Source organism: Cupressus sempervirens, chromosome 3 (genome assembly GCF_028749045.1).
Source record: "Cupressus sempervirens isolate cs-2001-9-10 chromosome 3, ASM2874904v1, whole genome shotgun sequence".
Taxonomy (NCBI): domain Eukaryota; kingdom Viridiplantae; phylum Streptophyta; class Pinopsida; order Cupressales; family Cupressaceae; genus Cupressus; species Cupressus sempervirens.
Genome location: NC_143120.1, coordinates 132183745 through 132255833, shown reverse-complemented (window position 1 = coordinate 132255833; position 72089 = coordinate 132183745). Strand labels below are relative to the sequence as shown.

The 72089-nt window shown below is 33.2% G+C and overlaps 1 protein-coding gene and 1 long non-coding RNA gene across 2 annotated transcripts; one reads left to right on the top strand and one right to left on the bottom strand.

The window, feature by feature from the left end:
* Positions 1-31416: 31416 nt before the first annotated feature.
* LOC149565112 (cytokinin hydroxylase-like) lies at positions 31417-37226 on the top strand. The gene is made up of 5 exons (XM_089818657.1): positions 31417-32023; positions 32819-33048; positions 33328-33575; positions 33981-34341; positions 36598-37226. The coding sequence occupies exons 1-5, from the start codon at positions 31678-31680 to the stop codon at positions 37024-37026; spliced, it is 1614 nt and encodes a 537-aa protein (XP_089674783.1). The 5' UTR covers positions 31417-31677; the 3' UTR covers positions 37027-37226.
* On the bottom strand, positions 32510-36775 carry LOC149565113 (uncharacterized). Its single transcript, XR_016361997.1, has 2 exons — positions 36638-36775; positions 32510-33042 (listed from the first exon to the last, which is right to left on the bottom strand). It is a non-coding gene; the product is annotated as an uncharacterized LOC149565113 (long non-coding RNA).
* Positions 37227-72089: the final 34863 nt, after the last annotated feature.

Genomic DNA, 72089 nt, shown 5'->3' with positions numbered 1-72089 from the left:
TCAACATTGTCAAGGGTGAAACCCTAATCTCTTCTAAGGATCTAGTTTCTCAAAAACCTGCAAGACAGCACAAACTTTGGAACCATGGAGGCTCACCTCCCATCCTAGGCTTCTAAGAAGCCACCCACCAAGCTAGGGAAACAAGATTGAAACTAGGTTTCATTCCAATCTTACAAATGAATATACATCACATAATAACACTTGAAAAATTCCATCCCAAGGGTATTTCACAATGGTTCACCAATAGAACCTTGAACATAGGATGAAAGTGTGCTTTCAAATAGGAGACTTGTCATATCAAACCATATCTACAATAAAAAAATTCATGCCCTTTCAGGGCTTTCACAAATCAACAAATTATATGCCCTTTTGGGACTTCCACAAACATCCTCCAAACATACTACCATCAGCTATAGCTTCCTTGAAGCCCATACTCCATAAACTTCCTTTCTACACCATCTTTCTCTTATCACCCCCAAAGCAAGATATGAATGAATATGGTATACAATGGAGCCCATACTCCAAGGTTCTCAACTATGTTTCAATCCCAAGTAACCACTACACTTTGGAATTCTCTTCCCTTCCCAAAGGGTGAGTGAAGCCCTCACACCCATAACAACACTCATGCACAAAATCATGGAAACTCAAAAACAAGAGAACAATGAAAATCCAAACTTGATACTAATCATAATATAATACAACACAACATGATACAAGATGATACCACACATTTTTCTTACAATGATATTCTCCATACCTACATACTCACGAATGCAATAACAAGATTCAACTTCAAAATGGAAGAAGCTAAGTACATGGTAAGAACACCAACCTTGAATTCCTTTGCAAAATGGTAATGAAAGGTTGTAGAAGAGCTTCCTTCTCCTTAGCCTCCCTTCCAAAACCCTAACTATCTCTAAACTTAGAGAGTGGGTGGACACCCCACTAGTTTGTCCAAGTCTCCCTAAAAAGAATCTCCCACTATCTATTTTGGTAAAAACATCAAGCCACTACCTGTTACAACCTTGTTCCCCCCAAGTTTTCTATTTTTGACTTAGTGGAAACATGGGGAAGAACTCATGTGACAACTCAGTTTTTGAATTGATGGAAGAATGCATTGGTAAAGGGGCCCCCTAGGCTATCTAGGTATTAACATGGTTGAAATTAGGCTCATAACATGTTATACTATCATATGGGTAGCTTATTTTCACACAAAGGACACTTTGGGACAACCTAATGACCCTTCAAAACCCTAGTCAAGTCTAAATTCGAATTTTCCTTTGATAATGACCCATCCTATCCCTTGTCAAGTGGGTTTACTTAATCTTTAACAAGGTAATTAGTTTAAAGGTAAAATGCTATCATGACCAAAACCCTAAGTGACATGTCATTAACACAACAATTTACAAGTGTCAAATAACACATTAAAGCACATTACACATCATCATGACATGTCTCTAATGCATCTTTGAGATTAAAATTTTCACACACATACAAGCTTACATTTACAAAATAAAATACATCACAACAAGGCTTTTGAATCTTCCAAAGGTTCACCTTGGCTAAACTATGTTCACATGAGTTCGGACCTTGTTCCCCCTGATAAATTTCCATGGTTCCACTTCCTATACACTAAACTCGAGCATCAATAGTCCAAATAAAGATCACATAAAATACATATCATAAATGCATACAAATTCCAATGTTACGAAATCCATATTACACAATTCAATTCAATTTCTTTTCTTAATCATTTCAAATAAACATTTCAAAACATCAAAATATCAAAATCTGCATGTCTCATTTAATCTTAAATCAACATGATCAAATTAACATTTTGCATCACATCAAAATCTAATTTCTATCCTACTATGTGTAAAGTTGCATCCATATTTGTTCGACCATCCCATACAAAAATTTGGTTCTTAATACATATCATAGATAGAAATCACTACTGTAAATGCTAAGATCAATAGATAATATAAGCCACTCTCCACCTAAGTCTCAAATAAATGTCAAAATATCTAGATCCCAAATATCAAAATGCAGCTAAAATATCTATGCTATGATAGGTTGGGTTGAGGCCTCACAAAAGTGAAGGAAACTTCATTACTGAGGTTTTGCTGAGTGATTCAAGGTTTGATATCTGGATCCAAGGTTCATGACCTGGTCTATAAGGTCTAATAGTGATTGGTCCAGTTGATAGGATAGAGGAAGGATAGAGGAAACAAGAAGATAATAGTAAATTACTTGTTTAAGCAGTGAGCTCTTATTGTAGTTGAAATTGCATATTTGGGCAGTGGTCTCTTCTTGCATGTACATTATACCACAACTCCTAACAAGGTTGGAATCTCCTAACAAGGATTCAAAGTCTCCTAATAGGGACTCATTGTACTAAATGTTGTAATAGACTCCTAACAAGGTCCATCCTCTAATAAGGAATATTTATATTAGTACATCATCTTGTTATTCTCATATTGGTTTTGACAATTAAGTGTCAACACACTTAAGACATTTACTTAGCTTATGTTGAACTAGTAATGCATGCTGAGTATTATATGTAAATACAAGACCATGCCGAGTTGCAATGAGTGTTAAGTCACTCAAGTGCCGAGCAAATAGACCATGTCGAGTGAATAGTAGATGCCAAGCAGTTTAGGTGTCGAGTTAGAAACAAAATTACAGTATGTGTCAAGCATCAATAACTTCAAGTGCTTGGACATATTTGTTTGTGATTGCACAGGCAACTATTTAAACCATTTTCAAGCTGACATAAGGATAGATTAGAATCTTTTCGAGACAAGGACGAATATATTTGTAGAATCTCTATGTATTTTCATGTAGCCAATCAAAAAATAGGAAGGATTAAGAGGAAAAAATGATAAATCTCAATCGTAGATTCATACCTAACCCTAAGCCACCTAAGTCTTCTTAAGGAAGACGAAGCCCTAAACTTTTTATGATAGATAAGAGAGTTGAGAGCCTTGTGAAGGGGTGAATGATTGAAGATGTGAACAAGATAGTTTGCAAAGCATCCAAGATGACTTAGCAGTGAGAGTGAATTGTAGAATTAGTTAGAGGAGAACAAAGGATAGATAAAGATACAACATTGATACATCTAATCATAAAGGATCAAGAAGGATATTGTGCGGATTTGATATTTAATTAGGAAATCTAAAGCCAATCACAAGATCTATGCTAAGACATTTTGATGGGTGATTTTAGTTAAATCTCCTAAGCAAAGTGTTCCTAATAGGCCTTATCAAATCCTTTAACAAGGTGACATTCCAAGTGAGTGATTAGAAGTCCTTTAACTAGGCACACTTCTAACAAGGTATTTAAATTCTCTAACAAGGTGGGACTTAACAATCTTCATAAGCCTTTAACAAGGAAAACCTTGCACAAGGTAGATCATGATTCATGGTCAAACCATTGTAACCTTAATTGGCTACGCTTTACAACTATAGTAGTAAATATTTGTGGGTGTCATCCTCACCCTAGTTTTACCTTCTCATTTGAAGGGTTTCTGGGTAATCATATTTGGTTTCAAAGTGTGTATGTTTAATTGCTTACATATTTTAGATGCATTTAATTTACTTGTTATTTTAGTATGTTAATGCATGTGATGTATGAATGGTGAAAATTTTTATGGGTGCAAGTTTAAACTTTTGATTCACCCCTCTCTCACAGTAGTTTACCTTTTCCACTTGTAATTCCAACACATCTTGTGAGCATCATTCCCACTAGGGTTTTGCCTCTGATCAAGGGTTTCCCTAGTCAACATATCTGGTATAATTGTCTATGTGCATCTTTATATGGTTGTTATTTACTTTGGTTGAATGGTTAAGTTTATGTAAAGAAGATAAATGTTTTAATTATTTGATAACTGATTCACCCCCTACCCCCCCCCCCTCAGTTATCTTGGTGGACTATTGTTTCTAACAATTGGTATCAAAGCATCAGGTCCTTGAAGAAAAAATTTAATAGCTTTGGGAGATCCATGGTGAACATGTTTAGGAAAGATAGTCTAAAGTTCTATGGAAGAAACTATAACAGCTAGAAGGAAAAGATGAAGACACATTTGTTGTGTATGGGTCTAGGATATTAGATCTTGAAAAAATCAGCAAAGACAATCATTGAAGAAAAAGAGTTGGAAAGTTTCTTTGAGGCAAAAAGAGATCTTCTCATGTGTGACATGAGAGATAAAGAAGCACTATTGACTACACTTCCTGAAATTGAGTACAATCAGGTAAAACCACTTGCTATTTCACAATTGATTTGGAAAGCTTTGGAAAATGGTTTTGAAGGTGATGCATATTCTAAGAAGTTGAGGCTACAAAGTTGGATTTGTGCATTTCAAGATGCTAAGATGATGGAATATGAATTTATAAGAACATATATAGGCAGGATATTAGAAATTACTACAGGTATTAAAGCTCAAGGAGGAACCAAAGAAGATGATGATGTTATATGGAAGATATTGAAGACTCTAACACCACCATTTAAGTCATCAGTTTAGATGATACAGTTTTTGATATCATGTACCAAATATTTCATAAAGGAGACATTGCTTGGAAGACTTGAAGCAGTTGAGAATGAACTTAGACAATCTGGAGAATTGACCAAAACAGAGATAGCTTCAATGCCTTGAATATTTGAGCTAACCTATCAAGGAGCACAAATGCTAGAGGAAATTTTCCTAACAACAAAAAATTTGAAGAAGATAGAAAGATTGATGAAGTAGTAGCCCTTGTGGTAAGAAGAGAAAAAGAAGGTAAGAAAATCTTTAAATGTTGCACTTGACATGGGAAGAAGAGAAAAAGGAGGTAAGAAAATATTTAAATGTTGCACTTGTGATGAATATGGTCATTATTTATCTAAGTGTCCTAAAAGGGAGAAAAATTATAAGGGAAATCACAAACCTAGAAAAGATAGAGATCATTTGTATGCAAATGAAGATAATGATTATGATGAACAACCATTAAGTGCTAGTGATGATGAAATTGGAGTTGTGGCAATTAAAGAAGAAAGTCTAGAGAAGGTAGCTTTGGTATCATAGGTTCAGAAGAAATCCAATTGGATAATTGACAGTGGTTGTTCACATCATATGACTGGTGATATGAACAAGTTTGTTGACTTCAAAAGTTAGGATGGAGGAATTGTTAGAGTTGGAAACAATGCAACATGCCAAGTAAAAGGTATTGGATCTATAACTCTTGATGGTAAAACTAATACTGTGGATATATACTTTGTTGATGGTTTAAAGCACAATATTTTGAGTGCTAGACAACTAGTAGACAAAGGTTATCAGTTGCAGTTCATAGAAAAGACACACATGATCAAAGATAAAAATGGAAAGGTAATTGGAATAGGAACCAGATCTAGAGGTAATGTATTTCAATTGAATCCTACTGAAATGACATGTTTGGTTGCAATGGTAGATGATAGTTGGTTATGGCATAAGAGATTTTGTCATATAAACTTTCATAGCATTGTGAGGACTAGTAAAGTGTTTTCTGTTAGAGATTTTCCAAAGATTGTAAAGCCTACTAACACAATTTGCAAGGAATGTGTTTTGGAAAAGCATAACAGAACTTCTTTTCCCAGCAAGAAGTTTACCACCACAACAAAGTTGGAGATTGTACACATAGATCTCAATGGTCCTACAAAGACTAGAGGATTCTATGGTGAAAGGTATTTTATGAGTTGATGATTTTTCTAGAATGATGTGGGTTGCATTTCTTAAAGAGAAATATGAGGCATATGACAAGTTTAAGATATTCAAGAATAGAGTTGAGAATGAATCTGGTATAAAGATCAAATGTTTTAGATCGGATAGAGGAGGATAGTTTACTCCAAATGATTTTAACATATTTTTTGAAGAAAATGGAATTAAAAGATAGCTATCAAATTTGAGAACCACTAAACAGAATGGCATTGTAGAGAGAAGAAACAAGTATGTTACAGAAGCTACAAAAGCTATGTTAGTGATGTATCCAAGATATTTTGGAGAGAAGCTATGAATACAGTAGTCTAGACTATGAATAGAGTGCAAGTTATGAAAGACACAAACAAGACACCTTATGAACTATGGTTTGGTCACTCACCTATAGTTAAGCATTTCAGAATATTTGGAAGTAAGTGTTACATAAAGAGAGATGATGACATTGGTAAGTTTGATGCTAGAAGTGATGAAGGTATGTTTCTTGGTTATTCATTGAAAAGAAAAGCTTATAGATGTTATAATTAGAGAGCTAATATTATTACAGAAAATGAAAATGTGAGAATTGATGAGAAATTTAGAATATAAGAGAGAATAGTTGATTATAGTTCAAACTTATGCTCAAGCGGCTAGAATAGAAGTAGTAAGATTATTCTTAGCCTATGCAGCATAGAAGAAATTCAAGGTATATCAGATGGTTGTCAAGTTAGCATTTCTGAATGGAGAACTTGAAGAAGAGGTATACATTAAGTAGCCTAAAGAATGTCCTTTCATAGATAACAAGGAAATAGTATGCAAATTGAAGAAAGCAGTGTATGGATTGAAGCAAGCACCCAAAACTTTGTATGTGAAGTTATACAAGCATTTGACAAAGCTTGGATATAGCAAAGGTATGGTAGATGGTAATCTGTATTGGAAAGAAACTAATGATGGCTTGATGATTTCGGTAATATTTGTTGATGACATTATATTTGAAGGTAATGATGAAGAAAGTGAGAAGTTTGTAGAAGAAATGAAGAAAGAATTTGAAATGAGTATGATAGAAGAGATGAAATATTTCTTGGGATTGTAGATTGTACAGAATAAAGAAGGAATCTTTATTTCTTAGACTAAGTACTTGAAGGATTTACTGGAAAGGTTTGGTTTGGAAATATTTAAACCTATTGGAACACCTATGGTAACTAGACACAAGTTATCTACAAAGGATGAGATACCTACTATTGAGTAGAAGAAGAATAGATCTATGATTGGAGGATTCCAATATCTAACTCACACAAGGCCAGATATAGCAAATACAATTGGAATTGTTGAAAGATTCTAGGCTGATCCTAGAGAAGCACATTGTGCAGTAGTGAAAAGGATATTTAGATATCTAAAGGGAACAACTAATTTTGGATTATGGTATAACAGATCTAATGATTTTACTCTGAGTGCTTATACCGATTTGGTAGGCAATATGGATGACAAAAAGAGCACTAGTGGAGAAGCTTTCTTTCTTGGAGAAAGATTGGTTTATTGGTTAAGCAAGAAGTAGGATTGTACATCTCAAAGTATAGCAGAAATAGACTAGTAGAAAATAATTGCAATCAAGTTATTTGGATGAAGTAGATACTAAAGGATATAAGGATAGAATTCGATGAACTTGTTGTTATGCATTGTGACAAGCCAAGCATGGTAAATATGTCTAAGAATCTAGTATTACATTTGAGGACTAAGCACATTTCTATTAATTATCATATGTTGAGAGAAAAAGTTTCAAAAAAGAAAATCATATTAGAGTATGTGAGCACTAAAGAGAAGATTGTAGATATATTCACTAAGCCTCTTCCCAAAGAGAATTTTGAGTATTTGTGAGGTATTCTTGGGGTTATGCCCCTTCCTACATCAGAGTAGAAGATGCAAGAGTGCATCAGTCTGGGGTAGCAGAGCACTATTGTTTGTTTGGATTGGATGTTGATGCTTCCTGTATGGGAGAGTATCTGAGATGGATAGAGTTATCTAGGACTCTTGTTAATGTTGTTTTGAATAGTGTCTTTTGACACTCGAGCTGAGTAAATATCATTTTTTGTTGAGTTTGATGCAGAGATGTTGGTTGCAAAAATCTTTGACATTGATGTCAATCGGGGAGAAGTTTGGCATGAAAAACATTATACTAAGTGGAGAAGTTTGGCAGTATGCTAAGGAATATGTTCGGCATAACTCATAGTATACAGAATGATAGTTTAGTATAGATCACATTAAGGCATATCAATGGGGGGGTATGACTGATGAACATGATTTGAAGACTATCAACCTTGTGTTGGTATTCTCAGAACTTGATGTTTTTCATCTATGTTGCCATCAATGCCAAAGGGGGAGATTGTTAGAAGATTGGAGAGATTATTGAAAGATTAGTTGGAAACATGAATGTTGATGATATGTTACATTCATGACTGAGTTTTTCATTGATTTCAACATAGCTTGTTTGATGTCTTTTGTGGTATCTTAGAAAAGAATAGCAGAAAGATCAAGTTGGTACTAACAACTAGTTGAGTTTGATAGCCACCTAAGGTTATGGGACATACTTTTGAGTATCTAGTATATGCAATTAATGTTAGAAGTAGAAAGGATAATTCTGGAAGAAGTTATGTAAGTTTTGGTGATGTTTGTTCTAAGATAGAGTTTATAGAGGCATGTTATGGTAAACTTGTTATATCTCTTAGTAGAGTTGATATCTTGAGGATTGAGGTTGAGGATATGAAGAAGATATGTTGAGGATGACATCGCTAGGCTCACTCATCATAATATTGTGTGTACGAAAAGTTATTCAAGTTACAAGATGGAAGATTAAGGTTATCATTAAGTGTAATTTTTTCTTAATGTGGTCCTATAACAATTAATTGAGAAGGACTAATAGCCGACTCAAGGAATTGTTTTATGGACTCAGTATAAAGGAAGTACATATTCCTTTATCATGGTATTGAAGGTATGTCTTGATATGATTGAATGATAGATAATAAGCAACAAAGAGTGTGGAATGTGAAGTTGAGCAGAGCAGTGCAGAAGTAAAGGAAACTTCATTGCCAAGGTTTTGTTGAGCGATCTAAGGTTTGGTATTTGGATCTGAGGTTCATGACCTAGTCTACAAGGTCTAACAGTGATTGGTCCAATTGACAAGATAGAGGAAGAATAGAGGAAAGAAGAAGATAATAGTAAATTACTTGTTTGAGTAGTGAGCTCTTCTTGTAGTTGAAATTGCATGTTTGGGCAGTGGGCTCTTCTTGCATACATTACACCACAACTCCTAACAGGGTTGACACAACTCGTAATAGGGTTGGAATGTTCTAACAGGGATGCAAAGTCTCCTAACAGGGACTTATTGTACTAAATTTTGTAATAGACTCCTAACAAGGTCCATCCTCTAAAAAGGAATATTTATATTAGTACATCATCTTGTGGGAATCATTCCCATCAGGGTTTTTCCTCTAATCAAGGGTTTCCCTAGTCAATATATCGAGTGTAATTGTCTATGTGCATCTTTTTATAGTTTCTTTTTACTTTGATTGAATGGTTAAGTTTGTTGAAAGAAGATAAATGTTTTAATTGTTGGATAATTGATTCACCCGCCCGCCCCCTCTTAGTTATCTCGGTGGACTATTGTTTCTAATAGACCTTTCACCAGGTAGATCATAGTTTATGATCAAACATTGTAACCTTCATTAGATACATTTTATTGTTACAATAGTGAAGATTTGTGGATGTCATCCCCACCTTATTTTTACCTTCTCATTGGAGGATTTTTGGGTAACCAAATATTTTGTGTCATATATGTGTTGAATGCTTATTATTTTCATGCTATGGATGTATATGCTTAATTTGTTATTTTAGATTACATGCAAATTTTTAGATGGATGTGTAGTGAATATTTTATGGGTTAAAGTTTTGAAGGACTGATTCCCCCCCCCCGGCACCCCCTCTCAAAGTTTACTTTTTCTATTGTATTTCAAACACAAAGTACCTAAGAAACAATTTTTGATATTTGCATTGTATCTGTTGATAGTGATATATTCTATTGATACATGATCATCTAGTGACTAATGATAGTCTAATGATGACATAGCAGAAGCACAAGCCCTAGTGTCACATGTGTGAGAAGTTGTATAGACTGTGAGCCGCAAGTGGTATTGTAATTGTAAATTAATTAATTATCATATTATAATTAATTGGGAAAGCCCCAAGGCTAACTCAAGGAATTATTTTGAAGATATGGTATAAAGGAAAGATGGTTTCCTTGTTTGTAAAGAGGTTGTGATCGTTGTATTGAGTACAAAGTGAAAAAAGGAGCAAAGTATTTATTGAATGTGAGTAATTGATCCAGGGGATTATTAGATGTGAGATTTGTGATCTAGTTACAAGATCAAAAGGAGAAAAAGTCTAGTTGACAAGACAGGAAGATAAAGGAGGAGTACTATTAATTTTTGTTATTATGCAAGGAATAATATAGAGATCATTTGGACAATGGGTTCATTGATATTTCCCTTGAAGTTGTTTAGTCAGTGGGTCTAACTATCTTCCACAACTCCTAATAGGGTTGACACAACTCCTAATAGGGCTAGAATCTCCTCATAGGGACTGATATGTACTAAATGTTGTTATTGACTCCTAACAAGGTTCGTCCTCTAACAAGGAATATTAATGTTATTACATCATCTTGTGGGTACCATCCCCACTTGGGTTTTCCCTCTGATCAAGGGTTTCTCTAGTTAACATATCTGTTGTTATTGTGCATGAGTATCTTGTTGTGGTTTCTGATTATATTGCTCATATGGTTAAAGTTTAATAATGTTGATAATTATGATATTATTTGGATAACTAATTCACCCCCACCCCACCCCCTTCTTAGTTATATTGGTGGACTATATGTTCTAACACTTCCTTCTACAACTCCTAACAAGGTTGGAATCTCCTAATAGGGACTAATATATATTGTATGTGTTTCATTGACTCCTAACAGAGTCCATCCTCTTACAAGGAAATTTTATATCAGTACATCATTTTGTGGGTACCATCCCCACTAGGGTTTTCCCTCTTATCAAGGGTTTCTCTAGTTAACATATCTAGTGTTATTATGTATGTGTATCTTCTTATGGTTGTTGATTATATTAGTCACATGGTTTAGGTTTAATAAGGTTGATAAAAGTTATATTGATCTAATAAATGACTCACCCTCCCCCCCCCCCAAGTAATCTTGGTGGACTTTACTTTCTAAAAATTGGTACAAAGCATCAAGTCCTTGAAGGAAAATCCTAACATCTTAAGGAGATCAATGGCAAGTCATTTTAGAAAAGAAAGTCCTAAGTTTGATGGAGTTTATTCTGACAGATGAAAAGAGAAGATGAAGAAGCATTTTCTATGTATGGGTCTAGGATATTGGTTGAAGACAAAGAATGAAAAGAAGATTGTGGAAGAAAGAAAAATTGAATAATGTAGTAAAGTTGAAAGAGATCTATTTATGTGCAATATTCTTACTAGAGAAGCATTATTGTCAGCTCTTCCTGAAAATGAAAATAGTTACGTAAAATCCTTAGAAATGTCTCATAAAATTTGGATAGCTTTGGAATATACTTTTAAATGTGATAAGAATTCTAAGAGAGTTAGACTAAAAAATTGGATATGTTTGTTTCAAGATGCTAAGATGATGGAAGATGAATCTGTAAGAAATTATATTGGTAGAATATCAAAAATTGTTGCAGGAATTAAGTATTAATGGATCTAAAGATGAAGAAGAGATCATATGGAAGATCTTGATAACCTTGACATCACCATTCAAAAAGACAATGCAAATGATACTTTGCACTAAGAAGTTTACTAGAGAAACTTTTCTTGGAATATTGGAAGCAGCATAAGTGAACTTGAAGCAGACTGGAGATTTTTCTAGAGTGGAAACTACTTTTAGAGCATTATGTGTTCGCATTTGCTTGTCAAGAAGTGCAAGCACTAGTAGAGACTATGCTAGTAGTAGAAGATCCAAATCTGAGGAGGACAAAAGGATTGAAGAAGGAATTGTCTTTCTTGTAAGGAGAGAACTAGACAGTAAGAGAATCTTTAAATGTTGGACTTGCAATGAATTTGGTCATTATGGTTCTAAGTATCCTAAAAGAGAGAAAAGTATAAGAAAAAATTTAATTCTAGAAGGCCTAGATATTGTTTGTATGCATTTGAATATGATGAGTCTGATGAAAGAGTTCAGAGTGAATGTGGTGATGAGTTAGGATTTGTAGCTATAAAAAAAGAAAATCCTAAAATAGAAGTCAGAGAAAAAAAGGTTTAGTTTTGCAAGTTGAAAATAAAGTTGATTGGATCAAAGATAGTGACTTTTCACATTATATGACTATTGACATGAATAATTTTGGTAAGTTAAATAGTAATGATGGAGGGATTGGAAAAGTTGGTAACAATGTGGCTTGTCATATCAAAGGGATATGATCTATTACTCTTGATGGAAAGACTAACACAGATGGTGTTTATTTTGTTTATGGATTAAAGCATAACCTATTGAGTGTTGGGTAGTTGGTTGATAAGGGGTATCAGTTACAATTCACAAAGAAGACATGAATTATCACAAATAAAGATAGTAAGTTGATTGGCACTAGTACAAGATCCAGAGGTAATATTTTTTAGCTAAACCATATAGAGATGACATGCTTGGTATAAAAAGTGGATAACAATTAGCTATGGCTAATAATTTTTTGTCATATAAAGTTTGATAATATTGTGAAGGCCAGTAGTAAATTTTTTGTTAGAGATTTACCAAAAATTGTCAAGCCTACTAATATTGTGTGCAAAGAATGTCTTATGGCTAAGTAGAAGAAAAGATCTTTTCCTAGCAAGAAGTTCACTACAACAACAAAATTGGAGATTATTCATACAGATCTGAGTGCTCCTACTAGGACAATAGGATTCTATAGTGAGAGGTACTTCATGATTTTTTTATGACTTTACTATGATGATGTGGGTATCGTTCATTAATGAAAAGTTTGAAGCATTTGAGAAGTTTAAGTTATTTAATAATAGATTTGAGAATGAGTCTAGAGTAAACATCAAATGTTTAAGATCAGATAGAGGTGCAGATTTTACCTCAAGTGAGTTTAACACCTTTTGTAAAGTGAATGACATTAAGAGACAATTGTCAGCACCTAAGACTCCTGGGCAAAATGAAAATTGTTGAAAGAAGAAATAGGTCTGTAATAGAAGTAGTGAGAGCCATGATGTTTAAGAATAATGTATCAAAGAAATTTTGGATTGAAATAGTCAATATAACAGTTATACATAATGAACATATTACATATCAGAAAAGGTACAAACAAGACATCTTATGAACTTTGGTTTGGGCATGCACCATTAGTGAAATATTTCAGAATTTTTGGAAGTAAATGTTATATCAAGAGGGATGATGACATTGGTAAGTTTTATGTAAAAATCAATGAAGGTATGTTCCTTGGTTATTCGTTGAAAACAAAAGCTATAGATATTTTAATTAAAGAAGTAAGACTATTGATGAGTGTGTAAATGTAAAAGTGGATGAAAAGTTTGGAGTCAAAGAAAGAATTTCGGATTATAATTTTGACGAAGAAAAAGCCAATCAAGCCTATCATAGAAAATATTGAAAAATTATTTGAGACTAACAATTATTTGCATAATGATATTCAAGTTGTGGGATAGAGAGAAGAACTAAGATGTGAGCCTAGAAAAGAAGTGAGAGTTGATTAGTAACACCTACACCTAACAAGAATTTGACAAAGAATCACCCTAGTAATCAAATTATTGGAAGTAAAAAAAAGGAGTTATGATAAGAAATAGAGTACATGAAGAATTGTGTTTGATTTCTCAAGTTGAACTGAGTTCAAATGAGGCATGCAAGGATGGTAATTGGATTCAAGCAATGAAGGAAGAACTTGATCAGGTTGTGAAGAATGAGATATGGGAATTGATTCCTAGACCTAAAGATAGAAATGTTATAGGAACTAAATGGGTTTTCAAAAACAAGATGAATGAACAAGGTAAGGTTGTAATAAATAAAGTGAGATTGGTATGTAAAGGATATTCATAGCTAGAAGGTATAGACTATGTAGAGACATTTACCCTTGTAGCCAGAATTGAAGCAGTGAGGATGTTCTTAGATTATGTAGCAAGTAAGAAGCTCAAAGTGTATCAAATGGATGTAAAGTTAGCATTTCTAAATAAAGAACTTGAAGAAGAAGTCTACATTGAGCAGCTTGAAGGATTTCCTTTGACAGCAGAAGAAGACATGGTATGCAATTTGAAGAAAGTGTTGTATGGACTAAAGCAAGCACCTAGAACCTGGTATGGAAGGTTGGACAAGTACTTGGAAAATTTGAGATTTGCTAAAGGTATTATAGATAGAAACTTGTATTTGAAATAAATTGAGAATGGCTTGTTGGTTATTGTGATATTTGTGGATGATATAATCTTTGGAGGTAATGATGAAGCAAGTGACAATTTTTTTGATAAAATGAAGAATGAATTTGAGATTGGTGAGATGAAATGTTTCTTAGGTTTACAAATTGGGTAGAATGGTGATGACATTTTCTTATTACAGAATAAGTATTTGAAATATTTTTTGAAGAGATTTGGTTTGGAAATTTGTAAGCCTATTGGTGCACCTATGATTACTGGTCACAAGTTATCTAGCAAAGATGAGACACATGCAGTTGAGCAGAAAAGTACAGATCCATGATTGGAGGTTTTTAATATCTGACTCACACCAAACCAGATATAGAAAATATAGTTGGTATAGTAGGAAGACTTCAAGTAGATCCTAAAGAATCACAATATGAAAATATTTGAAGGGTACAGCTGATTTTGGCTTGTGGTATGACATATCAAATAAATTTACTCTATGTGAATATACTGATGTGGATTGGGTAGGCAATATGGATGATAGAAAGAATAAAAGTGGTGGAGAATTTTTCCTTGGATGAAGATTTGTTTCTTGGCTAATCAAGAAACAAGATTGTATCTCATAATGTACAATAGAAAATGAGTATGTTTCAGTAGCAAATAATTGTAATCAGATCACGTGGATAAAACAAATGTTGAAGGATATTGGGATAGAGTTTTTCGAACCTATTATCATACATTGTGATAACACAAGTACAGTGAGTATGTCTAAGAATCATGTGTTACATTATCAGACTAAGCATATAGATTAAGTATCATGTTCTGAGAGAAAAATTTGCAAAGAAAGAAATCATATTAGAGTACATGAATATGAAATAGAAGAGTGCAAATATTTTTACAATGCCTTTTCCTAAGGATACATTTGAGTATTTGTGAGGTATTCTTGGGGTTATCCCCCTACTTACTTCTAAAGAGTTGATGCACAAAGTGCATCAATCTAGTGGTACAAAGCACTATTATTTATCTAGATTGAATGTTGAAGCTTCATGTATGGGGGAGTATTTTTGGTTGAGCAGAGTCACTAAGGACTCTTGGTAGTTAGTATGAAATGGTGTCTTTGGACACTTGAGTTGGTTGAAGACATTGAGCATGTGATTGACATAATGATGTCTTTGTCATTGATGTCAATGGGGGCAATATTGCATAAAAAACATCTTTTGGTACTATGTGGGAGATGTATGAATGGGGAGAATTGTTCTTAAGATATTGATATCAATAGGAGAAATTTATGAATGGGGGAGAATTGTTCATGAGATATTGATGTCAATAGGAGAAGTATATCAATGGGCGAGAAGTGTGAATAACTAATGTCATCCATGCAAGAATGAGGAAGAACAGATGAAGAATTGTTTTTGTGAGTTTCATATTTGATTGATGAAGAGGATTTGAAAATAAAGCAGCAGAAGCAGTAGTAGGGTTGGATTTGGTATTCATGGACTTGGATGTTTTTCATCTATGTTGCCATCAATGCTAAAGTGAGATTGTTAGCATGAATGTTCATGGTATCCCTTTGGGGGAGTATATTAGGCACTAGAGAGATTTTTAGCATGATTAACATGTTGCATTCATGACTATGTTTTTCGTTGATGTCAAAATAGTATTATTTCTATAAAGATTGGTAGCATAGCAGACAGAGAATGAGGTCATACAGACTTTGTATTGATGATGAGGTCAAGTGTAGTTGAGGGTATGTTGTACATTGTGTTTTGATTTTGTGGAAAAGTGTACATACAGAGTTTTGAAGACATGTGAAATTTATTCAAGAGTTACAGAGGACAATGTGCAGACAAATCAAGTACCTAAGAAGTAGTTTCAGATGTTTGGATTGTATCTCTTAACAGGGATAGAATCATGATGAGTGAAGTTAGATAGTGATAGTAGATAATCTAATCATGATGTCAGCAAGTGTGTGAGATTTGAGGTCGCACATGTGAGAAGTTGTATTTACTATGAGTCAATAGTACTTTTGTAATTGTAAAAAGATGTAATGAATTGTAATATCTTAATAAGGTCTTATTATAATTAATTGGGAAAGCCTCAAGGACGAATCAAATAATTATTTTAAGGACATGGTATAAAGGAATTTTATTTTCCTTGTGATAAATTTTGTAACATGTGTAGATTTGTGTAATTGTGCAAGTGATATGCAAAGTTGCTAAATGCGTGTAAGAAATCAAAGGGATCGATGTGATGCGCGTTTGAAGATCGAGTATTGAGATATGAGAAGGTATTTGGTGTTGCATTGGCATAGAGAAAGAGTTCAAATTGCAGAGTTCAGTTTCATTTCTATTATTCTACAAGGAATAATACTGAGACTAGTTGGACAGTGAGTTCAATTGTCTTTCCCCTAAAGTTGTTTGGATAGTGGGTCCATCTACCTTCTACAACTCCTAATGGGGTTGGAATATCCTAATAGGGATTCAAAGTCTTTTAAAAGAGATTGATATGTACTGAATGTATTTCATTGGTTCTTAATAAAGTCCATTCTCTTACAAGGAACTTTTATATTAGTACATCATTTTGTGGGTACCATCCTCACCGAAGTTTGCCCACTGATCAAGGCTTCCCCTAGTTAACATATATGGTGTTATTGTGTATGTGTATCTTCTTATGGTTGTTGATTATATTGTTCAAATGCTTATAGATTAATAAGGTTGATAAAAGTTATATTGATCTGATAACTGATTCACCCCCTCCCCCACTCAATTATCTTAATGGACTTTACTTTCTAACAATTATAACATATAGTTGAAGACCTAAATTCATAAGAACACCCTAAAATGGATACATAATGTTGTATGAATACACAAGAGGGTCAGTGACATGTTTAACAACATAGAACAAAGTCAAATCTAATCAACCTAGTTGTTAGTATAGGAAAGCCAATATAAGACTAGACCAGTCATAAGATAACTTTATCTAGAAACATCATAACAAACTCTGAAGCTAGGCACGAGACTTTTATGATGCCTAGAGCACACCATAAGTATCACATAAGATAATGAGTCAACTAGATCAATCACTACCTAAAATAGTAGGAAATTGCCCAAATGAACATTAAAGTAAACTAGAAGAAAATTTTTTTGGGTGAAGCAAGAATGCTAACAACCAAGGATGCTCCTATTTTAATATACATGTGACATGCTAACATCCTATGAAATTTTGTATTTAAGTAGTTGTATCACATTAGAATATTCCAAAACTAATGTCACAACATGATAGTCATGTTGAAGAAAAAAGGGTATGACTTGTTCAAGAAAATACTCTAAAACATTTTTTAACCTCATAGATTTTTGTATGGAAAAGGAGCTTTTGAGACACAACATACTAGCACTTGCACCTAAGGTTAAAGGTATAAGCCACTAGGAAAATATAGATAGAGTTTTGATATAAAAAATTAAGATTTTTATATAAAGACTAGGATATTTTATTAGCATTTATCATTTCATTAAAATATTTAGAGGGTACACAAAAAATCAAAGTTAAAAACCACATTGAATGTCCTCAATCATTATGAGAGACTTGAGTAGGAATATTTAGGGCATAAACATTTGTATAGGGAAATTTTGATGGGTTGTAAAAAATGCAATTATAAAATCTTCAATAAACTTGCATGCAAAATATGCAAGTCCATAACATAAGATGTTATGATATGATTGGATATTATTTCATGGTATACAATGATTGGTCATAGAATATTTATAATTTAATTAATTTTACCGAAACTCTACTCCAATTATAAACATTTAAGAAAGTGAAATATGTTTAAACTTGAAAACCAAGAGGGGGCATGCAATTAAGTTGCAATCATGGTGTTTGAATTAAGAGTGCAAATTTTATATATTATGTGTTTCCTCTAATCAATCCAAAATAAATAAATTATCTCTATTTGTCATCCAATAAATAAATGCAAATTATTTGCCACAATCTTCTCTACTACTCATCCAATATTTCAACAAATTAGAATGAATGCTACTCAAAATTTTGGAAAACTGTCAATAAGGGTATGTATTTTTAGTCAAAAAAATTAGCACAATATCAACACAATGAGTAGTGTAGTAAATTAAAAAATGGCTATAGATAATTGATTAAATCTCTAGTTTTATAATTCATATTTGTATTGAATACTAAAACTCTAGTTTACCCATATTGTATTTCAATAGATACTTATATGTTCAAAAAAAATGTGTTTAAAATTTGAAGTACGAAGGCCTTATTAGTAGAATGTGTGTAAATCTCAAATTGTTAGGTGAAAAAGAGAAACAATTAGTGTTTATACAAATCTCAACTTATTGTATTAAAAGAAAAAAAATTAAAAATATTTTTTTAGTTTTACTACACTAAAGAAACTACCTTTATTTTCGTCTTCTTATTTTAGTGCTCAATAAATTTTAATATCATATGTCTTACCATTGTGATGATTAGAATACATACTTATATAAAAAAGAAAAACATAAGAATAGAGCTATACTATTATTGACTTCACTCTAATATTTATTCAGCCTCTTATCTTTTCCTTTATAACTTTAGATTATATGTGTGTGTGCATGTGTTGCAGAAATTAAACAATTTTTTTAAACTTACAATTATTTCAATAACAGAAATCTCTTGACCCACTTTACTTAATGTCATGTATTGTCTAGCATATTAATTCATTTATAATTAACATTAATTATTTTATTTTTCATTATTTATTAAGGAAATGTTTGATTGGTTTGATTTGAATTGTACATATTTCAATCATTTTGAACCACATTCACCAAGAAGGGAACTTTTGAGATAATCAAAATAAAGTCAAAAGTCATTATAGAACATATGAAATTTTCACAATCTAAATCACTAATTGGATATAATCAGATTGTTGATATATTTTTAGATTCGATCTAATATGTGGATTGTACCACTAACCCAACACTTTTTGATATTTGAAATTTGAAAGAAACTTTTTGATACTGTTATTTCCAAAAACATTTTCTATTTGAAAGAAAACATTTTGTTTACATATTTGACTCGAAATGTATAGGCCCACATCCTGACAGTGAAGAGATAAAAGAAACAAGTTGCACAAAAAATCAAGAGGAATATGTACAGGATAAAAATTTGCCATTTTTTTTTGCAAGCTTATTTCTATAACCGGGCATTTTTTTATTATAATCGTTTATACCCACTGGGGTAAAAGCATGAAGTAAGGATTAAGTATGCTGATGCATTACAGGAGCATTTGCCGACTAAATGTCTCCTTAATATTTACCACTAGCTAAGCATGAAATTCTTAGTGCTATGCACTCAATGTTCTCCACTTGTTTTTTCAAGGAGATCAAAAGAGTTTTGATTGTTTTTGTAATCTCCAAGTGTTGGGAATAAGACTTATGGATTTGTATTCATCAAAACGAATATTTTATGCGATTCAACTTTATTAAGAGAAATAAAATACTACCCACACTTACCATTCAGCAGATATTTAGTTTTCCCTCCATACCTGCGCCTACATTTAGTATATAATGGTGTTCATGATGTTGCTTCATATGGCGGTGCCGACCTCAGTTCTTCCACAGGCATGAAAGTTTCCCATTTACAATATGAATCTAAGAATATCAGCAAAAAATGTCAACTTTAGTGGAGCAGGAGCTTAAGCTGATATGGGTCATGAAGTGACTCTATCACTGTTTAATTGCTCTTGATCTTGTGCCACAAAAAATGGAAAAATAAATTCCTTTTTTTAAATTAATAAGGTTTACATGCCTATAAATCTAGGTGTCAATTATATGTTCTCTGAAGGTCAAGGATTTTATTGAAGTTTCCATAGCTAGATATGGCGTTGCTGTTGCTCACTGGTGAACAAATAGAATATCAATATTGCTTACAGTGCTGCTGGTATCGTGGGTGATATTGATGATTATGATACTTGTCTTCAAAGTATCCAGGTTGATGTTCACTTGGGTTTACACGTACTGGTGGAAGCCTTACAATATCACCAAGATTATGGCGGAGCAAGGCATTAGAGGCCCAACTACTCGTTTTATCACTGGAAATCTGGGTGATATGACTAAATTGAGGGAACTCAGGGCTGCCCAAGACATCAATGCTATTACTCATGCACTTATGCCCGAGCAAGCACACTCAACTAATACTGGCTAAGAGTGGGCCCAGCCACTCTTAACCAATAGCAGGAGACCAATGCATAACAGTGGCCCCAAGTTATTGGCTAAGAGTGGCTGGGTCCACTCCTAGCCACTATTAGTCAATGGTTCCAGTACGTCGGTTAAGCCTGGCTGCTTATGTCACACTATGCACAATGGTCGACCGTCTGTGGTATTTTTGTCATTCATACTCCTAGTTAGTGTTTGTATTGGGAGGTCGATCGGGTAATTCGAGGAACTCAAGTATGGCATGTTATCATTGCCAGAGGGTCAGTCACTTAAGCAAGAACTATAGATACTGAGTGTCAGCACCGAAAGAGGAAAATCTAAAAGGAAAAGTAAAAGTCACTGTGGATGAAATAAGTGAGCAGATGAAGATGAAAAAGATATGGAGGAAGAAGTCAGTTTAGAATGAAACATCAAATGCAACTAATGTTGACACCTGGTCAAATGGATTAGGTGAAACCAATACTTTCAACTAAGCCTTAGAAGAAGGTATGGAACTGCATTAGTATTGATATATCTTACATCAATTCCTAAAATGTAATGGAAGGAAGTCCGTGTCTGCATACTATATGATGCACAAGGACAACTCTGGAAGTTTGGAAGATTTGCAAAATTGGCAAGTCACACTAAGATGGTCGATAACTAAAAGAGATAGTGTTGATCAAGAAATCAATGTTGTAAGGAGAGATGGTGTGTTACCCGAGTTTGAGACAACTCTATCATGCTAACTGAGTGTGTGATGGAAATAATATTTTGACCAAGTTTATTAATTACAACAGAACATGGGGTATGGAGCATTTAATATGACCTAATGTTTATTAAAAGGAAATTTTTTGCATTAAAAAGGGCATGCATTTATGAAGAATGAAGAGCGAATTTGAGTGATTTATGAGAGCAGTTGATCATTAAAGATTGTGAGTGCAAATTTGCTTAAGAATCAAAGTGCAAAAGAGAATTTAGTGTGAATTAAGCAAAGAGTGAAGTGTTTGTTTGCCAAAACTCTAACCCGTGTCAATGCTAAGGAAAACTCAGTGAAATTGATTCGCAATGAAGCCTATGAAGAGCCGAAATACAAATTATCTCTTGAAGTCACAACTCAAACAGACAAAGTGGGTGCACTATCGTCTATTCTGCCTAGGGTTTTACTGGTTCATGACATCTACATTTTATCGCTGTAAAAATGGAAAAAATTGTGGTTTTGAGCTTCGAAAAGTGTAAAAAATTGTGTGTGGACACGAAATTGAAAGATGAATACAAACATTTGGAGACAAAGGGTCTCACTCATGCCCTTCACTTCACGAAGAAATTTAAAGAAGAGTGGGTTCACATTATACTTCAAGTCAAGTTCATGATATGAAAATGTGGTTGGATGAGCCTATTAAGATTACACGAGATGTAATTCATATGGTTATTGGGTATCCCATAACAAAGAAGGCTAAAGCATTTTGTATGGCCTCCAAGACTAAAATTGAAACCAACATGAAAGCATAGTGGGATAATCGAGGATAAAAGGTTGTACCAATTCAAGACCTGCAATTGAAATTTGGAGTTTATGTTGTGATGTATAAAATCTTTCAATCAAGAAGAACCAAAAGTGTGTCACACATGGCAATTGACCTAGGATACAAAATTGTGAAGAAAGGTCATAAATATGACTTAGCTGAGTTACTGTTGAGGCAACCTACAGAGAACATGAAGACAATTAGAGTTGCAAGGTCTAACACTTGGAAATTTGGCTCATTACTAGTATGCATTTTCTTTTATATGCAAAATTATTTCCCTTTTGCTGGACAAGTGAATTGCAAGAAAGATACCCTTGTCATATATCAAATCAATGAGTTTATTTAGATACTAGGAAACAACTTTGATAGTGTGATGACTAAACACTTTGAAAACTTTAAGAAGAGGATGAATTAAAGGTATAGAATACCCCCACAGTTAGTTGAGAAGTATCATGATGATATTTTCTTTCTTATTGATACTGATAATACACTTGTGAAAGTAGTGAATCATAGGTTTGCATTGCTTGAACCCATGGATTACGAGATCAACATAGATCAATCCACCAATGTTATTGAAGCTCTATTGAATGAGTCAATTGATAAGGATGCCCAACTATTTGGGGCATTTGAAGAAGCTAAAGAAAAGATCAAGATGGATATTGTTGCTCCCAAGGTATTTAAAAAAACCAAGAAAACGATGGACAATTTGGAAAGTGCACTTGGTGCAAGTGAAGATAATCAGGCCTTGATGATCACTGAAGGTAAGGGAGAGATGTTGTTGAAGAAGAAGTCAAGGATAAATAAATTTTTATTATCAAACCACAAACAAAGAAAGGTAAGAAAAGACCTTTGGCCACCCCAATAAGCCCAAAGAATACTATAGCAAGAACCAATGTTGCACAAGAAATAACATAGCCATTGAAGAAGGGTACAATCAGAATTACCAAGCCCACTCAACCACAAGTAAAGACATATCAAAAGAGAAAGAAGGTGCCTGATTCATCAAGAAAATTTGTTAAGAAGCGCATACAAAAGAGAAGAAAATTAATTCTCAAAGATGATAATAAAGAAGGTGAGATAAAGAAAGAATTGAGTCAGATGAAGGAAGTCACTTTAGAGGTTTCATACATGGGAGACCCACGACTATTGATGAAATAACCAGAAGTATTAAAAATAATAGACATTTTTCTACATTTAAATTCTTCGAGTATGATTATATGAGTGATGAGAACAAGAAAAAGTTAGAAGTTGTTGTAATAGTCATGATGGCTAGAATTAAATACACATCTATAGAAATTGGAAATCAAATTCCTGATGAACTATACCAAAGAATTGATAGTCTATGGAAATATGCTCTAAGGACCAAGAAAGAAATGAGAGGAAGATCATTAGCTACTCGTATGCTAGATTTTGGACTTGAAGATATAAGTGAATCATTAGAGTACTAAAAAGATAGATTAGTTTAAAAATGAAGATCTATTTATGTTTTAATGGGAAATTACAATTAGTTGATGAAGACTTGGAAATGATCTGAAAGAAAGTATACAATATCAAAGATCTGGAAGAAGTGATTCAAGTTGACAACATCGGGACAGAACAAAACATTGATCTTGACAACAAAGACAAAGAGTGTATTAGTATATCCCCACAAGATATGGTAGATTATGTTCATGAAATGGTTGAAACATATTTCGAATAACTATAACCATTGAAGATGCACCAAATGGAGATCCAGGTGAAATCTTGAAGAAAGATGAAGATGTTATGACTAGAACTTAGCAGAATGATGAAGGTCAATCTCCCAAGCCAAGTTAACATTCGCTTACATACCGAGATATGCACCTATTATTGGACAAATCAAACAATATTCTACATCTGGGAAATAGGAGAAACCACAAAATAAGAATGACATATCTGTTGGCTCATTACATACACTTGTTGATACTATTCCTATGATTACCAGTGAAGAACAAAAAGATACAAATACTGAGAAATAGGCTCAAGTAATGCAAGGGGGAGAAACTATTGGGACTATAGATGCCACACAAGTAAACAAAAATGTTGATGTTGAACATGCTCAAACTGGAGGAGACCCCATGGAGCATAGAGCAATTGATTTCGCTATAGATGATAAAGAACCAACCCACAAACCTCCAAGTGAGGGAATTATTGGGCAAGGCCAATCAGTTTCTTCATCTTCTATCTTAGATTTGTGCTTGCTCTTTTGTTGGCACCATTTGGTGTTCCATTTGATGCTATTTTCTTGGTTGTAAGGTCCTAGTCCCATAGACCTATGTTGTTGGCTCTTGTTGGACATTAATATTATCTTATCTTATCTTACCTTATAAGTGTAAAGAGCCAAAATATTTATCGCTATATGCATACACAACCAACTACATATTCAATCTAATGTTGTTATATCCACTCTCTACATGTCGAATAGAAGAGCAGGAGAAAGAGGGGAAATAGAGTGTTACTACACTGACACAACCCGAAGAGATGTCTCAAGTGTCCCACAGTAAATTCTTTCTATTCCTAATATTGTATAGGGTGAACAAAAAGAGGAGAAAAGGGAAGAAAAAACAAAGAAAATTGAGGAACCCAAATAGACACATCAAGAATCCATAGCTCTAGTGCCATTGCAAGTATCCCCGAGCATGAGTCATAAAGAAACAAAAGGAAAGAAGATGAAGATAAAGAATAAGGAAGCATAAGCAATTAGGTCTAATCTTGTTACTTTAGGTGATTGTACAAAATGATATTACTTTGTTTCATTAATTGTGTGATATTTCATCTCTTACATGTGATGTGAAGGATAAACTATAGAAGGCAAATGAAGATATGAAGGCCAGTGTTGATGCACCAACTATAGAGCCTAGTACTACATCAGTACACTATTCTCAAGAAGGATTTCTAATGGAATTTCAACATGAATTGTAGGAAGAGAGAAAAATGAGAGCTGAAATTAATGATATTCAATCTTTTCTATTACTTCATCTTGAGGTTATGCAACATAATGTCAAGATTGCTAGATAGCTCATTGCTACCCCAAGTTTATCTATTGTCAACCATATGACAGAGCTATTAACCAAATTGGTGATTGGAAAAAAGGAAATTGAACTAATAAGGAGAAATTGGGACAATACTATGTTTATTATGGTGAACAATCACAAGGAGTTTCTAGACCACTTTGGGTTACATCCAAAGTAGGTAATTTTCATTTTATTGTTTTGACTTCAAAGTTCAAGAAAGGGGGAAAAGAATAATTAGTGTTTGTATGTATTATGATTACATAAGGAGTTATAAGGAGTTAATATTGCAAACAAAAACTATTTTGAAAAATAGGTCATACCGAGGAAGCATATGCATAGGGACAATTTGTATACATTTTCAAGTTATTTTGAAGCATGATGTATTTGCCACTAATGTCAAAGGGGAAGAATGTTACTTCCACAAGTAATCATGTTGACATTTAATCTCAAAAGATGGAAATGAAGAAGTGCCAATAATAGTTGGTGATCATAGTAACTGAGTCCCTTCAATGCACAAGCAATAAAGGAAGAGAAGGATAAGTATATAGTTATTATCGAGCTTAGTACTCGCCAAGTTGGGCAAGAGATCATTGAGCTAGATACTTATCACCAAAATACATCATGCTTCAAAATAACTTGAAAATATATACAAACTCCCCCTCTCAAGATCCTACCGTACCTAATATTCCAACAATCTAATCAATAATGTCCAAGACAAACGAAATGTATTATTGGTAGAAAGTAAATTCTACCAAGATAAATAAGAGGGGGTTGAATCAATTATCTATGTTGATATATGATTGAAAAGATCATTTGAATGGAAAGATTGTTGTAATAAGATTGTGTGTTTTCAATCATTGTTTTGTCATTGATGTCAAACTTGCTACATTTTGGTAAGACAATTGCTTATATGTTTCAAGCACTATCACTTAGTTGATTGATAAAGAGGATTTGATCAACAAGATGTAACAAAAGTACCTAGAGGAAAGGTTGATTTATGATTATGTATTGAAGTGCAAGAATCAATTAAGACAGTGATAACATAATATATTGATGATCTACTTTGAGGTTACAAAATGATTGGCAACACCTAGAAAGTTTAAAAGAAAAAGTTTGGACAAAGTTCATTTGTTAAGCCTAACCAAGTTGATAGAAGGTGCCGAGCAAAGTTAGTGCAAGGCGAGAAAAAAATCAGTTGGAGCCGAGTGAAAAAAATTTCTAGTGGATGTCGAGCAAAGTTAGTAGGTGTCGAGCAAGATAGTAGAAGCCAAGTGATTTTCAGTTGATGCTGAGCACTAGTAAAATCTAGTTGATGTCGAGTGATTTTATAGTAGATGTTGAGTAACTCAATATGTGTTGAGCATCAATAAATTGATAATGTCAAGCTACTACATTATAAAAAAGATCAAAGATTCACTAAATAAAAGTTGACAAGTTTGTTTTCTTGGAACTTGTAAATCAGGAGGAAGATAAGATTGATGAGGTGGAGGCATAGAATCTTATGTAAACCGTTTTGAAGGCAAATTCAAGTGGATTCTAGGAGAAGTTTCTACAAAAGACAAGATATGGGGTAGATACATTGTATCTTACCAAATCCATTGAAAACCCTAATTTTTGAGATAGATAATGAGTAGGAAAAGAGTTCTAATTTCCTATATTTAAGGATGTTTGGTTATGAAGCAAAAAGGTTAGAGAGTTTTGGAAGCAAAAATCTAACAAGGAGAAGGAAGAGGGTTTGCTTCATCAAGTGACCCAAGAGAAGAAGTCTGCAATGGCAAAATAAGTAAGAAGGCTTAAAGAGGATGAATGCTTGAAGGGTGAACAAGCTATCAGAGCTATAAAGATTGGAAGCCAAGCAGAGTTGAGGATTGAATAGTGATCAGTAATATGCAAGTAAGGTTGTAAGTTGTATCAGATCAAAGCTCTACTGTTACTTTCTAACAATTGTATCAAATTAGGGTAAATCCTTTTGAAAAAGGTTGACTTAATAGTCATTGGAAAATCCTTTAACAGGGTGGCATTCCAAGTGAATTTTCTAAAGTCCTCTAACAAGGCTCACTTTTAATAGGGTGATTGAAAGCCCTTAACCGAGTTACATTTAACAGTGTGTGTTGTAACCTTTAACAGGGTTGGCCTTTAACAAGGCATCACTTTAGAAGAGTGAAAAAGGAGTAGCATGTTATTGGTGGTTTTTTCCAAATTGGGTTTCCACGTTAAATCATTGTGTCAAGTGTACTGATGGTTATGTTGTGTTTTATGCTTTACATTTATGCATGTTAATGTTATAGTAACATATCGATTTTGGTTAACACACAATGAATACATGCATGGTTGAGAAAGTTTTATGGGTTCACTAAATTGTGAAAAAAAAATATTTTGTACATTTGGACCTTGAATAATTGATTCACCCCCCCTCTCAGTTATTCTGAATGAATTCCAACAATCTAACTATTAAAAAATTTATCAACCTTATTAATTTGTTACCATGTGAGCAATATAATCAGCAACCAAGAGTAAATACTTATACACAATAACACCAAATATGTTAACTAGGGAAACCTTTGATCAAAGGGAAAACCCAAGTGGGGATGATACCACAAAATAATGTACTAATATAAAAGTTCCTTGGAAGAGGATGGACTCTATTAAGAGTCAGTGAAATACATTCATTATATATCAGTACCTATTAGGAGACTTTGAGCTCCTATTAGGAAATTCCAACCCTATTAAGAGTTGTAAAAGGCAGATAGACCCACTATCCAAATAGCTTCAAGGGAAAGACCATTGAACTCATCGTCCAACTAATCTCTATATTATTCCTTGTAGAATAATAGAAATGTATAGCTCCTTTGTTGTCCTCTAACCAAACTTCTCCTCTTTAGATCTTGATACTAGATCACCAAATTTGCATCCAATAATCCCTTGGATCGCTTACTCGCATCTACTAAACACTTTGTGTATCACACTTGAATTACACTTCAATTGCATAATTCACAATAAGGAAAATAACCTTCCTTTGTACCATATCCTCAAAATAATTCCCTGAGTCAGCCTTGAGGCTTTTGCAATTAGTTATAATAGGACCTCTAGAAGATAATTAATTATTTTACAAGTACACAACATTGTTGGCTCACAATCTTTACGACTTCTCACATGTGCCACCTTAAACCTTGAACACTCATTGATGTCATCATTAGGCTATCTATTGTCATTGTCTAATTGTGCATATCACGATTTTATCTCTGTTAGGAGATACAATCCAAACATCAAAAATTGCTTCTTAAGTACTCTGTCTGTAAATTTTCCTCTATAAATCAAGCATATCTTTTGCATGTTTTTGACTCTCTCTATGCACACTTAACCACTTCATCAGGATACATTGTAGAACACATCCTTAACTGTGCCTGGCCTAATCATCAATACTTCATTCGTTTGACTTCATTTTTTGTCTACTACTCTACCAGTCTTTACAAAAAAATGATATGTTGACATCAATGACAAACACAGTCATGAATGCAACATTTCAATCATGCTAACAATCTCCAAAAGTGCTCTAGCAATGCTTAGTATACTCCCCCAAAGGAATACCATCAGCATTCATGCTAACAATTATAACATATAGGTCAAGACTTAAATTCATAACAACACCCTAACATAGATACAACATGTCATGTGAATACACAAGAGGGTCAGCGACATGTTTGACAACATAGAACAAAGTTAAATCTAACCAACCTAGTTGTTAGAATAGGAAAGCCAATATAAGACTAGATCGATTATAAGATAACTTTATCTAGAAACATCATAACAAACTCTAAAGCTAGACATAGGACTTTTATGATGCCTAGACTACAACATAAGTATCGCATAAGATAACGAGTCAAGTGGATCAATCACTACCTAAAACAATAGGAAATTATCCAAATGAACATTAAAAAGTAAACCGAAAGGAGATATTTTTGGGTGAAACAAGAATGCCAACCACCCAAGGATGCTCCTATTATAATATCCATGTGACATGCTAACATCCTATGAAATTTTGCATTTAAGTAGTTATGTTGTATTACCTTCTCTTGAACATTCCAAAACTAATGGCACAACATGATAGTCACATTAAAGGAAAAAGGGTATGACTTGTTCACACAAACGCTACTACTTTTTAAAGCTTGTAGACTTTAGAATGGACAAGGAGCTTTTGAGACACAACATACTAATACTTGCACCTGAGGTTAAAGGGATAAGCTAATAAAAAAATTTAGATAGAATTTAGATATAAAAAAATAAAGAAATAAGATTTTTATATAAAGGCTAAGATATTTTATTAATATTTACCATTTCATTTAAATATTTAAAGGGTATGCAAAAAATCAAAGTTAAAAACCACATTGAATGTCCTCAATCATTATGAGAGACTTGAGTAGGAAGATTTAGAGCATAAACATTTGTATAGGGAGATTTTGATGGATTGTAAAAAATGCTATTGTGAAATCTTCAATAAACTTGAATGCAAAACATGCACGTCCATAACATAAGGTGTTACGATGTGATTGGATATTATGTCCTGGTATACAATGATTGGTGGTAGAGTATTTATAATTTATTAGAAATAATTTTACTAAACCTCAACTCCAATTATAAACATTTAAGAAAGTGCAATATGTTTAAACTTGAAAACAAAGACGTAGCATGCAATTAAGTTGCAATCATGTTGTTTGAATCAAGAGTGCAATTTTTTAAGATTATGTGTTTCTTCTAATCAATCCTCACACACAAAGCTTAATTCCTTTCACTAAATTTTGCAAAATGTAGAGAAAGGTTACTTGTATACTTATCTCGATTTTTCGCCCAATAAACAAATGCAAATTACCACAATCTTCTCCACTACTCATCCAATATTTCAAGATATTAGAATGAATGCTCCTCAAAATCGTGAAAAACTATCAATAAGGGTATGTATTTTTAATCTAAAAACTTAACAAAATAGCAATACAATGAGTAGTGTAGTGAAATAAGAAAAAAATGGCTATAGATACTTGATTGAATCTCTAGTTTTCTAAAACGTATTTGATCCACTTTTGGAAGTAATATTGAACACTCAAACTCTAGTGTACCCATATGGTATCGCAATAGATACTTATATTTCTAAAAAAACGTGTTTAAAATTTAAAGTACAAAAGCCCTATTAGTGGAACATGTGTAAATCTCAAATTGTTATGTGAAATGGAGAAACAATTGATATACGTTTATACAAATAAAAAATTATTATATTAAAAGAAAAAATTTAGAAATATTATTTTTAGTTTAACTACACTAAATAAACTACCATTCTTTTTGTTTTCTTATTTTCCTACTCCTTAAATTTCAATATCATATATCTTACCATTGTGATGATTAGAATACATACTTATATAAAAGTTAAAAAAAACATAAGAACATCTATATTATTATTAGCTTTACTATAATATTTGTTCAGCCTCTTATCTTCTCCTTTATAACTTTAGATTAAACATATATATATATATATATATATATATATATATATATATATATATATATATATATATAAGAAATTAAATAATTTTTTTAATCCTACAATTATTTCAATAACACAAATCTCTTGACCCACTTTATTTAATGTCATGCATGGTCTATTGCATATTAATTCATTTATAATTAACATTAATTACTTTGTTTTCCATAGTTTATTAAGGAAATGTTTGATTGGTTTGATTTGAATTTTACATGTTTCAATCATTTTGAGCCATATTCATCAAGAAGAGAACTTTTGAGATAATCAAAATAAGCCAAAAGTCATTATACAACATATGAAATTTTTGCAATCTAAATCACTATTTTGATATAAACAGATTGTTAATATATTTTTAGATTCGATTATATAAACATTTTTCTTTTGAATGTACTTCTAATATGCTGATTGTACCACAAACCCAATGCTTATACTGTTATTTTCAAAAGCATTTTCTATTTGAAATTTAAAAGAAAACATTTTGTTTACATATTTGACTGGAAATGTATAGAACCACATCTGACAGTGGAGATAAAAGAAACAAGTTGCACAAAAAATCAAGAGGAATATGTACAGAATAAAAATTTGCCATTTTGTTTTGCACGTTTATTTCTATAACCGGGCAATTTTTTATTATAATCGTTTATACCCCCGGGGGTAAAAGCATGAAGTAAGGATTAAGTATGCTGATGCATTACAGGAGCATTTGCCGACTAAATGTCTCCTTAATATTCACCACTAGCTAAGTATGAAATTCTTAGTGCTATGCACTCAATGTTCTCCACTTGTTTTTTCGAGGAGATAAAAAGACACTTGATAGTTTTTGTAACCTCCAAGTGTTGGGAATAAGAATTATGGATTTGTATTCATCAAAACTCAACTTTCAGCGAATATTTTATGTGATTCAACTTTATTAAGAGAAATAAAATACTACCCACACTTACCATTCTAACAGATATTTAGTTTTCCCTCCCTACCTGCGCCTACATTTAGTATATAATGGTGTTCATGCGGCCGTGCCGACCGCAGTTCTTCCACAAGCATGAAAGTTGCACATTTACCATATGAATCTAAGAACATCAGCAAAATATGTCAACTTTAGTGGAGCAGGAGCCTAAGTTGATATGGATCATGAAGTGACTCCATCACTGTTTAATTGCTCTTGATCCTGTGGCACAAAAAATGGGAAAAAAAAATTCCTTTTTGTAAATTAATAAGGTTTACTTGCCTATAAATCTAGGTGTCAATTATATGTTCTCTGAAGGCCAAGGGTTTTATTGAAGTTACCATGGCTAGATATGGCGTTGCTGTTGCTCACTGGTGCACAAATAGAATAACAATATTGCTTACAGTGCTGCTGGTATCGTGGGTGATATTGATGATTATAATACTTGTCTTCAAAGTATCCAGGTTGATGTCCAGTTGGGTTTACACGTACTGGTGGAAGCCTTACAATATCACCAAGATTATGGCGGAGCAAGGCATTCGAGGCCCAACTCCTCGTTTCATCACTGGAAATCTGGGTGATATGACTAAATTAAGGGAACTCAGGGCTACCCAAGACATGAACGCTATTACTCATGACATTGTAGAGAGACTTATGCCACACTATGTGCAATGGTCGACCGTCTATGGTATTTTTGTCATTCATACTCCTAGTTAGTGTTTGTACTGGGATCTCTAGATAGAGTCTGCTCATAATTTTCCAAGAGGTTCAGAGGAGTCCATTCTTATTAAAAGATTTGAGCCAATTTAGTTGAGTTCACTTTACCAGAAGTTTGACGCATCTTTTACAATAGATCCTACTGAAAAAGTAAACAAAATCTCTCTCTACTATAAAAACTTCACGAGTCCCTTAAAAAGTAAACAAAACCTCTCTCTACTAAAAAAAACTTCACAAGTCCTCATTGCATTGCATGTAGATGATTAAATATTGGCAATTGGAAGCACTGTCATTAAGTATACATATAATTATGGAGCTTCTTTTTATCATCATAACATATTTATAATATTCTAGATAAGAATAGTGCATAAATATATAGAAATTTTGGTGAGTCTTTTTCTTTTTATTCATATTTGGAATCATATTTCATGATGTAGTATCAGGATCAGTCAGAAAGTAAGAGAGGACAAATCATTATTTATTTTATTGATCCATCCTGATAATTGATCATAGAATGTGATTTGAAATATTAATAACTTACAATAGACAAAGTCTTAAACTTAAAAAAAAGATGCAACAAAATCTGAGAACGCAACACATGCATTCAACTGTTCAAGGCTATTTGTTTGTTTTACATCCTTTGGTAATGAAAGGAATTTTTTAGAAAGCTGCAACTTTGATATTTCAGAGTTTTTCTCTAAAGATCTTTGACTACTCAACTCATGCCTTGTTCCATACTAATTTCTATCTCTTCTTATAAAAACAGGTAAACGCTTAATATTCTGGTGGGGCACAGAACCTCGGCTGACAATATCAGAACCAGAGCTGATCAAAGAACTTCTCTCGGCAAAGCACGGCCTCTCATATGGAAAATCAGAGCTGCAACAGAAGGGTGTCAAAAACTTTATCGGAAAAGGCCTCCTGATGGCTAATGGCCAAGACTGGGTTAACCAGCGCCACATCATTGCTCCCGCTTTCCACCATGAAAACCTCAAGGTACATATATCGAAGTGTCATTAGCTTATTGAAAAGTTTAAACCAGAATCATGTAAAACTATTAGATTTCTACAATCCATAAAATGTTGTGGTAGTTTTTGAATTGATCTATGCAGGAGAGTAACAGAAGAGAAAATGTAAAACAATCTTACACAATCGAATCTAGAAACTATAGCAGCAGAATCAAAGAGTTTCATGGCACAAGTAAAATTCAGTTCAGTTTTGTTTATTAAATTTTTTCGTGGATGGAATGATAAATCATATTTTTCTAACGTGCAGGGGCATGTGGTTCACATGGTGGAGAGCACAGCTTGTTTGATAAACAAGTGGAAAAGAAGTGTTGAGGAGACCAGTGGAGTAGCGGAGATTGAAGTGATGGAGCATTTTATGCGCCTCGCTGCTGACATTATAGCTAAGACTGAATTTGGAAGTAGCTATAAAGAAGGGAAAAGAGTGTTTGAAAAATTGGGTCTCCTGCAAAAACTTTCCTCTCGTGGTGGACGCTATTCTTGGTTCCCTGGCAATGGGTAAATCTTCTCTCTCTTTCAAGTGCTCAAGGTCGGTAGAATCACTGTGCCACACACAATCTAAGTGACTTTATTTTAGTGCTTTCTCGGTTGTCTTTTGAAATAATTTTATAATTCTCTCATTCAATTCGAATTTCCTGAGCCATTTTCTTTAGTGGAATCCACTAATATTATTTCTTTTTTTTTGGCCATCGAAACATACCATGCACATGCCTTTTTAACTTACAAAAGTTATTTTTTTTATAAAATTTCAAATCTTTCATCTTATAATATAATAAAGATGTCCATCACTTGGTTGTTAAAGAACTGAGAGGGTCTCAAGTTATTTAAAACAAGGAAAACCTATCTTTAGTATCTCGCTTGAGAAATTTGGTATAATATGTGTGACCTAAATACTATGTGCAGGTTAAGGAAGAAACGACAGGTAGTGAAATTGAAGGAGGAAGTAGAAGAGTCTTTGCAAAGAGTGGTGGAATCTCGAAGGGAGTCAGTGAGCATGGGAAGAAGCACATCATATGGGCATGACTTATTGGGGTTGATGTTGGCTGAATGTGAGAAAGGTTCCACCAACTTCACTACACAGGAGCTCATGGATGAATGCAAAACTTTCTTTTTTGCAGGCCAAGACACCACCTCAACTCTACTCACATGGACCACTATGTTGCTTGCACTCCATCCCCATTGGCAAGAACGTGCCCGTCAAGAAATGTTCGCCCTCTGTAACAACCGTCCTCCCAACTTCTCCACACTTCCTCACATGAAAATTGTAAGTTCCTACAATTTCCCAATTTTCCAATTTTCCATATTCATAATTTATTAAAGTTTAGTTTCTCACTATAAAGTTAGTGATATTCTTTTTATTACTAACAATATTTTTGAAAGAGTTAAATATGAAGGACAAAAAAATTGGATTTCTTAGAATATAAACAAGGTGATTGTTATATAGATTATTTTAGTGAAGGGAAGTAACCATTGAAATTAGTGTAAGTGGGGCTTATTTATAATCAAGAATTACAAGCATGGGAGGTTCAATTTTCCAATATGACAGTTTTTTCTTATTTCTTGAATTATAAAAAATAACTGAATTTTCTTCCCTTGTCTTTAAATTAAAATGAAAGAAAGTATTAGAATATCTATTCACAAATGAAAGTTTCAAAGAATTAATCAATGATTAATGATGAAGAAGATTAAACCTCTTATCAATCTTACCTCCTTTCCCTTAATCTATTAAAGTTAAAGATTGTCATTTGATGTGCAGAAATTCTTGGTTTATTATGGTCCACATAATCAACACTTAGATTTTTATTTGAAGTGGGGACTGCAAGGAATCGACCTTTAAAAGAAAAGGAGATTAAATATGTTAAGGTTTCTTTCTACAAGCTGACCTATAGAACAAAGAGATTGCTAAAATCTCCATAAAATAAAGGCATCTATCAAATATCTAAAGATGACTCAATCTCAGAGAAAAGTTCCCTTCTATCGAATTAAATATCCACTTCACAAGATCAAAGAAAAAACTTACAAGACTCCACTTCACAAGATCAAAGAAAAAACTTACAAGACAGTAGATTCCCTTGTCTTATCATTAGGAAGTACTGAACTCCTTGCAAAGTACTAAACAATGAAGTCTTCCATTCTCTCCTCCTAATCCTCATTGAATAGGTCTTGAAAATAGTTCCCTATTAAACTATTTATGTGGCTGACTCTGATGTCATTGTATGCTTTACAGTCTAGATTCACAACATTTATTCCTTCATCTGACATAAAAGTTTTCCAAAGTCCGTGCCTAAGGTGGGGTTCTTCAAGAAATTAGCTGCCTCTAGTAATGGAGTCTCAATTTGATAAGATTCCCTGTTTTAAAGTGTAAGAGGACTCAATATAAAAATGTCATTGATAAAGTTTTTAATTTCTTTATTTTGGATTTAAAGTTTATCTTAAAAAGTAGAAAATGCTTAAAAGAGACTCAATTATAGTAAAAATGTCTGCTAGATCCTTACATAAAGAATATAGAATTTGATAAAATTCTCTTATTCTCTATTGCTCTACATAATAGAAAATGTCAAAAACTCTAAATTTCAACAACATTCCCTCATCCCCTACAGCATGTAGAAAAGAGATTGATTAATCTTTTCACCCCAACAGATGGAAAAGAGATTGCAAATTCTTATTTTACTCAAACCTAGGTACCAAAAACATGTGAAATGCCTACCTCCTATAGAAATTACAAAAATATTTAATTTTGCAAAAATTCCTTTCTTTATTTTGGCCAATTAATGGGGAGAGATATAAAAAGGACAAAATTACCCTCCTTAGAAAGTCATTTCCAAGTTGTAACCTACAACAATCAAGTAGCAATAGTAATAGACTCAAGCCTGCTAATGTTCTATTGGTCAAACTCCCTTAATGCTGGCCAACAAAACAGAGAATAAAATCTAAAAATGCCTCTTCAAGATGAAAGATACACAGAAATCAAGAGACATTAGTAATATACTCAAACTTTCTGCTATTCCATTGGCAAAATTTCCTTAATGCTGATCACTAAAACAGAGACCAAAACCTACTAAGACCTCTTCAAGATAGAATCTAAACAAAAGTGAAGTACTATTAATAACAGACCCTGCTGCTACCTCGTTGATAAAATTCTCCTAATACTAATTAAGGAAACAAAGATTAAAACCTTAAAAACCTCTTCAATATAAAACATCAAAAAGATCAAGTACCAAAATAACAGTTTCAAACCTACTGTTATCTGATTGATTAAACACTGGAAAACAGGCATCTCAAAACACCCCGGTTAAACCCTTTTTCAACATACCCCTTTTCAACATTTTAAAAATTTTACAGAAAAAATAGGGTTTTATTTACTTCTGAAATACTACTCATTATAAGGACTTTACTGTCAAAAACGGGTATGATAAGGAAAACCTGACTTAAAACCCTAATTCAATATTTTACAAAGTTTGTAGGAAAATGGTGAAGCGACGAGATTCTATCCATTCTAATCAACAAGTGGTGCATGCAGATGAGTATGATACTGAACGAATCATTGAGATTATACACACCAGCAAGTTTATTCGCGAAAGAAGCATTTTCCGACATGAAGCTGGGCGACATTTTCATTCCGAAAGGCCTATCTGTGTGGATTCCTGTTCTGGCCATTCATCACGACAAGGACATTTGGGGTGAGGACGCCAACGAATTCAACCCGGACCGCTTTGCAAATGGCACTGCCAGGGCCTGCAATAACAATCCAATGGGCTTCATTCCCTTCTCCTATGGCCCCCGTAAATGCGTGGGCCAAAGCTTTGCCATCATGGAAGCAAAAATAGTAATGGCTATGATTATTAGCTCTTTTAAGTTCCATTTATCTCCCTCTTATCGCCATGCCCCAATATCTGTACTTACCCTCAAACCCAGACACGGCGTCCCAATCATTTTGCAGCCATTGTAAGTCTGAGTGATTGATTTGAGGTTTCGGCCATTTTTTTTTTTTTGTAGGTCAAGTCAAGGTCCAACTTGTGGGCTCAAATCTGACGGAGTATAGCCTTGTGGAATGTTGTGCTGAGCGTATATCACAATTCGGAATTTGTAACCGACCGTACTTTTGCAATTGTTTTAATATTATTATTAGAAGTCATAAATTTATAAGCTTCTTATTAGTATTACTGTTACGAATTATTTGTATATATATATATATTTTTTTATTTTTTTTAAATTTATTTATTTATTTATTTTCACTTTATTCATATATACATATTATTTTTCTATCTTTTAATTGGATGAATCGATAGAATTGATTTGTGGTTTTGTGAAATATGATATTTTTAACTCCTACTTTATCCTTCTAGCAATCACATTATGTATATTTTCTAAATTTGCAAACAATCTTCATTTCATCTTTTTTTAGCATAGATATGGTTAAAAGTGAGTATTAATACAAGAAATTATTTGAAGATTTTGTAATAGTTTCATAATGCAAAATATAATTGGTACACACTCAAAAATTATATTACATTTGTCTTTTTTTATTATAATTCAATTTATTTAAAATGTGATTACAATTTTATAGTAGATCTCCAATTTTGTATTATAATTGTATAAAGTAAATTACAAATGTGATTATATAATTATATATTAAATAGTTTTATATTATACAAATATAATATATTAATTAAATAAAAATATTATATATAATAATTATAATTAATGACTAAATTAGGCAAGTACTAGCTGTTAAATTTCTTTTTTGATTTGTTTTGGAGTGATGTAGGTAAGGGAAAGTACAAGGTTAACTGTAGTGGCTAATATTCACCAAATGGCTAATTTGACTCATCGGGGACTCCAGATTTGGCTAATTGTTTTTGTCATGTCCCCTTTTCAAAAAATAAAAAAATAATAATCTTTGCTAAGGCGGGCAGGCCCAAGAAAGTGAATTTTTGAAAAAAGGGGGTTAATCTTTGGAAACCGTTGGACTAATAAATGAAAATTATTATTAAAATATGTTTCATTAACCTCTCTTGGACGTGAGTTACGGTTATGCCCTCTTTTAAGGGGTTTGGAGGCATTTTGGGCGGATTCCAAAACTTGATTTTTGCTCATTCTTTGTTATTCTTCAGAGGCTGCCAAACCTGTGGAGAAGGAGACCCAAGAACGGGAGTTTGCAGGTTTCCAGGGAGACCCAAGAACGGGAGTTTGCAGGTTTCTAGGAAGGCTAAGGACGGGAGTTTGAAGCCATTCCATGTGCATGCTCATACAGAGTTTGCCTTTGTGCTGAACAGTGTAGATTTGTGAGTTTTCGGGTGTGTTTTTTGTATGAGTTTGGTGTTTTCAGTTGAGTATTTCATATCAGTTTGGGTTGCTGTTGTATTTCAGACTTTAAGATGTTAAAATAGAGCTGAATATATGTATTGGGACGTGATTAAACTTCTGAGATAGATTATTAGTTTTTTCGTGGTGTTTTCGGGCATTTTTGTGTTAATTTCGGGAGCCCAATGAGCATAGTTTTTGTCCTACATTTGTGAGCTGTTGTGTAAAGGCTATACGGATCTGGAAATGTCATTTTGTAGGTTGTTATGCTGCTGAAACTTCTGTAAAAATGTCCATTCTCGGATTTATTAATAATTTGTGAAGTTGTGAAGCTTTTGGCACTATTTTCAGCATACCCGATTTGGGGTTTCTTGAAAAATTTGGTGGATCTTTGTGATATTAGTTGTTTGATCTTGAAGATCTGATTAGAGGCTTGAAATATCATACAAAATCAGAAAAGGGACATTTCAGTGGTATCAGAGCCATGATCTTGCTAGCCTGAGGGTTTGTAGAAGTTTGCATGTCAGTTTTGACAACTACTTAGATCTTGCATTTCAGTTTTGAGAACTACCCAAATCTTGCATGTCATAATTTATGGTTGCATGTTGCTTCTAATCAGCTACATGTCAAAATTTATGGTTGCATGCTACTTCTAATCATTTGCATGTTAGTTCTTGGTGAATTTGGTGGTTGTAGAAGTTTGCATGCAGTTTTGACAACTACCCAGATCTTGCATGTCAGTTTTGACAACTACCCAGATCTTGCATTTTTGACAACTACCCAGATCTTGCATGTCATAATTTATGATTGCATGTTGCTTCTAATCAGCTGCATGTCAAAACTTATGGTTGCATGCTACTTCTAATCATTTGCATGTTAGTTCTTGGTGAATTTGGTGGTTGCATGTTGCTTCTAATCAGTTGCATGTCAAAATCTATGGTTGCATGCTACTTCTAATCATTTGCATGTTAGTTCTTGGTGTTTGAAGAAGTTATATCCTATTGGGGTTACACTCTACTTTATCCAGAATGGACAGGTATAGTACAGAGTCTCAGAAGACACGATCTTGCACAATTGATATCTAGAGTCAAAACAGTAGAAAGGATGGTTATTTAGACATTCGAGATAAACTTATAAAAATAAGCCATGACATGTCTGAATAGTTGATTGAGCACCACCGTATAATGAATGACATGTTGTCTGACCCAGCTAAGGTGGATAAGTTGACTGGATTTCTATTTGGCAGATTTTCTCACAGGGCAAATGACACAATTACCAAGAACTTGCATGAGGAGTTTGAGAAACTAGCTGATAGCCAGGTAGAGGTCTCAGATTCTACTCTGCCACAGGAGGTGGTGGGAAAGGATATTACACAGATTGATAGTAATGGTTAACTTGATACTCAAATTGAGACAATTGTTTACAGGTCGTCAAAGGGTGATGCCACAGGTATTCAGGATTGTATAGTTACAACAGGCAGTGACTACAGTGTAGTGGGTTCAGATGATGATTATGAGGATGTTGTTGTGCAGGATGGTGAGATACCTGGTAGAGATGAGCAGACATTGAGCATTCATGACTTTGTTGAGAAAGAGTACCAGGCGCAGTTAGATGCTTCATCACATGAGGTTGAGGCTGGTAGTACTTCACATGATTTGTCCAGCCAGTTGAAGGTGAACAAAGATAGTATTGTGACTTCATTATCTCATCATGACAGGTATGTGAAGTTAGTTGGTATTGGTCATATTACTCAGGTGAGGAGTTTTCTTGAGTTACCAGTTGATTCTAGTTTACGGATATGGACTCGAGATTGTTATATTAGCATTTGGGATTCAGTTGACTGGAGATCTTTAACACTTTTTGGTAGCAGTGTTTTTTTGGGTGCTATCATGGATTTGATTAATAGATTACATGGTGTTGTCTTTTCTTGTGCCAGTATCTTGTCTGATGTTGGTATTAGTTTTTATACACCAATGTTGGGCTTTGTTCATATATCCAGTCGACCATACTTGCTGGAATGTGTTGATGATATTTCATATTTGGCAGTGTGTATAGATGAGTCCCAGGATCATATTGGCATTGATGACATCCAGGAGGATGCAGTGGGCAGTTTTGAAGACTTAGTTTCCTTGGGTATAGAGGAGTTGGACAGCAATGCTAATATTTTTGATACTCCGTATGTTGATATGAGCTTTAGATTTGATTCACAAGATATGGATGGTAATACTCTAGAGACTAGTAACTTTGAGGATACTCCTTTAGACAGTGCATCAGAGGAGGTTTGTAGGAGACAGTCAAGCCAGTGCCATCATGTGTCTAATCAGTTGAGAGTTAGTGATCGAGACATTGCTATCACTTGCCAGCATTTCGATGTTGCTAGTCAGTTGTTAGCAATTTATGGATGGGGTTCTCCTACTAGTGATGAGCAGGGAGGCAATTATCTTTCCTTGATAGAGTTCCACTCTTTATGGGAGGCTATTTAGATTTTGAGATAGAATTATATGCAGTTGGTAGCCAACAGAGATTATCTTATGGAGTGGGGCACTACATCATATGATGCATTATTGGCCAAGGAAGATGAGGTGAGTGAGCTTACTGAGCAGCTTGAGGTGACTTCTGAGATTCTTGAGAGTACACAGTTGGCTTTCAAGGAGTCACAGTTTCATTTGGCTAAGGTGACCATGGAGTTAGAGCAACTACAGTCTTTACTTGATTCTATACAGTCACAAGCTGTGGTGTTTGGTGATCCGATGATGTCCATGGCCGAGATTGTTAGAGACAGTGGAGATGGGGATGCATCCATCCTTGATACTAACATTGGCATATCAGGTTCATTCGCACTAGAGTCGGGTTCAATTGAGTTGGGTACTGTAGCAGATTTTTGTGGTGTGCCTGACATGGTGGTGACCTCTAGTACTAATGGCACGAAGACTAGAGATGTTGTATCAAAGACCATGTGTGATGTTGGTGAGTTGATAGTTGGCATGGTTCCTGCTAGTAATACTACTCCCTTGGCAATGTCTTCAGAGGTAGTAGTCAGTTCCAACTTGGTTAATGATCGATTGCAGTTAGTTACATCTAGATTGCAGTCTGAGCCACTGACTGAGATTGGTGCATTCTATCAGCATTACACTGTGAGGTATGCTCATCAATCTACCTTTGACCATGTTGATGAGATGATGATACAGAGATGTACTTTGGTTCCTAGTGCTTATCATCAATTATGGATTAGTTTGATGCCTCGGGATGAGAGTTGTGATGGGCATGACATGGCGATAGGTCCTACAGTTGACAGGTTTATAATACATGACTTAGAGCAGGAGTTTTGGAGTGATGCTTTAGCAGGTGTTGTTATTGATTCTACTCCTTTGGCTATGACAGCTCCTGACTTAGCTGGTGATCAGTCACAGTGGGTTGTATCACTTCTTCATGGTGAGCTGTTGACTGAGGTTGGTTTTTTTTATCAACATTATATTGCAGGGTATGTACATTAGTTAGCATTTGATCCTTGTGCTGAGGAGTTGATGGCAGACAAATTTGGTTTGGATTCCATTTCTTACTCTTTATCTTGTAATGTCTTTTCACCATCAGCAGTGCATGGGAGTTATGGTTATGAGATAGTGGCCGATGATTTACAGAGTTGTGTTGACTGCAAGAGTTGTATAGTGTGTGGATTCTCCATACTTGGTACAGTTTCATTCGAGGGCGTTCACCATTGTTGCAGAGTTGGATTGTACATTCTGTATAGGCCAGTGGGATGTGTTGATAGTATTTACTACGTTGGTAGTTTGATTTGTCCACTTTACTTGGGTTCTGATGTTCTAAGAGTTTGTGTCTCATGGGTTTTTGACTGTGGTAGTGGTGATTTTGGAGTTTGGTTGAGCTATAATTGTCAGTTTGATTATGGATTCCTCTTGGTCATATTGCAGAGGATATTGCAGGAGCTTGTGTTAATTGGTAGTAGTATAGTTCATGACTACATTTGGGATCCAGGTGGATTGATTGGTTTATTGTTCAACCATTTCTTGAGGACAAGAAATGTTTGGGAGGGGAGGACTTTTCATGTCCCCTTTTCAAAAAATAAAAAAATAATAATCTTTGCTAAGGCAAGCAGGCCCAAGAAAGTGAATTTTTGAAAAAAGGGGGTTAATCTTTGGAAACCGTTGGACTAATAAATGAAAATTATTATTAAAATATGTTTCATTAACCTCTCTTGGACATGAGTTACGGTTATGCCCTCTTTTAAGGGGTTTGGAGGCATTTTGGGCGGATTCCAGAACTTGATTTTTGCTCATTCTTTGTTATTCTTCAGAGGCTGCCAAACCTGTGGAGAAGGAGACCCAAGAACGGGAGTTTGCAGGTTTCCAGGGAGACCCAAGAACGAGAGTTTTTAGGTCTCTAGGAAGGCTAAGGACGGGAGTTTGAAGCTATTCCATGTGCATGCTCATACAGAGTTTGCCTTTGTGCTGAACAGTGCAGATTTGTGAGTTTTCGGGTGTGTTTTTTGTATGAGTTTGGTGTTTTCAGTTGAGTATTTCATATCAGTTTGGGTTGCTGCTGTATTTCAGACTTTAAGATGTTAAAATAGAGCTGAATATATGTATTTGGATGTGATTAAACGTCTGAGATAGATTATTAGTTTTTTTGTGGTGTTTCCGGGCATTTTTGTGTTAATTTCGGGAGCCCGATGAGCATAGTTTTTGTCCTACATTTGTGAGCTGTTGTGTAAAGGCTATACGGATCTGGAAATGTCATTTTGTAGGCTGTTATGCTACTAAAACTTTTGTAAAAATGTTCATTCTCAGATTTATTAATAATTTGTGAAGTTGTGAAGCTTTTGGCACTATTTTCAGCATACCCGATTTGGGGTTTCTTGAAAAATTTGGTGGATCTTTGTGATATTAGTTGTTTGATCTTGAAGATCTGATTAGAGGCTTGAAATATTATACAAAATCAGAAAAGGGACATTTCAGTTTTGCACTTTTGGGATGTCCATGTCGTCAGTACTTTATTGAAATTGGGTCCCATGCTTAGGCTAATCACCAATAATAATACAATAGTATTTATATTTTAGTGATGACTTCACCAATGGCATCTAATTTTTCTACGTAGTAAATTAAATATTTTTGCCTACAATTTTCAAGGCTTGTCTTATTTGATGGTCATATTCACCAATATTTAGTAAAAATGTAAATAACTATAGATTTAGTATGTAGATTTGATACGTGTCTCTATTTTGAAAACTTTTCATGAAACTTTTTATCATTTCTCAATTTGTGACGAAACAGATTTGATTCGGGACATGTGTCTTTACTTTGGGAACCTTCTTTAAAACTTGGTATCCTTTTAAAAGTTTGGCTTGAAATAGGATTTAGGCCATTGATTTAGGATCATCCAACGGTTAAAAATAATAAGGGTGTTTCCGCCAAACCACCATTCAATAATTTGAAGGGAAATTGTAATGATAAAAGTGGGCTAAATTTAACCTTAAAGTTTGATAATTAATTAGGCTCTATATAATAATAATAATAATAATAATAATAATAATAATATCATTTTTTCTAGGTATGTGTACATTTTTCCAAAATTTTCATCAATAATGAAAGATTTGCCAGAATTTTATAGAATTTTCATGTGATTGAAAAATAATCACCAATAAATTTTTTTAAAAATTGTACTTAAAAAAAAAAATTGCCAATAGAAATTAATTTTTTTCCCCTGAACTAATGTTCAATTTGTCAAAAAAATTTGCTTTATTTTCTAAAGTGGGTTTCTTGAAGTTATCCCAGGGAAAGTGTTAATGGTTGTAGAATAGATTTTTATTCCTCCTCTTTTCTTTTCTTGGTTCACCTAGCTCTTATTTCTTCTTCAAAAACTTTGCACTTTGATCTTCTTAGCCAACAACTCCATCAACAATATCAACAACCAAAAAACTTTTTCAACTACTCCTTAAATAGTAGCCTATGGGCTTCCAGATTCTCCTAATTATTGCCACTTAATCACAATCATCCATCTTAGATTCATTACATTTAGTCACTTAGAAAATAGAACTTTGTTCTCATCCTTATCCTTTTTCAATTTCTATCATCAAATCGTCCTTGCATTTTTCCAACCATGGATCTTGTAACAAATTTTAACTCATGACTTTGAACATCTCAAAAAAAATTATTTCCATTAAAGTCAGCCTCAGATTTCCATTTTTACAAATGCATTCTTCTTGTTGTTACTCAATGAACATAACATTTCACTTGGGTAAAATATCACTCAGTCAATACTAAACTCACCTGGGTAACACTGAACTTTGTCTTTGCTTAGCCAACTGCTTGATTAGCACTATAGTCACTCGGTAAACATTGTCTTCCTTCTTTAACCTTGTCACTCAGTATAGCTTGTATATCACATTACATTACAATATTTAATGATTGTAAACCAATCAAATCAACATTACGTTATCACTGTCCAACTCATTTAAGTGGCCATTGAATACCATACTTATCAACTCTATTTTCAACATACTTTATTCAAATCCTCGTCATCAATCAAATATTCCTCATTAATCAAATTGATATAGCACTCTATTGAGTCAGCATAATGTCTAATCAACTAATATTTGACATCAATGACAACATAACAACTAATATAACTCTTTTACATACACTCATAGCATTCTCACCTACATTATCAGTTGGGGCTAACAACCTCCCCATTGGCATTAATGGGAACGCATAACATATGATTTGTCATTACAAAAAATTACAGAAGATAATCAAATATATGCATTGATAATAATACAAATATTTAGTTCTTTGTCTTTATCATCAGGTTCTTTGTATTTCGGTATGTACCTTTAGCAGAAACAATCATCTTCAACATTTCTCCCCCTTAATAATCTTTCTCAATTCAACTTCACTTTGATTCTTTTAGAATTACTCCCCCTTTGCATATTCTCTAAGTCACTTCACCTTCATCCCTTTGAAATCAACAACTATTTTCCTTACTTATATTCTCCAAAATTATTTCTCATCTCTTATAGATTCTCTCCCCTAGTGTACTACTGATATTCTCCCCCTTTGACAACAATGCCAAAGGTCATTATAAGTTCCAATGTGAAACTTACATACCCTTGCATGTACAATTTCATCATAGTCATCTTCACAACTTCAAAAATGTTCCTAAAGTGTGGACTCTTGCGTCAAATCTATAGTAAAGATATTTTTGTTCATCAATGAATTAATGCAACATGCATCTTCACCTAGTGAATTTTTGATAGGGGCAAAACCCCCAATTTACCTCTTAGATACTCAAAAGCATCCTTAGGAAACAACTTTGTAAATAAATCTGCAATTTGTTTTTTAGACTTCACATATTCAAGCCTCACTTGTTTCTCTTGTACTTTCTCCCTCAAGTAATGATACTTGATTTATATACGCTTTGTCTTTGCATGCATCATCAAATTCTTTGATATATTTATTGCACTAGTGTAATGAAAATAAATAGTAATAGACTCGGTTATCTCTTCTTGTATACCTTCCAACAACTACTTAATCCATACAATATTTGAATAATTTAGTGCAGCAATAACATACTCAGCTTCAAAAATAGATTGTGAATTACAACTCTATTTCATGCTTATCCATGTTATCAATCTTTCTCCTAAAATGAAATATTTGTCCACTTGTGTTTTTTCTATCATCAACATTACCACCCCAATTAGCATCAGTGTACATGTTAAGATTAAAGTCATCATCTTTCTTATACCAGAGGCCAAAATCTTTAGTTCCTTTCAAATATCTGAATATCATGTTCACAACATTCATGTGTATCTCCTTTGGATTAGATGAAAATCTCACAACTATACCAACAACATGTGCAATATCTAGTCAATTGTGCACAATATGTTGTAGCTTGCTAATCATGGATCTATATCTTATGTCATTTACCTCTACAGATGATTCTTCCTTTGATAATTTCACTCTAGTCACCATAGGTGTACCGATTGGTTTAGATTCATCCATACCAAATGCCTTCAAAATTTATTTTGCATTCTTAGATTGAGTAACATATATACCTTTTCATGTTTGATTTACTTGTAATCCAATCAAAAATTTGATTGCACCAGACATTGACATCTCAAATTCAGTATTCATTTGATCAACAAATGTCTTACATAACATGTCATTTCCTTCAAGTATAACATCATCCACAAATATCTCTACAATCAACAACATATCATCATATCATCATATCATCATCTCAAATACAGACTACTATTCTCACTTGTTCTAGCAAATCTAATTTTAATCAAATGTGAATGTAACATTTCATACCATGTTCTTAAGGCTTGTTTCAATCCATACAATCCCTTGTTCAATTTGCAAACCGTGTTCCTTAGATCAGGTTCAATGAATCCTTCTAGTTGTTCTATGTATACTTCTTCTTCAAGTATTCCATTAAAAAATGCAGATTTGACATCTATTTGATAAACTTTGAACTTCTCGTAGGTAGCATAGGCCAACAATGTTCTTACTCCTCCTAATCTTGCCACGGGTGCAAAATTCTCTCCATAATTTATTTCTTCTTCTTGAGCATAACCGTTGAAAACCAGTCTTTCCTTATTTCTTACCTCTTTTCCATTTCCATTTAGCTTATTTCTTAAAATTCATTTTGTTCCTATCACATTCTTGTTTGTAGGTCTCAATACTAATTTATGTGTATTATTTTTCTCAATCTGATCAATCTCTTCAATAATAACATTTATCCAATTATCATTCTCCAATGCAACCTTAATTGTTCTTGGTTCAAAATCAGCTATTAAATAGGTGTTGTCTCTTAACTTCCTTCCTATATGTACTCTATCACGTTTGTCACCAATGACTTGTTTAGGGGAATTATTCATCCTCACATATTTTTCCAATAAAGAATTAATTCTTTGATTTTCAACATTTTATCCTCTTGGTAGGGGTTTAGATTCTTGTTTAGTTTGTCCTGTCTGGTGCACAGGTAAAGCAATTTGTAACTCAGGTAATACTATCTAATGCTCAGTAGCTCTTGGTTGTAACCTAGGTAGTGTGGATAGTGCCTCTTCATATACATACACAAACTTATTGTAATCTTCAAGTTCCTTCTTGCTTTCCACATCATTCTTCTATGCAAACTTATCAATCCTTACATTTGCACTTTCAATCATTTTATTATTAACCTTATTCAAACATTTATAAGCTTTTCTCTTAGATGAAGAACCAAGGAATATATAGTTTTATCTCCTTTTGAATCAAATTTACCATTTCTTGCATCCTTGTAAATATAAGACCTACTTCCAAATATTTTGAAATAACTTACATTAGGCGTATGAACATACCAAGCTTCATAAGGTATCTTATTTGTTCCTTTCTTCAACTAAACTTGGTTGAGAGTATAAACAACAATATGGATAGCTTCTCTCCAAAACATCTTTTTCAATGAATGTCCTTACAATTAAAAATTGATCTATTTCTTCTCTCAGCAATACCATTCTGGTATGGTGTCCTCAACACAGATAACCATCTCTTAATATCATTCTTAGGACAAAAGTTAGTGAATTCAATTGACATAAACTCAAAAGCTCTATCAAATCTTAAACATTTCAATTACTTGTTAGTTTCATTCCCAACTCTAGCTTTATACCATCTGAACATATCAAAAGCATGTGATTTCAACTTCATGAACATAACAATCATCATCATAGAAAGTTGTCAACAAACAAGATAAAATATTTGTCACTATAATAACTTTTTGTACCAATAGGTCCACACAAGTCAGTATGCACAAGTTCCAAATCATCATTTGAAGTGTCTGCCTTGCTTGAAAAACTTGAGTTTGTCATCTTACCTTGTTGACCTTCTTTACACATAGCATTTTTAGGTTTTTCTAGATTCGATAAGCCTCTAAATTTTTCCTTTCTACTAACCTTCATTATGTTCTCAAAGTTCACATAACACAACCTGTTATGCCACAACCATGCATCCTCAACTTCAAAAAATAAGAATGTCTCAATAGTAGAATCAAGATAAAATAAGTTACATTTTGTTTGCATCCTAGTTCCAATCAAATTTCCTTTTTCATCATATATCTTGACTTTTCTATTATGAAATTCCAACTTGTGACCTGAATTATTCAATTGAGAAATGTTAGTCCCAACTGATAATGTAATAGGTAATGACATGAATGTATGTAAAAGAGTCATATCAATTTTTATGTTGTCATTGATGTCAAAGTCTTAGTTGGGTAAACATTATGCTAGCTTGGTAGAGTATTGTATCATTATGATTGATGAAGAGGATTTTTATCGATGAAGAGGATTTAACGAAAGTATGTTGAAGACAGAATTGATAAGTATGGTATTCAATAGGTACTTGAATAAGTTGTACAATGATAATGTAATGTTGGTTTGATTGTTTTACAATCATATAATATTGTAAGGTATTGAAGTACACAAGGTTAATGAAGGAAATTTGTATTCACTGAGTGAATACATTGTTAATCGAGCAGTTTGGAAAAGAAAAAAGAAATCCAGTGTTTCTTGGACAAGTCTAGTGTCGCCCGAGTACTATATTACTCAAGTGGAACACTATGTTCACTGAGTTACAACTAGAAGAAAAAGTTTGGAGAATTGAAATCTAAGGCTAAATTTTGATGGAAATATGGAAAGTTAAAGATGTTCAAAGGCATGAGACAAATTTTGTTACAAGATCTATGACTGGGAAAATTCAATAAGCATCTCATGATAGAGATTGAAGAAGGATAAGGAAGCACACAAATTTCTATGCAAAGTTCTATTTTCTATATGGATATGTGCATTGAATCTAGAATCAATGATGGTGATTAAGTGACAATAGATGGAAGAATCCAGAAGCATCAAAATGACTAGTTAAGGAGATCAAAACAATTTTTGTTGCTAGTCATATTGTTCATCATGTTAATTATGTTGTTGGTGTTGTTGTCAATGTGAAGTATTGAGAAGAAGAATAGAGGAAGGTGAACAAAGAAAAGTAGAAGAAAGCAAGGAGAAAGTATAGCGCGAGTGAAGGTGTGAATTGGCCGATTAAGAGATTAGAAGGAGAAAGAGAAAAGAACAAAGATCTAAACAAGTTAAGGTAGTTGCTATATTATTATTTTCTAATCATTGTAGTAGAACATCTCAAAAAATTGAAAGTACCTAACAAGCCTATGAAATCATATATGGTAGCATCGATTAGTGATGTTTGTAAGTCCTATAGAGTATGCCACTCTTTAAACAAGATCAAGGAGTGATAAGGTCTGGATGATCTTTTGGTAAAATCCTCTAACAAGGTCACCTTAATAATATATATGTAACCTATAACAAGGTTGGATCTTAACCAAGCTCACTTTACTAGAGTGAAATTTCTTGGATTACCGATCCTAGGAGGTTTTTCCATTTACAAGTTTACTACGTTAAAATCATATTGTTAATCTTGTGAATGTTATTTTTGTTGCAAGTTGTTTTACATGTTTTACATATTACTGTAGCTAGGTAATAACTAAGTTATTTTACTGATACACAGTCGTGCAAAGAATAGTAAGTTAACAGTTTGAAGTAAAATAGTTGAAAGAGTTATGTGAAAAGTTGGATGTGTACATTAAGTGACTATTGATGAAGTTTGTGAAGTTTTGTTGGTATTGAAATTATTTGAAGGGATTATAGGATAACTAGACATTACTGATTCACCCCCCCTCTCAAGTATCTAACAATTGGTATCAGAGAAATGTGCTTGGAGAAATAAGTTTAAAGGAACTTGAGAAAAAGATCAAAGATGTATAATAGAGAGGTATCGAGACTGAACAAAGAGAATCTCTCATCATAAAAGGATAGAATAAAGCTACATCTACATGGAATTAGAGATAATATCACACATTGGTCAGAACATGAATATGCTACACCTTTCGGTCCTTTGACTATGGAGAAAATGAATGAAAAGAGAAATCACAATAGCTTGATGATTGAGATTGATTTTGCACTCAATGATGCTGAGTGTGATGATATCAAGTATTGCACTACTACCAAAAGAATGTGGGATAAATTGGCACCTATACATGGAGGAGATGATAATGAGAGAAGAGCCAATGTTGAGAGTCTCAGAGTAAAGTATGATGACATGAGAATGAAAGAAGGTGAAAATATTTCTCAGTATGTAAATCAAATCAAAGAAGTTGTAAGAAAAATCAAAGTTGTTGGAGGTGTTATCAGTGATTATGAAATTATAAGTAAAATTCTCAAAACTCTTCTTCCTATTTATGATATCAAAGTTTTTAATATTCAAGAAGTGAGATCCATGCCTGGTAATGAATTGACACTTGATAGTTTAGTTTGTCGATTGACTACATTTGAGTTGAGAAATTATGAAAATAGTATGGTTACAATTAGACATGCATTTAAATCTTCTCTAACCATTGGAAATTCTAAGAAAGAAAAGAAAAGTAAAGAGGAAAGTGAATCTGAATCTAAGGATGATTTGGATGAACCTGAAGTGTTGCTTGCAAGAATATTGTCAAGAGATAAAGGTAAATACAAAGGTAAATTACCCCTAATTTGTTTCAAATGCAATGAGGTTGGTCAGTTTGCTACTAAATGTCCTAACATAAGGAAGAGTGATAGAAATGACAAGAAATATTATAAATACAGGAATAAAAAAGATTACAAAGACAAAGGGAAGAATTCATGCTAAATTTTTGAAGAAGAGCATACTGAGTCAAGTTCTGATGATGAAAAGGAAGTAGTTGAGATGGTGTATGTTGCAATCAAAGAAGATCCATATGGTGAAAGATGTGAAAGTGAAACTGCCCTTATTTGACATGTTAGTAATAATGACTCATGGATTGTTGATAGTGGATGCTCACATCACATGATTGATGATTTAAGTAATTTTTAATAAATTTAATGAAATTGATGATGGTTGAATTTTTAAACTAGGTACTGATACTACATGCTTGTTGTGTTGGTATTTTAAAATTGCAGGCCTCAAAACAACACCAGGATGTAGAATGATAGACAATGCCTAAGGGTTAGCTAATTCCCATATTCAACAAGAACCCATCCAGATCTGGACCAACTTGACAAAACTCAAGGGTTTTCTATACTTTAGGCTCTATAGGGCCAAGGCAAGTGCACCTAGGGATTATGCTTACTCATTAGTGTTCTTTATCTTAATATTTATCCCTTATAGCAAAAAAATGATCAGAAGTCTTCTTGAAAATGTAATCAACTTGTTGACTTACAACAACTTGCTATAAAATCAAAAAAAGTTATTACAATAAGGGAATGACCAATAATATATTTCTTTGTCACAAAATTTAATATTTGATTTTGATTTAAATCTGTATCATGCAACTAAGTGATTGTATCAATTTTCTTAACAATTTATAACCCATTCCTTATCCATTTTTATACAGAATCATACTAGTAAATCTTTGATGCACGAGCATCCTGGGTGTAAGAGCAATCTTGCATCACCCAAAAATAATCTTTTTTTAGCCTTTTCTATTTTAATAAGGACTAGTAGACATGGGGGTTACTATTTCTAGGAACGTGCTATTTTAGTAAGTTTTTCATATGAGCTCAGAATGTTCTAATTTTCTATATGAAGGTTCATTTTAAGCCTACCATAAAAATCTCATTGCTTTAGCTTAAGTATCAAAGAAGCTATTTTTGATTTTCAGTGGAAAATTTTGGAGAAAAATCTTTGAAATCAATTTTGAAGGCCTTAGAGGCCCTAGATGAGGTCTGAAAACTTGACAAAAGGGTGCATGCACCATTTTGGAATGGAATTTGCATCATTCTAAGTCTGTAGATCAGAAGCTAGCATTTCCAAAAAGTGGTTATAATAGCCAATCAGAGCAATGGTTCGAGAGTAATGGCCTTCCAAAGTTGGGCTACCTAAAATTTCTAAAATAAATCTTAAAGATGTATTTGGATGACTCTATATGTATTGTTAGGGTCTGTTGGTCCTAGATATTAAGTTTGAATGTCTAGAACCTTCTCAGGTGGCATAAAATTGTCAATTTAAGAAAGGATAGAACATTGTCTAGAACAACTCTAGGTGGTAGTTCGCAATTTAGTCTTGCAAATTATTGTAATGAAGGCACCGATGTGCATTAGCATATTATACTTGTTAATTCTGTAATTTTGCGTTTGTGGCAATAATAAGAAGTTCATATTTTGTTCTCATATTTGTTGTTGTTTCTTTTTTTTTTTATGTACTTATGGTAATAAGGGGAGCACCCTTCATCAATCTTGACCTATTTAATTGACTTGTGATTAAATTTATCGACTGTTAACCCTAAATTCCATTCTTATGATATCCTTCCCATGTGCCTAGAAACCCTATCAATTCATAGAAGCATTTAATGAATATACAACCTATCCCAGTTGCATTAAATTGAAAGAACTTTGCTCATTCAATCTCCAAATAACAAGCATATGAAAATGGAGACAAAATTCAAAGACACAGGCACTCAGAACTTCCTCTTTGTATTAATCTTCCTTGAAAATAATACATTACTAATGTAAGACTCAAAATATGACTCAAAATATGATAAATTCTATCATTCAATATTCATTATATTCTCAAATTGAAAATTTGAAAATAACATACAATTGACACAAAAGACTAGACCAACTGCAATAGCATAAACAATAAAATTATATAGAACTTGGACCCTCGATCCACATCTGAGAAATGCTTTTATAGAAAAGGATTGCAACAAGCTTCAAATGGGAGGAGACATGCCAAAATCTAATTCAAAAACAAAGTATAAAGATTTTTTAGATACATCTTCTTTATAAACATTCTTTGTACTTAAACAAAATTGGGGAAGCAGTTCTGAAACTGGAAGGTGTCACTTTCTCCAGGTGTCTTCAACATGAATCTATTTATACTTTAACAACCTATTGCTTTCATTTCCCTTTCTTCACTTTGTCTCTTCTACCTTTTGGTTCTAACTTTAACTACTCAATCACTTTCCTTAGATGGTAAGGCCTTTATGCTAGCTATGACCTCCCAAATTGCTATGTCAGTTTCAATGTCAGCCCAAGTGGCATCTTTGATCCCATTTAATTCCTCAAGGCTCTTACTCCACTTAGCATTTGTTATGGCTTTAACTTTTGCACTTACTTTACCCATTTTTAACTCTAGTTTATACAACATATCAACCAAATCATAAACTACAACATTTGCCTCACCATTGTAGTATGCATAAACCTACAATGATTCAAAATGTCATCAAAAGAGGATGACCCTTCTTACTAATCCTTTACTGTTGCACTTTCCTCTAATATACTGTGCACAAAATTTGGTGTTCCTATAGAAATTATATTCATTTTATTCTAAATTAACTATAACTTTCCTACAAAGAAACCATTCAACTCCACCCTATTGATTAATTTTCTGATAGAAATAATTACCACTTTTGCTAAGTCCTTCTTTTGTGTCAGTATGGGTATAAGGCTCTCAAAAAATTAGGTGTATGGGCCCCATGTAGTAAATAAAGGAGACAATAAGGATATTGCCTCAAAACACTGATACTTTGCCCCCTATAAGACAATATAGTTGCTGTGCATATTTTGAGAAACATATTTTAAAGAATTTATTTTATGGCTCAACAAATTCTTTATGGTTCTAATCTTTATCTCTTTGAAGGATTCCAACTCTTCTTCATCAATAGTCATGGCTTGGCCTACCATATCCCCTGCTTCAAGTGTATATACCTTTGTCTGTACACCTTTGTCCTTGATCTTAGTAGCAGATTTGATGGTATTTTTTAAAGTTATCATTTCATTTTCTAACTAGAGATTCTTTTTTTCTAAAACATATTATTTCTTCATCTCTTCTTCGTAGTGCCTCCTGGTAAAGAGAAAGAGATGGAGGAAGAAATAGACCTAGATGAGGAAATTGTAATCCCAAATTGGGACATTTCCAAGCTCACTCTAGACCAAATGTAGACATTTGGTGAACTCAGAGGTTAAGAGAGGAAAGGGATAAGGAATTCAAAATTATTGAGGATGTAAAGAACATTTTGGCAGATGCTATAGGTATAGACATTGATTCTTAATAGCAAATTTTGTATCAGCTATCAAAGACAGTTCAAAGGTTTAATGAAGATACTGATAGGTAGGATAAGCTAGTGTAGAAGGCAGAAAAGAAGTTTGAGAATAGAGTGTTGGAGCACATTGCTCAACAAATTGCTATCTATTAAGTAGAACTTTCTACAATTTTGGGCTCTCTAGAAACATCTTGTACAAATGTATAATCACTTTTTGGTAAGCTATGTGATGTGTCTAATTTTACCAAGAAAATAAAGGACAAATTGTCCAAAATAGATGAAGATCTTAAGGCTGGTGCTCAACAGCTGCAACTTGACCCTAGTTCAAGTTCTACACACTTCAAGAGGATAAGATTATTGATAGATATGCAGGTAGAATTGCTTAGAGAAGAAGCAAGGATCATATCTACATTAGTAGATCTACAACATATGATTCTTCCCAACATGGATACACTATAGAAACACATTGTACATTTTAAAACTTTCATCTCTCCATAGCGGACCATATGATAGAGTTGTCAGTAGAAGTGCAGATTGCACTACACAAAAGTAATGTCTTGCAAGAGGACTGGGACAAGACCTTGGCAATCATACTCAAGGTACATTTATAATTCTTATCTCATTTTGCCATTAACATGTAAATAAATAGAAAAAAATATTTGGCATTAATGTCAAAAAGGGGGAGAAAGATATATGTATAGGGAATACATACTATGAATAAGAAGAAAAATGTATAGGAAGAGACAGACGGACAGAGATGTAAAAAGGTATGGGGGAAAATGTAATAAGTTGTCAAAACAATGGGAGAGAAAGATATGTATAGTAAGTATATGTTGTATATAGCAAAAAGATGTATAGTATACTATATGGAAGAACCTTACCATGCATAGATATATATCTTACAAAATCAATTTTGACAAACCTCAAAAATAGTATACTCTACCGAGCTAAGAATCACTAGGTGATGGATAAAAGGTATTTAGGAAATTTTTTTAATTTAGTTTTGGTTGATAAGTGTTTTTGTCACTAATGCCAAAGGGAGATATTTTTGACATATCAATCAAGTTTGTTATTAGTGACATTCACTTATTTGAATTGTAAATAGCTATTGAGCTTATTGTATAGTTAACAGTGTTTGTGAAGCATTTCAGTTGTCACCAAGTTCTATGGTTACTACCGAGCCCTTTGGACAAATTCCAGTGTTTACCAAGCAGTTGCGATTATAGTGAAGATCAACAGTGTAAACCATGCATCTCAGTGTATGCCAAGTTTACCAATGCAAATGAAGCTGTTTAGTGCTTACCAAGCTTGTAGTTTATGTGATGCAAGTCTAGTGTTAACTGAGCTACTTAGTGTTAATGAAGTGACTCAGTTTATACTAAGCTCAAGGAGATAGTGCTTACCGATTCATACAATGTAAACCAAGAGAATCAGTTTATATGACGAGTTTCATAGTATCTACCGAGTCACTAGTGCAGACTGAGTTCAAGACTACTTGGAAGTGATCAGTATGGATTGAGCTTCTATGTCTATCAAGTGCATGATGATGCTGAGCATTGATAGTGGATGTCGAGTATCAAAACCTCACCGAGTCAGTCTTTAGAGCCGGAGTGTCTACACTTGAGCCGACTTTGTAATATTTGTGTAAACTTGTATAGTGGCTGACTTTGTAATTTGTATAATTGGATTGGTATATATGTAATGAATTGTATCATATCCAAATGTGTAAGTGTGAATGTGAATGCAATGTAAATTAATATAATCATAGAAGAGAAAAAGAATGAATTACAAAGGCTACAATAGTATAAGGAGCAAAAAAGTGATATCTATCATAGCAAGGTGATTAGTACATAAAAGAATCTCATTCAGCAAACAAAGTTGCAGATTAGAGATCAGCTATTGCTTCATCCTAACAGGTGGATCAGTCAAATCCTTTAACAAGGTAGACCTAAAAGTCTTTTGTAAATCTCTTTATATAGTGCACACTTTATTGTATGTTTGTAAATCCTTTCACAAGGTGGACCTAGCAGTCCTTATTGCTCCTAACAGGGCAGATCATTAGAAGTGATCAATGTAAGCCTTAACAGGCCAACTTTATATTGTAGTACTAAAGCTTGTGGGTATTATCCCCACCCTAGTTTTACTTTCTATTTGGAAGATTTCTAGGTCACCAAATCTTTATGTCAAAGTGTTATGAATGTTGTCATGTTTTTAGTTTCTCATGCCTGCAATTGGATCAAATTATATGTGAAGAATTAAATGTTAATTGGACTATTGGATTAAGAGTTGAAATTAAAAAAGTTTTAGAAGTTACTAATTCACCCCTCCCCTCTTAGTAACTTAGCTTAGTTAAGAATATTTCCAACACAAACTACTCCAAAAATCAATAATCCCCCTATTTTCTCAGGAAATACCCAAAAAACTATAGATATTATTCATCAAACCCTTGTTCTTTCTTTTTTTCCAAATACTGAACAAGCTACAATAGATTTGGCTCTTATACCATGTAGGATTTGAGAAAATATGCAAATCAAATCCATAAAGCCCACGAATACCTACATGTAGAAAACCTATCACGAAGAAGAAAAAGACAAGAAGAGGCAAGGATTTGATTTGAAAACATGCAAATTATATATTTAGATAAAGAAGAGATCAAAGATTACAAATAGATCAATCCTTATAAAAGGAGATTGAAACCCAAAAAGGGTAACCTAAAGGTGAAAGCTATTTAATAATTACTAATTAATTATTAAATAGAGAAAGCAAAAAATGCATAAAGCAAAATCTTAAGAAGGGAGAAAAGGTAATTTAATAAATGAAATTAAATTAACCTTTTTCTCTAACAAACACTGTATCAGTAATTTTGTCACCTCTTCAAGCTCTGTTTGGACCTACCTTTGGTTTTTTTCTTATATCTTAGGCATACAAACTATGTTTTCTACAAATGAGATATCATCAAAAATTGGGTTTCGAGGTTTTCATAGTGGTATAGTTCATTTTTAGTTTCAATTCTTTTTATGGCTTTTTCTGCTATCAAAGTCAGGGGGACAATTTTGCACTCTTGGAGACATATCTTGAGCATCTAATCTTTGATTCGGGAATTATTTATATCATTGGTAAGATCTTTTTGAGCTCTTTCTTGTGATGCTAGTTGTTCTTCTAGATTTTTCTCCAAGCACGTGCTATCTAGTCTTTTGCATTTTTGTATTATGGTGGATAACTTGGTTGTTTCAAGTCTGGGGATTGATTTCATTGCTTTAGATGATTCGTAATGACTTGTAGTATCTATTGTATTAGTCTTATGTATCTTTTGATCTATTTAGACATCATTTGTATGCATTCTTGCCAACACACTGAGATAAAGTACCATATTGCATCTGCATTTTTTTTTGAATTGTCTGTCCTTTTATTCAAGTAGTGTCATTTGAGGACACTCATGCAATTTATCATATTCTTGGGATTCACCATGTCTTGTGCTCTATTGTTCATGCACTACTCATTATGAAAGTGTCATGGGGGGTTAATGTTTTGCCTTTGTTTTTCATCTTCCTTTGTCCATTGAGTGTCCCTTCCATGACATTAGCCTCATGACATGTCTAAGATTGATCACCTTAGTACATACATATGTGCTCTTTTGTGCATCTTTATCGTGGTTCCTTGACATGTAGTTCTTTTGGCCCACTTTTCTAGTTGCTTGTCACCTCACCCTTGGCTACATTAGGGGGGGTTCTTCTATTATTTCTCATGCTTCCTTGGTTTAATTGATCATCTCTTCATGCTTTGGTGTTTCATGCCATCTATATCTTTGAGTTTAGTTGTTTTTCTTTGTGTGCCTCCCAATTCGATGCAAATTATAGTCTTCTCTACCTAGTCAAGTTCTATTTTAGTGGAGGTTCTTCATATCAAAAGTAACTTTTGACACAACTTTGCAGCTTTTACATGCTTCAGTGATATTCTTCATGATCATCTTTTGTTCCTATCTTCTGGGACATTCCCTAGTTTGGAGGTTTCTTTAGTCCTCCACTAGTTCTTTTCAACATGTTTTCCATCTCTTTTTGGAGTAGGGTTTTTCCCACGTGGTTTTCTCTATTTATCCTCATTTAGAGATTTGGTTGTGCTTGGGTACCTCATAAGGCTTTGTTGCTAGGACCCAAATCTACTTTCTATACTAGTTTCAAGGTTTTTAGCTACTCCCTAAGTTTATCTTAAGGGGGGGTGTTAGAGTAATTAGATATTTCCTAATTAACTCTAGTTTACTTAAGCTAAACTTTAGGCTTCTAATAATTAATTCTTTTATTAATTATTATGATGCAACCTAGGCCTTTTTAGGGTTTTGATATCCTTTATAAGGATGATCTATATTTGTAATTATTTTTCAATTCATTATTGATTATAGAATTTTTTTTTCCTCATCAAGAATGTCTCATCTATGGATCTAGGAATTCCAACCTCCATAGTTTTTGCTTCTCTCTTTTTGTGATAGGTGTTTGCATGCAGGTGATTCTTGGGAGCTATGGGGTTGATATGTCATCAACTTAAACATCTAGCTTCAATGATTTTTTCATCAATCATTTGGGCTTGAAGCTCCAACTTCTTTTCCCTTTGCTCATCTTCAGTGGCTTGAGCCATCAGGAAGCTTCTTCTTGCATTATCAAAATATTGGCTATTCCTTGGCAAATATGTAAAGCTTTTTCTCTTGCCTTTTTGGGAATCTCAACCATTTTCTAGTTCTTTCTCTTTTGATGAGAACATGTTGAGATTTCTAGTTAGTCTTCATCATCACTTGCTTCCACAATAATGTCTTGATCAGAAGACTTGGGATCTACCTATTTATGATCTCTTCATGCACCTGAGCTTCGATATGATCATAATTTTTAATGCATTTGTTGAACCTTGACTAGTAGTCCACTTCATGATAAAATCCCTTGAAGGATGGATCTTTCTTTTTCATTTCTTGCTCATAAAACCTTGGTTGGAGGCAGGTTGTATCCCCTCATTTGCTTCAGTGCATTTCTAACGACACTATAAGGGTCATATGTTCTTGCAAGAATAGTTGGCAACTTATTATTTCTTAGGAAGGCATTAGTTTCCTCGATTGTCTTTTTTCCAATATCGAAATCTCCAATTTTGGAGCATCTACACAAAAAAAATCCCTTCTTGACATTTCAACCTAAGTATTCTATATTTAATGAAATCAATTGCCAAAAAAATTTCATAATCCTTAATATTTCTAGAATATATTTTAAGAGAAGATGGGGTTGCTAAGGGCATCCAAAAACCCTAATGACTGTATAATCTTCGAAAATAAATACACTTCCCCAGACATGTACTAATTATTTTCCCTCATCATAACACATGTTGGGCTTAACCAATTTCCTAGCATGCCTAGGTACCCTTTCTATTATAGCCCCTAACACGTTCAAAACAAGGTATAGAAAATAATTATAAAAAGAAATAGTATTTGAGTAAGGGTAAAATCTTTTTCATACCCTTGTCCATCGCTACACAAGTAGTCTCTCTCCCTATTCTTATGTACTCTCAAAGAAACTTTGATCAATGAATTATATATTCCTATACAGGATTAGATGCATGAGCACTGAGTAGTGACATTTGAAATTTTCTAGCCTTCCTTCCTGTGCTACAACAATCTCATCATGAATCCTTCTAATTATATAGGTGACATAATCATACCCAACATTAGTATATAGGTCTTGAATATTCAATGCCATGACATAATGCCCACCCAAAGCATTAATGGTCCCATCTAAATCTAGGATTTCGTTCAGAATAAACACCATATTCTAGAGATATCTCTGGAAGTATTCGAGAGGCATAAAATCTCCCACATTCTTCAGTATTTCTCCTTTCTCCTTCATTGACATTGGGATGTCTCTAGTCATAGTTCTACTAGTGTAGACACTTTTATGGTTCTTAAAATTCTCATTTAACTCATCCATGTTAATTGGTAATGACATAGGTCCTCCTAGGTCAAAAGCTTCAATGAATGTTTCTTTGCCTACTGTACAGAGTATACATTTGTCTCTTCTATGGAATTCTTTGCAGACTGGGTTGTATAATTTTATCAATGCCTTGATTAGATCAACATCTACAAAAACCCTAAGCATGATAAATTTTCCAAAATTCCTAGTCCAAGGGTTGGATATAGGAACCGTTTCCACCCTATTCTTATAAAAGTACTAGAATAACTCACTTCCATTTCTATCAGGCACCTCTGCATCTCTTCAAAAATTGTAGGGGTCTTTGAATACATGTTCATTAGAAAATTGGAGATTAGAACTTGGTAAAATATGTAACCACTCATCCATGAAAGGGCTAGGGATTTTTTCCTTTACCATAGTTTCCTCAATTTGAGCATGTGTGATCGATTCTCCATCCTTTTGTGCCATAACTTCAGAGTATCACAACAATTTCAAACTCTGTATGCTGAAATTCATTTTATAATTTGGACTCTACTATGAAACTTCAAATACTATGCAACTAGTAATGAAAATCCTTATTCTTTCTACTTTTATCTATTTCTACAAATAGGAGCATGGCATTAATGTCATTAAAAGTGGCATGCTCAAAATCCTTTTAGTCCTTCAAAAGTTGCATTGTTTTCATATTGTACATTGTTCGTGCCTCCAACTCATCATCCCATTTTCTAGCTTGGACATGTGCTTTTTACCTCTAATTTTGCTTTTAAAACTAAGAGTTGTGAAGTGGTGATCAATTCTTTATCTCTACTTCTTGGCAATCTCTTACTTTTCTTTGTTTTTGGCTGTGACCATGCGAAAAGGGCTATTTTTAGTGTTTCACAACTTCACCACCTAATTCTTCAACTATCGGCTTAACCTTGTGATGTCATGCTTCAAGTCAATCTACTCTTCACAACTCTATCTTCCTGTTTACCACATAGACCTATGAAGTAGCAAAAACTTCATTCAACCCTTTATTGCCTTCTTAAAACCATTTATAATTCTACTTCATTAACCACCGTGACCCAACAAAATGATTACTTAACATCTTTTCACAACATCGCTTCCTTAGAACCCAACCATAGCTTAACATATGTGATGACATGAAACTGTATATCTCCACATCATTGCTTATTTTTTAACCATCACTTTAAACTTGTGAAGTAGCAAAACCCTTTCAACTAACCACCTCACAACTTCTCCATAGTTTATGGTTTAACATCTTCATCACCCGCGATGTTGTGAAAACTTTGTCTCTAACCTCATCGCCACTTCACAACTATTAGATACATAACAAATTCAAACCATGCGAAGATGCAATAATTACTTTATTTAATTGCTTCATTATTTTTTGGCTTCATGATCATAAAACTTAACTCATGGATAAACCTTGCAATGATGCCATAACAAGGTATCTCTATTTCTCCACCCTAACCTCAGGTCATCTTTAACTACAAGAGATGTAGTGATAGGTTCAAACTTTTCTGCTCGGGTTACCTTTCTTACCTTTGTAACTTATAATTTATCAAGTGAAGTATAAGTCATGATACCAAAATTGCTAGCTTATCTCCACTTTGCAACTTAAAATTTATTATCTACCTTACTTCCCATGATGTTGCATTGACCTCTTTGGAGATAAAAATTGTTCCTTTTGCAACTTCACAACCTTAAATTTTAGCTCACCTCTTAGTCCCACGAAGTTGTTGTAATAAGCTATCTCCTCTTCTCCACTATAACCCCATGTTAAATTTAATTGCTCATAAAGTAGCAACAACTTACAACTCTGAACACCATGGTTATGATTCACATCATCGCAACTTAAAATTTTCTTGAGCCAAACACAAGTTGTGACCCTATGATCTTTAGTTAATCTCCTCTTAGCGACCCTAGCTTGAAAGTTAGCATTAACACCTGGAATGCTTTGATGACCATGTAAATGACTGCTTTGTGAATTTATGACTATCAAAATAGTTAGAGGGAAAAATAGAGAGATGGAGTGATTAAGAAGTTTTTGTGACATCACAACTTAAAACATTTAGGGATATAGATTAGGATATGAAGAGATATCAAAGGACTTAGGGATATGAAGAAATTAAAACACATAACAAAAGTTTTTAAAGTATCCCTCTTTTATACTTCCATACCAATTATGAATAACTCATCAAAACATAAAATATGACTATTGTTCTAGGGTTTTTTCTTGAGGATGACAATATTTTAGAAACCTAAGCAAGAAAAACATATTCTTCCTAATTTTCACAAGATACAATTTTTTAAAACTAGGTGAAAATTCAGGCCATCACGCTGAAAGGTAAAGGATCACTAATGTTGAATGGTAAGATCAGATGTGATGATGCATATTGGGTTCAAGGACTAAAGTATAATATTTTGAGTGTTGCACAGTTGAATAACTCAAGTCACAAGCTATAATTTCAAAACATAAAGGTCAAGCTCTTTGATGATGAAGGTAATTTGATTGGAATGGGAAAGCAAACAAAAGGTAACTTATTTTATCTTGACCCACCTTTTGAGACACTCTTATTTGCTAAATTGAGGATGTATCAATTATGGCATAAGGGGTTGTGTTATGTGAACTTAGACAACATGGAGAAATTTAGTTAGAAAGAAAAGAATAAGAGGCTTAGTGAATTTGCAAAGACTAGAGAATGCTATGTGTAAAGAATTTCAGCTTGGTAAGATGACAAAGTATATTTTTTCTAGCAAGACACACACTTCCAATTATATCCTGGAATTGACGCATACATACCTATGTGGTCCTAATGGTGTTGGCTATTATTGTGGTAATAAATATTTTATATTGTTTGTTGATGAATTTTATATTTATGAAGGTGAAATTGCATACTTTTGATATGTTCAAATGGTATAAAGTTATAGTTGAAAATGAAACTAACAAATCTTTGAAATGTTTAAGATTTGATAAGTAGGAGATAATTTCCATAGCAAGTCAAATTGTGATATTTCTGTCAATATTTTAACTATGTGATTTTTAAGTCAAACTCATTGACCCATGTTTCATGAGTAGTGATTCAACATGAATCCATCTCTCATGAGAATAAATGGAACACTTAGCACTCATTGGATCTAGGTGATGCTCACAAGGGTGAAGTACAAAGACTTCTTAGGAGGTTACCCATCCCAATACTACTCTAGCTTGAGCATGCTTAAATATAGAGTTTCCTTCATTGTTAAACCCAAAGCTTGCAACCCCATTTGCAAAATCTTCACCATGGAGGAAACTCCATAGTTAAGTGTGCTCAGGCTGGAGTAGTATTGGGATGGGTGACCTCCCAGGAAGTCTTGGTGCTTCACCCTTGTGAGCATCACCTAGATCCAATGAGTGCTAAGTGTTCCATTTATTCTCATGAGAGATGGATTCTTGTTGAATCACTACTCATGAAACATGGTTTAATGAGTTTGACTCAAAATCACACAGTTAAAATCCTGATAGCAATATCACAATGTTTAAGAGTTGATAAAGGGGGTGAGTTTATATTTTCTGAATTCATTAACTTTTGTGCTGAGAATGGTATTAAAAGACAATTACCTTCACTAAGGACACCACAACAAAATGGGATTGCTGAAAGGAGAAATAGAACAATTATGGATTGTGCAAGGACATTAATGATTGAGAAGGAGATTTCTCATGTATTATAAAGAGAATAAATTATCACTATTGTTTACACTCTCAACCATGTTTGATTGAAGAAAGGAACAAATAAAATACCCTTTCAACTCTAGTATGATCATACACCTAATGTAAGTTATTTTAAAATCATTTGAAGTAGGTGTTATATTCAAAAAGATGCAAGGAATGGAAGATGTGATGTTAAAGGAGATGAAGGTATATTCCTTAGCTATTCATCTAAGAGCATAGCTTATAAATGTTTGAACAAACCTACTAACAAGATGATTGAAAGTGAAAATGTAAGATTTGATGAGTTTGTAGAAAAGAATGATGTGGAAAACACAATGGAACCTAAAGATTATAACAAGTTTGTATATGTCTATGAAGAGGTGCCTAATACACTACTTGAGTTACAACAACAATCCACTGAGCATTAGTCAATGACACCCAAGTTACATAATGCTTTACCTGAGCATAATACAACTCAACCCAAGGAAGAAGTTCGACCCCTGTTGAGTGAAGGAACTCTTGGAAATTAAAGAACTAAACATATATTGGCCAAATATGTGAGAAAGGATCATTCACCTGAATAGATAATTAGAGACATAAGTGTTGAAGTACAAACACGAATTAAGTTAATAGATAGTACTCATTAATTTTTTGATTTTGAACCAAGAATTGTAAAGGCTCCATTGGATAATGAATATTGGGTTAATGTTATGAATGAAAAGATTGATAAAATTAAGAAGAACAATACTTGGACATGAGCAATGAGACCTATTGACAAGAATGTGGTAGCAACCAAATGGATTTTTAGTTTTAAGCAGATTGAGAAAGGAGAAGTGGTAAGAAATAAGGCAAGATTGGTTTGAAAATGTCATGCATAAGAAGAAGAAATAGACCAAGGTAAAAGTTTTGCACCTATGGAAAGATTGGAAGGAGTAAGAACATTTTTGGCTTATGCTACATACAAGAAGTTCAAAGTATATCAAATGGATGTCAAATCTATATTTCTAAATGGAATACTTGAAGAGGAGGTATATATTGAACAACCTAAAAGATTCATTGAACCTGATCAGAAGAACATGGTTTGCAAGTTGAACAAAGCATTAAATGGATCGAAACAAGCTCCAAGAGAATAGTATAAAATGTTATATTATTATCTAATTAAGATATGATTTTCTAGAATAAGTGAACATAATAATCTATATTTGAGAAATGAATCTGAAGATATAGTATTTATTGCTAAGATATTTGTTGATGATATAATATTTGGTGGAAATGACATGTTGAGTAAGAATTTTTTTGAAAAAATGAATACATAATTTGAAATGTCAATGCTTGGTGAGATAAAACTCTTCATTGGATTACAAGTCTATCAAACAAAAAAACGTATATATGTAACTCAATCTAAGTATGTGAAATAAATCTTGTAGACATTTGAGATGTATGAGTCTAAGCCAATCAATACACTTGTGGTGACTAGAGTAAAATTATCAAAAGAAGACTCCTAATGAGGTAAATGAGACTCAATATAAATATATGTTTGGTAAGTTACAAAATGTTATACAAAGTAGACTAGATGTTGCACTTATTGTTGGAATTGTTGCAAGGTTTTTATCTAATCCAAAGGAGACACACATGACAATTGTAAAAAGGCTATTCATATATCTCAAAGGAATTGAAGATTATGTCCCATGTATAAACAAGAGGATGAATTTAATCTTAAAGTCTACATAGATGTTGTTTGGGTTGGTAATGTTCATGAAAGAAAAAATACAAGTGGTGGAGATTTCTTTCTAAGAGGAAGATTGATAACATGGATAAACATGAAATAAAGTTGTAATTTGCAATATACAGCTAAAGTTGAATATTTTGATTTTGTAATCAATTGTTCAAATGTTGTATGGATTAAGAAATTGTTGGAAGGCATGCAAGAAGAGGTAACTAAGCCTATTACTATTTACTGTAATAATACAAGTGCAATAAATAATTTAAAAAATCTAGTGATGCATGAAAAAATAAAGTATCATTATTTGAGGGAGCATGAAACAAGTGAGGCTTGAATATGTGAAGTCTAAATAAAAAATTGTCGATATATTTACCAAGCCATTTCCTAAGGACTCTTTTGAGTATCTAAGAGGTAAATTGGGGGTCCTGCCCTTATCCAAAATTCACTAGGTGAAGAGGTATGTTGTATCAATTCATGTATGAATTGTAATATCTTTGAGGAGTTGATGCAAAAGTTCACACATTAGGAACATTTCTGAAGTTGTGGAAATAACTAGGATGAAACAAATGTATATTGTACATGCAAGGTACAAGGATAACTACAAGGTTTTATAAGTTTCATATTTAAATTTATAATGACCTTTGGCATTGTTGTCAAAGGGGGAGAATATACCAAAGAAAGAGAATTCAAAGGAAAAGATAATAAAAAGGGGGAGAAGGAATCAAAAAGTTAAAGAAATCAAAAGAATATTAAATAGAATGAGCTCATATTGTAAGGGGGAGATATGTTGAAAAAGAGATTGTTGTTTCTTCTGAAGATACAAATTGAGTTACAGAGATCCTGCTGATGAAGTTAAATAGCTAAAAAGTTGTATTGTTAACAATACATACATTTTATTATCTTATGTAATTTTTTGTAATGTAATATCATATGAAATGTGTTTCCATCAATTCCAAAGTGGGAGACTATTAGACCCAACTGAAAATGAAATAGGTAATATTATGAATGTATGTAAAAGAGTCATATCAGTTGTTATGTTTTCATTGATGTCAAAGTCTTAGTTGGCTAGATATTATGCTAACTCAATAGAGTACTATACCATTATGATTGATGAAGAGGATTTAAAGAAAGTATGTTGAAGACATAATTGATAAGTATGGTATTCAATGGGAACTTGAATGAGTTGGATAATGATAATGTAATGTTTGTTTGATTGTTTTACAATCATATAATATTGTAATGTATAGAAGTACACACACTTGATTGAATGACAAGGTTAATGAAGGAAGATCATATTCACCAAGTGACTATAGTGTTGATCGAGCACTTTGGTAAAGAAAGAAGAAATTTTGTGTTACTGAAGAAAGTCTAGTATCGCCTATGTACTATATTACCCAAGTGGAATACTATGTTCACCGAGTAACAACTAGAAGGAAAAGTTTGGAGAAATTGAATCCAAGGTCAACTTTTGATGGAAATATGGAAAGTTTGAGATGTTCAAAGGCATGAGATTTTTTTTTTTACAAGATTTATGACTAAGAAAATTCAATAATGATATGATGATGGAGATTAAAGAAGGATAAGGAAGCACACAAAGTTCTATGAAAAGTTATATTTTCTATATTTCTAATTACATTGAATCTAGAATCAATGATGGTGATTAAGTAGGAATAGATGGAAGAATTAGGAAACATCAAAATGACTATTTAAGGAGGTGATCAAGACAATTTTTGTTACTGATCATATTGTTGGTTATGTTGATTATGATATTGATGTTGTTGTGAATGTGAAGTATTGAGAAGAAGAACAAAGAAAGATGAACTAAGAAGAGTAGAGGAAAGAAAGGAGCAGAGTTGGTGAAAGTGAAGGTGTGAATTAGCTTAGTAAGATATCTGAAGGAGAAATAGAAAATAACAGATATCTAAACAAGCAAATGTAATTGCTATACTCAACATATCACTTCTACTATTACTATCTAATTATTGTATAAGAAGATCTCAAAAAATTGAGTGGATCTAACAAGTCTATGAAAGCCTATATGGTAGCATAAATTAGTGATGTTTGTAAGTCCTTTAAAGTAGGCCACTTTTTAGACAGGATCAAGAAGTGATAAGTTCTAGATGATATTTTCGTAAAATCCTCTAACAAGGTCACATTAGAAATGTGTATGTAACCTATACAAGGTTGGCTATTAGTCGATATCACTTAAAAGAATGAAATTTTTTGGGTTGTCAATCTAGGTGGTTTTTCCCTTTATAGGGTTTCCATGTTAAAATCATAGTGTCAATTGTGTGAATGTTATTTTTCTTGCAAGTTTCTTTACATGTTTTACATATCACTGCAACTAGGTAATAACTAATTTATTTTACTAATACATGGTTATGAAAATTACAGTAAGTTAACATTCTAAAGTAAAATGGTTGAAAGAATTAAGTGCCTAGTTGGATGTGTACATCGAGTCATTATTTATGAAGTTTGTGAAGCTTTTTTGATATTGAAATCATTTGAAGGGACTGTAGGATAATTGGAAATAACTAATTTAACACCCCCCTCCACTCATAGTTATCTAACAAGAAATACTCAAAAGATTATACATTAGTCCTTGTAGCTAGTAAGCATCATCACATCTAATCTTATCATTCAAAATTAGTGATCCTTTACCTTTTACTAGACATGGTACATCATTACCTAATGTAACAGTTCAACCATCATCAACTTCCTCAAATTTACTTAAGTCACCAGTCATATGATGTGAGCATCCACTATCTATAATCCATGAATTATTCTTGATAAAATTTGAGATAAGGGAAATTTCATTCTCATACCTTTTTCCATTGGGATCTTCCTTGATAGAAACATGTACCATCTCAACTGCTTCCTTTTCTTCATCACTATAAGATTCCATGTGCTCTTCTTCAACAATGTAACATTATTTCTTCCCTTTTTCTTTGTAGTCCTTGTTGTCTCATACATGTAATCTTTTTTGTCATTTATGTCACTCTCAATTCTCATAGGGCACTTAGCAGCAAAATAACCAACTTTATTGCATTTGAAACAAATCAGGGGTAGTTTACATTTGTATTTACCTTTACCTCTTGATAACCTTCTTGTAACAAATGCTTCAATTACATTGAGATCATCTTCAACTTTAGATTCACTTTCTTCCTTAATTTTCTTCTCTTTCCTTGAGTTTCTAGTGGTTAGTGAAGACTTCAAAGAATTTCCAAGTGTAACCATATTATTATCATAATTGCTCAATTCAAATGCAGTTAACTAACCAACTAAACTATCAAGTGTTAAAAAAGTATGAGGCATAGCTCTCACTTCTTGAATTGCAAAAACTTTGATAGCATAAACAAGTAGACGAGTTCTAAGAACTTTGCTTATGATTTTAGTGTTGCTGATAATTTCTCTAACATCTCTAATTGCACTTACAACTTCTTTGATTTGGTTCACATACTATGCAACATTCTCATCTTCGTTCATTCTCTTGTCATCATACTTGCCTCTAAGAATTTTAGATATAGCTCTCAACACATTTGGATCTCTACATTGTACAAGTGCCCATTTTTCCCACATCTATTTAGCATTTGTGTAGTTCTTGATATCATCAAACTCAACATCATTGAGTGTAGATGGAAACTCAATCATCAAGCTACTATGATTCCTCTTTTTAGTTATTTGTTCCACTATCATGGGAAGAGGAGGTGCAATGTATTCATTGTCAAGCTAGTGAGAAATATTATCTCCAATTCTAGATAGGTGTAGTCTCATTCTATCTTTACATGATGAGAAATTCTCCTTGTTCATCTTTAGTACCTCTCTCTTATACATCTATAGATCTTTAGCTCAAGTTCCTTTAAACTTCTTTCTCTAATTATTGTTCTTTTATACCAATTGTTAGATAATTGAGAGGGGAGGTGAATTAGTTATGTCTAGTTATCCTATAGTCCTTTCAAACACTTTAATACCAAATAGACTACATAAACATCATAAGAAATTACTCAGGGATATCATTCAACTTCACAATTAACTCTTATTATTAATATACTCTAAACTATTCTTTCACTATTTCTATTAGTATCAAATGTCAGGTAACAAAAATTAGTTGTTACCAATCATTTACCTAGTTGTTACTAAGTTGTAGTAAAAAGTAAATAACATGAAAAATAACTTGCAATATAACAACATTCACACATTTGAAACTAAGATTTTTAATGTGGAAACCTTGTAAAGAGAAAAATCACCTAGGACCAACAACCCAAAATTTTCACTCTTTTGAAGTGAGCTCTGCTAGGAGCCAACCTTGTTAAAGGTTTACATGCAAATTGCTAAAGTGATCTAGTTAGAGGATAGACACCAAAATATCATCTAGACCTTATCACTCCTTGATCTTGTCTAAAGAGTGGCTTTCTCTAAAGGACTTTAAATGACACTAATTGATGTTACCATATAGGATTTCACATACTTGTTATATCCACTTAGTTAAGGGATTTCTCTAACACAGTCATTAGAAAGTAACAATACAAATTGATCTATTAGGTTTAGCACTACCTTTCTTATTCAAAACTCCATTCTGCATGGTCTCTTTTTTATCCCTATCATTTGATTTCTTTACTTGGTTGATTCACACCTTCACTCTTTCACTTTTCTCTTCTTGATCTCCTCTTTTCTTTGCTCAAATCACATGGCTCTTCTTTCTTCTTCAAAAACTTCATACTTTGATCTTCTTAACTGGTAACCCTATCAGGAATATCAATAGCCAAGAAACTTGTTCAACTACTCCTTACATAGTAGTTTACGGGCTTCCAAATTCTTCCAAATATTGTCTCTTAATCACAATCATCAATCTTGGATTCATTACATTTAATCACTTAGAAAATAGAACTTTCATAGAACTTTGTGCTCATCCTTATCCTTCTTCAATTTCTATAATCAAATCTTCCATGCATTTTTCCAACTGTAGATCGTCTAACAAAAATTTAACTCATGCCTTTGAACTTCTCGAACATTCTTTATTTCCATGAAAATTCAACCTCATATTCTATTTTTACAAACTTTTTCTTCTTTTTGTTACTTGGTGAACATAATATTTCACTTGGGTAAAATATCACTCAGTCAATACTAAACTCGCTCAGGTAACACTATAATTTGTCTTTGCTTTACTAACTTCTTAGTTAACATTGTAGTCACTCAATGAACATGATCTTCCTTCTTTAACCTTGTCACTCAATGTAGCTTGTATAACACATTACATTATAATATTTTATGATTGTAAACCAATCAAACCAACATTACATTATCAATGTCCAACTCATTCAAGTGCCCACTGAATACCATACTTATCAACTCTATCTTCAACATAGTTTATTCAAACCCTCTTCATCAATCAAATTGATATAGCACCCCACTAAGTCACTAATTAAACTTTTAAAATCATCAAAACAAATTAGATCTAATATTTAAGTAGCTCAATATCTATAGCAACTTATCAATAACATAAAATTGTAGTCCATTGTCCCAATAATAACTTAACTTGCATAACGTAAAACATTAAATAGAAAAACATCTCAGATAACATCCACACAAGTAAGGCAATAAGATTTAACATGGAAACCCAATTTAGGAAATACCACCAGTAACATGTCACCAAATTTTCACTCTTCTAAAGTGAGCTCTATTAGGAGTTAGCCTTGTTAAAGGTTACAATACAAAGTCCTAGGTGTGACCCTATTAAAGGATTTAATCATCCAAATAGGAGTGACCTTACTTGAGGACTTAATAACATTCCATTAGAATTCCACCTTGATTAAAGCATTTACAAATGACTATTAGGTCAAACTTGATTAAAGTATTTCAACTGATACAATGGTAAGAAATTAATAATGGGTTGATCTAAATAAATACAACTCACTTTTTAAATACATATCACAATTCAATTCAATGGTTGATTCATTGACTAGCCTTCATTAACATGTCCATTAGTGATTTTATTGGAAACCCTTCAAGCAATCACTCTTGACCTCAACTCTTCATTGTTCATCCTTTTTCTCAAGTTTTCCAATCAACATAATCTACAACTACTTCAACCTTGTTAGGTTAGACCTTATGCCTCCTTAAATAGGTAGCTTGATCTTTGTCACTTAAACACCACTATTGATCTTAGGTTTAGGTCAAATTCATTGAATTCTTCCATCATTTCATTTCCTCCTTCTCCTTCTAGAAATGTCTCAAAAATCCTCTTTAAATCCATGCGT

Excerpts from the sequence above, each read along its gene's own strand:
- LOC149565112 (XM_089818657.1), top strand. The coding sequence starts at position 31,678 with ATGGCTAGATATGGCGTTGCTGTTGCTCACTGGTGCACAAATAGAATA. Across the intron at positions 33,049-33,327 it reads TCCACCATGAAAACCTCAAG|GGGCATGTGGTTCACATGGT; the intron begins GTACATATATCG and ends TCTAACGTGCAG. Across the intron at positions 33,576-33,980 it reads TCTTGGTTCCCTGGCAATGG|GTTAAGGAAGAAACGACAGG; the intron begins GTAAATCTTCTC and ends TACTATGTGCAG.